This window comes from Hibiscus syriacus, unplaced genomic scaffold, assembly GCF_006381635.1.
Source record: "Hibiscus syriacus cultivar Baekdansim isolate YM2019G1 unplaced genomic scaffold, ASM638163v2 tig00116971_pilon, whole genome shotgun sequence".
In the NCBI taxonomy this organism is placed as follows: domain Eukaryota; kingdom Viridiplantae; phylum Streptophyta; class Magnoliopsida; order Malvales; family Malvaceae; genus Hibiscus; species Hibiscus syriacus.
In genome coordinates this window covers 2666419-2738507 of record NW_024063495.1, presented here as the reverse complement: position 1 = coordinate 2738507, position 72089 = coordinate 2666419, and the positions used below count along the sequence as shown (strand labels likewise).

Genomic DNA, 72089 nt, shown 5'->3' with positions numbered 1-72089 from the left:
TCAAGCAAAAAGAAGTAGGTTTTAAGAAAAACCATCTCAAGGGAGACAAAACTTTGTTTCAAGATAAACTGTCTCAAGCGAGACGAAGTTGATTTTAAGAAAAACCATTTTAAGGGAGATAAAACTTTGTTTCAAGAGAAATTGTCTCAAAACTTGTTTCCAAAAGAAACTATCTCAAGGGAGACAAAATTCATTTCAAGGGAAATGTTCTCAAAATTTTGTGTTTCAAGAGAAACTATCTCAAGGGAGACAAAATTTGTTTCAAGGGAAACTATCTCAAGCGAGATAAAATATCTGTTTCGAGGGAAACTATCTCAAGCGAGATAAAATCTTTTGTTTCAAGGAAAACCAATCTTGAGCGAGATAAAATCTTCTGTTTCAAGGAAAAGCAATCTTGAGTGAGATAAAATCTTTTGTTTCAAGGAAAAACAATCTTGAATGAGATAAAATCTTTTGTTTCAAGGAAAAACAATCTTGAGTGAGATAAAATCTTTTGTTTCAAGGAAAAACAATCTTGAATGAAATAAAATCTTCTGTTTCAAGGAAAAATAATCTTGAGTGAGATAAAATCTTCTGTTTCAAGGAAAAACAATCTTGAATGAAATAAAATCTTTGTTTCAAGGAAAAACAATCTTGAGTGAGAAAAATCTTCTGTTTCAAGGAAAACAATCTTGAGTGAGATAAAATCTTCTGTTTCAAGGAAAAATATCTTGAGTGAGATAAAATCTTCTGTTTCAAGGAAAAACAATCTTGAGTGAGATAAATCTTTTGTTTCAAGGAAAAACAATCTTGAGTGAGATAAAATCTTCTGTTTTCAAGGAAAAGCAATCTTGAGTGAGATAAAATCTTCTGTATTAAATGAGACTGTCTCAAGCGAGACAAAATTTGTTTGAAAATGTTGAATCTGAAGATGATTGCTCCCTCTTGCTGAGGATGTCTTGTTGTCTTTTACTCTCATTTTTTTTCTGAAAGATCTAAAAATATAGCTGAATGCAACTATTATGAATGAATATTTGATGCAAAGATGAAAATTCATGTAGGTGTAATGCATGACTTTTTTATATGCAAATGATGTTCTTATGAATGCAAAAAATGTTGATGCAATCTTCATTTGACTTCAAAATGGTGAACTCGGTCTTCCTTCACTTAGTCAAAATGTCATTTCAAGTTGGCATTTGATGAACCATCTATCCACTTGTATCTTTGTGTTTTCTTTGTTTCATTAAAGCCTCAAAAGAAATGTTTCATTTGTGGAACTATTGTCGTAGTCAGATTTATGATATTGATGCCCCATTTTGTCCTAGATAACACCAGCTTTCTTTTCTTGGACTTGTACAGAAATCCAATAAAGCTTTCATCTTTAAAAATAGAATCTATCATCTTTGAAAAATGTAGATGTAGATATGCTAAACTCAGCAGAGATTAATTAGGAGAGCAACGTCTGTTCTAATTTGACTTTTGAAACACATTACAAGGAAGATTTATCCTAATTCCTTTCTTGTCTCCATATCCAATCAGATCTCGAACAAGGCTATTTGGACCATATGATTTCGAGATGCTTAACAATAACCTGTTGTTAACCTTAGTTGACTTCACTAGTTTCTCATTGTTAAAATATCCAATCAGATCTCGAACAAGGCTATTTGGACCATATGATTTCGAGATGCTTAACAATAACCTGTTGTTAACCTTAGTTGACTTCACTAGTTTCTCATTGTTAAAATTTTAGCTCCCCTTATGTGGAAAGAAATCTTCATCATTTTCACTTCTAACCTTGGGGTTGAAGAAGACAAACTCATAAATAGAAACACAATATGATCGCAACATTCGTTCAGCACCGTAATCAATGGTTCGTAAAGTATTTGACACACATTCATCATTTCCTGTAGCTTATACTCAGATTTCTCAATCAGTAATGCTCTTTGAATAGTGTTTGGAGCTTTTGTAGCACGCCACTTAAGAACAAAGCTCAGTGAGACCGCAAGTGAGATACTTTAACTGCCATCATCAAATCACCAGAATAATACAATAAAGCAATTATGTATAGTTAGCTCCATTGTCACTGATTTATCATTTTCATTCTTCATATCTTTTATATCATTAGAAATATTTGCTCAAATCAATGATCTGACACATGATGATATGGGGCCTTCAGCATGCCCCAACATTTGCTGATATGAACGTTCAAAATGTGTTCAAAATGCCCCTACATGAATCATATTTTGTCTGAAATGGGCCTTCAAAATGCCCCAACATTCTATTTCTAGTTGAAATTGACCTTCAAATATCCCAACCTTTCATGCTAGTGTGGCCTTCAATATGCCCACATGGATTATTTCTGTCTAAATGGGCCTTCAAAATACCCATCCTTCATTTCTGTCTTTTTATGCTTATATAAACCTTCATGAGCCCCACATGGATAATATGGACCTCCAACCTTCAAGTCAACTTTGATAATGCCCCATTTATGGATCATTGTGGCTTTATTCGTGCTCAAATGTGTTTATATTGAATACTCATTTTTATTACTAAACAACAATGTTGTCAAGTAACTTCGAGGGATTATCTTCATGTTATCACAACTTAAGAAGTGATCAATCTTTCTAACAGAATGACTGAGTATGTGCTTCTTCTGAGTTCTTCTTGTCATGTTGCTGATAATGTCACAAGAGAGTGTTACAAGTTCTCTCCTCCAGCCTTCCTGATCTTTCGGACCACTTGCTTTCAAGAATGTGAAGTGATTCCTCATTTTGGCATCGCTCATTCTTTTTTTCCAATAGAGGTAGAATAGACATCAGCTGCTTCAATGACCTTTTTCAATTTGAGATTGTCCTGTTTTGAAAATGTTTTTCCTCCTTTATTTATCAAAAATGAAAGAATTTTGTAAAGTATTGCTTCTTCCAGGTTCACATTGAATTAAATCATAAACAATGAGTTTAATGATATCAAATAAATCACTACTATTTTAAATAATTCAAAAATCATAGTCCTATGGCAAATGTCAGAATTATTGACTAATTTAATGTGTAGGTTAATTATGGTAAAGTAAGGTCTCTCAGGGGGTCCATATATGTCCTTTTGAGAGTCTATAATCTTGAAGAAATGATTGTTGCTCATCTCGTAGAGATACTTCTTGGTTCCAGACTCTCAGGAACATTTTTGGGTTGCGTGGTTCTTCATCAAGAATTTAAGATCGTCTCTTATGTCGTTGTTGCACCATTCAATATTCAAGCCGCCTTCTCAGGTTTTCAACTTGAATCCTCCTTTGGTTTCAAGACATTATTCAAAATTTATATCTTGAACCCCTTTTTATAATATCATGCATTAAAGATTTTTAAAAAACTAATTTTTGTAAATAAAAATTAATCCTGAGAAGCGGAATAAAATCTGAAGATAGTCTCTTTTACTTAGAAATCAATGTATGATTAGAATGGACTTTACAGGGACGTAACGTAGGCCAGGGCTCATGGTTATGAAGAAATTGATAAAAAGGCCCAAACAAGTGTTAAGGATAATTGAACCAAGGATCAATTCATTATGCCTTCAATCTTGCCTTCTTGACTTGGATCTACTTTGCTACTTGTATTTCATCATTTCTTTTTCTGGATCCCTCTAGACTGTCAATTTTTGTTATATTCCAGTATTTCTTGCGTTTATTGTTGATATGATCTTTGAACTTGATCATCCTTAAACTTGAGGTTCAATGAATCATCCATCTTGATTCATTTCATTTAATTTCTTTTTTTAATTTCTTTTTTTCTTTTCTTTTTTTTTTCTTTTTTTCTTTCTTTTTTTTCTTTTTTCCTTTTCTCTGATGGATGAGTATAAGACTTCAATTGCTTTGAGTACCTCCTTTTACTCTTGCATTCGTTATTCTTGACTGGATTTGATCTTCAAGCACCTCATATTTAACCTGCCTTGGTTCAAAACTCTCTTTATTTCATGGAGATTTTCCTTCGTAATAAAACTGGATTGACATTTTTATTCATGTGAGCAGATATCCTTCACCTTGCCCCCTAATGTGGAGGGTGATCCTTGGTTAGGGTTGAATCAGAAAAATCATTCAGACTCAAATGGGGACAACTAAATATATTTTTTCTCCTTTTGCGAATGGATAAATGAAAGAATGTCGTTCATCATTTCATACACAGAAGTCTATGTAAAAAAGTATCCCCAAGGGATGAATATTCAGGAACTTTTATTTACAAAAAATGTAATTAATGCATGATATACTTATCCCTCTTCTTTTCTTTTTCTTTTTGCTTCGAGAATGCCCCAATTACTCGAAATTCTCTTCAACAAGTTAGTCTATGATGCCCCATCTTGTTTCTTCTTGCAAGAAGATTCATGGATAATTAAAGTTTGGTTCTTTTGAGGTCTGTTGGTTTCACATGTATGATGGTTTTGTATCTGGAATGACAAATGTGTGACTTTTAAAATCGTGTATGGTGGAATGTTATAAACCAATCAACTCTACCCAAGAAGGTAAACATCTGGATTTGTATCTCAAAACAGGTAGAGACATTACTTCAGAGTCTCAGATAAATGTAGTGTCAGGATTTGGTAAGGGTCAAAATAGATCAAGTAATTGTATTTTGGCATTGTATGGGATATGAAAGGTCTAATTTTACCACTTGCCAAAGATCTATGATTCTTGAGAAAATAAAAGAATATTTAATTTACTTGATACTCAAACATCAAGATTAAAATTTGATTCCTTGCTCATAACCATAAAAGCAACACAAATTTATTTATTACACAAAAGGCAGAGAAATGAACAAAAATATTCAAACAAGATGCTGAAAATGAATGCAGCTGTAAAATAACAACTTCCACTTATTTATATTTATCCATTGCTCTTAGAATGTTGGGTGTGTGGTCGGACCAGGATCTTTATTCTCATTTGCTCCCCATTTCTCGACCATTTACTTGTCATGACTCCTTTTGTTGTACCCTCAGATGCACAATTTATGTTTTCTCCTGAGCAGCTTCTTCGTAAAATCCCAATTCTTGTTATTCATCAGTTTTTCCTTTCCTGATTGGAAATTAAGCCCAAATTTAGATCCGAAGCAATTTTCCTTGGTGATGATATTTTTGGATGGATTCTGAACACATATTGCAGCTGTAATTGACGTAACATTCGTCAAACCTCCTAAACTGCTAAAAACCCACTTGCCTTCAGGAAATCGATGTAGGTGTTGAGATGTCTTCAAGGCTACATATGCCCCATTAATTCTTAAACCCACTGGCCAGTCTCGTATTACATCCATGGAAGCCCTTTTGCTTTGATTTCCTTTCTCATACTCTTGTGCCTTGTGTTCTTCATGGGAATTGACTGTATTAATCTCTGTTAAAGCAACAACCCCTTTCTCTTTTACTTTACACCTTTGAATTGCTTGCTCTAAAGGATCCTCAAAGTTGCTAGGGACCTTAATGAATATGGGGTTATATTCTGGTTCTTCCAAGAATCACTTTATAGGTCTACTTTTCATTCGGGGCCACTGTGGCTGGACACATCCCGGTGTAACCAATCCTGCTGTGAGCTTTTTCTTCTCATGTAATCCCCCTGAAGAGAAATTATTTGGTGATGGCTTTATAGATAGAACTTGATTGTCTTGAATGGAGGATTGTAAAGGTTAGAACCTCTAATCGTGAGAGATTGATCATTCTTAGCTTTCTTGATCATCATTTGATCATCTTCTATGCCCCTCTTCTTTGAGTAAGACTCAACTTTCCCAAGGGAAACTTTATCTCTTGTTAGCTCTTCATTCATTGTGGGCCCAGTGGAACCTTCTACAATCACAGTTTCAACACTAGCATTCATAGTCTCACCCAAAACGGGATCCTCTAGTGGCTCTTCCCATGGATCATAACATTCACCATGTCCATCAATTTGGTTATCTGCTCCATTGACTCGTCTTGAAACTTCTTTGCTTGATCATTCATTTCTTGTTGAATCTTGATAAGTTTCTCTTGAAGTTTCTCAATTCTACCAACCCTTGCTAAAATCTCATTCATGGTTCTTATCCTTATCTAGGAAGACCAAGCTCCAATTTGATTTTGAAAATTCTGTCATGGAATCCTCCACAAATTATTCCCATATTTTCATGATTTAATGCATGTAAAATAGTTTGAAACAAAATGCAAATACATGATGTAAGATTGAAACTGTAAATATAACTATACAAAGATGCAATGAAAATGTAAATACAACGTAAAAATGTGAATGCAAATGCAAATGCAAAAGGTATCGATCTCCAAAAGTAATCATTCTTAGAAAGAGTTTCATTCTTCCAAAAGAACTTCATCTTTACAAGAAAGATCAATCTATGAATGTGGTTTGGCCTTTTTATTTAGCTTCATGATCTCAATCATGATCCCAATAACTTTCTCCTTTTTCCATAAATAATTCTGAATCCAAACGGTGAGTACTTAAGTGCAACTTCTAAATTGCCTCCCTCCAATCTATGGCAATCATTTAAGAATAAAAAGTCTCATCTATATGCTCGAGTATCACCTTATTAAGATAATGCCAATGAAATCATTTCTTTTCTTTTTTTTGTTGAATGTTGTTTATCCAATTTTTAACTAAGATAATCTTTATCAGTTTTATTCTTAAAGGATGAAGTTTCAAAGTTTGGAATAAACTTATCCACCTGGATGTTTTGAAATTAAACAGAGATGTATACTCCTCGATTGTTAGTGCAAATCCTGTCTGTTAAAAGTGAAATAATTGTATGCAGGGTTCCGGAATCGGACAGAGCTTTGAGAATGGTTCTTCTATCTTTACATAAAAGAGTTGAGCTATGTCACCATATTTCTTGTAGAACCTCTCTTTGGTAAGTACTCTCCAACTTTCCCAAATCTCTATTATCTCTTGTAGATCATTTTTGCTTGATATGACATTTATGAGCATTTTGTGATATGAAACTCCCCAGAAAACTACATCTTTTTTTGCCCTTTGTGCTTCTTTAGATCAATCTAGAAACTATTGGATTGGGTTCTTCCTTGTTATGAAAACTCTTTTCCATTTCAATGATCGCTCTTCTAATCTGATGATTACTTGGTTTAATCAACACATTTCTTTTATTCATGATGATTATGCAAATGTGAAGATGCAAATACAAATGCAAATGCGAAAATACAAATACAAATGCAGAGTAAAAAAAATGTATATACAGATAAATAACGTAACACCTACCCAATCATGATATCTACCTAGCATGCTTTTAAATAGATAACAATCCTACCCGAACATACGTTCTACCCAAAAATGATTAATTTCAATGAAATGATCCCAACCGCATGGTATCTATTCACATGTTTTATTCGAAAAGAAAATTTAAAGCAAAAAATAAAGGTTCTGAAATGCTTCTCCTTTATGTACTTAATTTGGGTACCTACTGACTATAACTAGAGTGACTGTTTTAAATCTCACTATATGCATGTTTCGGCTCTATCGAGAAAAAAGTACTCGAATTGTCCTTAATGTCAGTTCCCCCTTGAGCTACCAAAACCCTCAATCCTGGCCCATTACAGGCTCGTGCGGATCGAGTTCAATTCGAGAGGATACATTCCCTTATGTCCGTGCGGAGAAACAATTTATCTCACGTAGACATAAGGTATATGAACCCCAAAGATTACTTGTTAAAAACCCTGCGGAGAAACAAATTATCTCCGTAGGTTAAGCTTTCATCTCAACTTAAAAGGGACAAAGCTCGTAAGTGAGCTTATGGTATGCAAATGAATGTGATGTGTGAGGAGGAACATTCAGCCCTTTGACTCAAAAGGAAAACGAAACCACTCGAAAAAAAACTTGAACATATCTGAAAGCAAAAGTAAAAATGTTAGTAAGACAAAAAAAGAAGTAATTGCAAACTTCAATAAATGAATCATAAATTAACTAAAAACCGAAACTCATAATTTTATCACAACGACAATGTGTAAACGACTTATAGCTTGACTCTCTCTAAAAAAATGTCCCCAGCAGAGTCGCCAAGCTGTCATAACCGTTTTTCAGGTGGAACAATTATTTATTGTTTTAAAAAACAGTTACGACTTTAGTTTGGAAAATTCGATGATTATGGATTAATTGAATAAAGTTGCCATCAACCTTTGGGTTAGGTAGGTCGAGTACCTAAAAACGTCTTTTAAAAACAATTTTAAGAAAAATCGTTTTTTAAGACAAAAGTTAGTCTACGTTTTACCAAAGATTCGATTAAAAACGGGTTCGGGAGTCGGTTACGCATGGGGAAGGGTTAGCACCCCACATCGCCCAAAATTAGTACTGTGTCGCTTACACGTTGTCGTAAATGGTGAAAATCATGAATTGAATATATATTTAAGATGTGATCCATTTATTGAATATTAATTAATTTACTTCAAATTAATTAATTAATTAGAGAAAATTCTTTAATTTGAAAAGAAATCGACATTAGTAATCCTTTGCCTGGAAAACTATTCATCTATTTCTTATTCATAAAGAAAATTTCTTCATTGATTTTTAAAAAAAAACGCAAATAGAATAAATTATCGACAATTTGCAAAAAACCAAAATAAATTGCTACATACAATGCCTTGAATCACAAAGATTTAATTAGTAAAACAAACTAGATTATTTCAAATCTCATTTCGTTCGAATGTCATATCGGATTGTACTACTTCGACCAAATGATTTTCACTCATTCTACGCATACATGTTCTTGAAATATTCAAGTAGTATTTAAAATATTATTAAAAAAAATATTATATAAATCAATAAATAATTAATTATAAAAGAAATAAAAATGATTATCAATGCAAAAAAGGAACATTCATGTAGTAAATAAAATATTTATACGTTCATGCATCCACTTAAAACTATAGCAATATTTTATAGTAATATAATGTATATATACATGTACAACATACAAAGGATAAAAATAAATTGAATTACGAAACAAACCAAAGTTTCACATATTTAAAATAGGTCTTGTAAAGTGATAACAAAAGATAAATTACATAGCATTAATGTAAACATGAAAAAAAATCATGAAAAATATAATTCTATGCATACATAAATATCTATCCTAAAATATTAAAATAAATATATTTTACTAGAAATTAAAACTAATTAAAATAGGAAATATATACTAAAGAGTAAGAATATTCACATATATGACAGTAGCAAGGACCAAAATAAAATAACAATTACATACCCAAATCACAAGAAATTAAATTTCATCACTGACTACAATAAAATAAAGTAAAGTCATTAGCTATACTCGAATAAATGGCATATTAGAATGTGACAATTAAAATAAAATAGAAACAAGATACTTAAATTAAAGAAATAAAAGAACGGAAATGTAAGAAGGTAAAATATTAGGGGTTAAGAGCTAAATATGTCCATGGGTTAGAATATTATATATAGTCAGAGGATTAGTAATGCAAATAAACCAAAATAAATAAAGGATTGTGACAACAATGCAAATTCACGCTTGAAATAAGGAGTCTTAAGCGTAATTAACCCAAAAACTTGATATTTAGGCTAATATTAGCCATTTACACGTAACTTGGTAGCCAGAACCCTAAATGGGTTTCCATTTTTTAGTTATGTTTTCACTTGCTCTCCCCCTCTCTCAAACGGCACTCCTCGTTAAAATCAAATGGCCATGTAGGATCTCCTCCTCACCTCCGGCTACCAATCTCAATGGCCACGACACGCCTCAACCACTTAACGAACCGAACGCCCACTTTTCCTCTCTCTATTCTTTTCCTTTCATTCTTGACCAAAGGCTTAAAACGCATGGTCAACCACCACGAACGGTGGTGCCACGAACCGAACAACCCCAAAACTATCCTAAGAGACCAGAAACAACCACTGACCCTCCTAGATCTAAACCGACTACTCACATTCTCGATGCTAGACTCAACTTCCAACAACGAATGGACCCGACTAAAGACCATTCACATGCAGGGTAAAACCAAAAACCTTCCTTATATTATTATTATATATATATATATATATATATATATATATGCATAGTGTTTTTATATCTGAAATCAAAAGAAAGTGGAACAAACCATGACTTTTGAGAAAGAAATGCTCCTAGTATAATAATGTTGCTTGCCCAAATCTGATTTTTTTATTGCTTTTTCGAATGATTTTTTTCTTGGATGGTTACAAGATTTTTCGAATGATTACAAGATGCTCCCTCTTTTCTAAGCCTCGCCCGAATCCTCTTTTTTCCTCTGGTTCGAATAGATTCTCACCCTCCCTTTTTTTTGTTCTTATTTCTCCTTGATTTATCAATGACCTCTTTACCTAATCCCATGGTTGTATCTAATTTCTTTGTGTTGGTATGGAAATGAAAGGTTTAGGTATGATTTATGGATTTGCCTTTGACTTTGGAGATGTTTAATTTTCCTTGATTTGGTGTATTATTGGGGACTATGATGATTCTGGATGGCTCTGCAACGATGGCTCGGCTCGGCTGCTCTTCGGTGGCTCATGTGTCGGTGAAGGCCGGGTCTCATACATCTCCTGTGGCTGCTGAAAATTGGAAAGTCAAACAGTGGCTGACTAGGGTTTTGAAACCCTAATAAAGTCAGGTCGGGTCTTCTTTTTGGGCCAATTGCTAGGTTGATTCGGATATGGGCCTGAATCGGGTCTGGGCTCCAAGTTTCTGGGTTGTATTGGGTTGTTGGATTAAGTGTTGAATTTGGCCTGCAAATGTAATAAATAATATTAATAAAAATAACAATAATAATAATATATATAATAATATTTTTTAAAAGCCGGACAAAAGGGTGTCTACACCTTTTTTGTATGTTATGTGTTTATTGGAATATTTGATGTTTAATCCCCTATTTAAGCGTGTTTTTGTATTTTGTCATGTGTAGTGATTATTTAATTTTATTTTAAATTGTATTAGGACATACGACTTATTTTTGGCAACTCTAAACATCAATGAAAACTTCTTATCATCCTCTATCGTTTGATCGATTTAAAATTTTCCAAAACTTCGATATAAAAACCTAATGCATTTTGTGGTTTGCGTCTTCATCGGACTTGAGTATTGACATGTCTTTTCAAGCATGTAACAATCGATCTTTTTTTGGTATAAAATTTCAATATAAAACCAAAGGATTTTGAGATTTTTTTACATTTTATATCGATAAATTCATCTTATCATCATCTATCACCTAGTTGATTACTTTTTTTGTAAATTCATAGAAACTTCAACATAAAACTTAATGGTTTTTGGAGTTTGGATCTTTGTCGGATTTGAGGAATTTCTTTTTATTTTCTCGGCAATCAAACAATTGTTTTAGAATAATCTAATAAAATATTAAAGAAATTAAACAACAATCTAACAAATTAAAGAAAAATAGATCAAGAATAGAAAGTGTTCAAACAATTATTTTGATCATCGACCAAACTGAATTAACTAAAATTGAATTAACTGATTTTTTTTGTTGAACTATTAATTGAATCAATTTTCTCTGAAATTAATTAATCAAACCTATCAAAGTTATGTTAATTTGGTTGGCAACTGAATTAACCAAAAAAATTATTTGTTTTTTGGTTAGAATAATTTAAATTTAATATATGTGTTTTTTTTCATTTTCGTTAAAATTTGATTGAATCTTAAAAGTTTAATAGATCTAATATGGTTAAAAATAGTTAGGTCCTAATTATTAACGGGTTTAGCTTGAAATATATATGTAATATATAACATTTAATAATTTTAGTTAAGTAATGATTTTGAATCAATTTAACATTCACCGATGTAACATTTAATTAATCAATCGATTAACTGAATTAAATTATGATTCTTTCAGTTAATTCGATAAAAATCAAATAATGAACAGTCCTAAATTTCACCGTACCAGCCATTTACAATTCCATAATCGATAATCCCCTTATTTCTTTTTATTTGGTCGTCTTTTATTTTTCAAAGACTCCACCATACGTTTTTGGGCTAAGGATATCAACTTTCTATTATCTTCTATATATTGCTCTGATTTTTTATTAAATAAAAAATATTATATTTTTTAGATAAATATCAAAATCTAAATCCATATAAGATAGAACAACATAAATATTTTTAATTACTCATAAATTCGAGTTTTTTTTATATTTTTTTTTTCAAATAATAACTCTACTGATACTTGTCTAAAAAGATATTGTAACTTGAAATATCTTTATCCACCATTTGAATCTAACTTACCCTTTCTTCTTCAAAGGTACACATAATCGAGTTTTAACTCACTCATGTCTACTTCCAAACTATGGATACACACATAATGACGGATTTAAAAATATTAAAAAATTCAATCCGATCGAGTCAGATCGGAACTCATCAGATTTGAGTCTCATACTCATCCCTAACCATATCAATTTTCATCGTGACGCACTAGTGTCCCACCACAAACTATTTCAACATTCAAATTATTATTATTAAATTGATTTCTCAATTCATTGAGTACCATTAAACACTATATAAACAGACACACCACCTACAAACATTCCACACACAGAACAGAAACAAGTGATCAATTTAACTTGCTACTACAAAATGGAGTCTTGCAAGAAGCTCGTTCTTCTCGTCGTCACCGTGGCATTGGTTCTTCAAGCCATGGTGCCTCCTCCGACGGCATTCGCTACTCGTAACGATGTTATGTCAATAGTCGCTGGTGAAGCGAAGAACCCCGGCAACTATTTGGCCATGGTTTTGGATGTTAACCGACCTCGCAACTGCATCCCTAAAGGCGGTTGGTGTATGTTCGACATAATGGGTTGCTGTAAGCCTTGCGGATGCCTTGCCGGGTTTTGCTGGGTCGTCGGTGAAGATTGCAACTGAGCTCCGTGTCGAAGGACGATGAGCTTTTATTGTTATATGTGTATTTGAATAATGGACCTTCTGTTGTGTCCTTGTTTGGTTTAGCTGTGTGTATTTTTGTAAGAATTTGGTGCCTGTAATGGTACTGTGTGCACCAATGTTATCGGTATGCGATGCGTGTTGTTGGTGGTACAATGTTTAAGTATAAATAACAATAATATATAAGAATGTTTGGAAATATATAAGAATGTTTGGAAATATATTAACCACTATTTATGGGTATTTGCATGTCTTGTGGAAGCTAAAAATAACTTTTTATTCATTTTATTTGAAGTAATATTTTAATATTTTTTTATTCAATTAATCACCTTCTTCAAAATTATAATTTTTTACGTGTCACATTAAACTGAATCAGTCGACATCTTCTTTGACAATAGTAAATATCAATGAAAACTTCTTATCGTCCTCTATCGTTTGATCGATTTAAAATTTTCAAAAACTTCTATATAAAACCTTATGCATTTTGGGGGTTTGGGTCTTCATCGGACTTGAGTATTTACATGTCTTTTCAAGCATGTAACAATCGACATATTTTTTTGGTATAAAATTTCAATATAAAACCAAATGGATTTTGAGATTTTTTTTTACATTTTAAATTGTATTAGGACAGGCGACCTATCTTTTGGCAATTGATCTATATATCTATAAATTCATCTTATTATCCTCTATCACCTAGTTGATTTACTTTTTTTAATTTTTTTTAAAATTCACATAAACTTCGACATAAATTCACATAATCGTCAACATAAAACTTAATGGTTGAAACTTTTTATATTCCAGTGACAATAGTTGAAACGCGATCAAAATTTAGTAACTAAAGGTGCAGTATAATGCTAAAAAACCAATTAGTTGTCCGTTGTACTTGTCCCACTCGGTTTTTATTATCGAGATGTATTCTGATATACTAAGGGTGTGTTTGGTTGGGGGGAATGTGTGATTCTCATAGGAATGGAATTCACATTCCCCTGTTTGGTTGGCCGGGAATGTCATTCCCGATAATCTTATATTACCAATAGTGGATTTTTTGGGGTATATTACCGGGAATGTCATTACCTTCCTTTCCTTAGGTATTGTTGGATTACCAGCGTTTTGGACTAAAATGCTCTTAAATTTTTTTTCTTTCAAAAATATCCTTATTATGTCATTGAATAATAAAAATTCTATGAATGTTAAATTACAAATTTATCCTTAAACTATTTTAGATTTACAAATAAAAGTTCAGGGGTTAAAATAAAATTTTATCCTTTCATTAAACCTTTTTATATTTTCAATTTTGTAAAAAAAATTATAAATTTATGAATTTAAATTTTTTAAAGAAAATATATAAATATTTTTCAACTTGTTAAAAACAAATATATAATAAGGATAATTTGGTCAAATATACATTCCAATAATCTTTTATTCCTTTAACCAAATACGGTAATCTTACATTCCTGCTAAGCCAACCAAACACAAAATACAATATTCTCAGTAATCCTATTCCTTGGTAGTCTTACATTCCCACTGGTAATCTTACATTCCGTGAATCAAACACACCCTAAAGGGTAAATTTTATGTTTAGTGCTTAAATTATTGTTTTTGTTTAATATAGTACTTAAAAGGGTAAATTTTATGTTTAGTGCTTAAATTATTGTTTTTGTTTAATATAGTACTTAAACTTTATTTTTTGAAAAACCATATCTAATGTTTAGTTTAAATTTTAGTTTGACATCCTACGTTAAAAACTTACTGGCATCGATGATGTGGAATTATTTCCTTTTTGATATTTCACGCTTCTTGTGATATAAATTCTTCATCATCAATGTTGTTAAGTTTTTAATGGTGTTCAGGTATCAAACTGAAACCTAAACTAAATATTAGGTATAGTTTTAGAAAAAATATAGTTTAGGTACTAAAACGGGACAAAAGCTATAGTTTAGGTACTAAACATGTAGTTTATCTTATAATTATTAAGTTTTGTGCAAAATTCACTTTAAGCCCCTCTTGAATATAATTAATTAAGTTTAGTCGTTTTAGCATAAGTTTTTTTATCTTGGTCCCCAACAATTTAGATTTTTAATCTCGCCACCAACAAAAAGATTTTTGGCTTCTCCCCTGAATAACTCATTTTATATAATTGAAATTACAACCTAGCATTGGGGGCAGCCTACTACACTGCCTCTCCCTTACCCCATTACATATGGGAATAGGGTCGGCTAATTTTTGAAATCCCATTAGGAGTGTAATTTATCATAGATACATAATATTTTTATTTTGGCCTTAAATAAATATTTTCTAATAACTTTTTTTCATTTCAAAATATTTTTCAGTCTTGCACTTTTATATATATTATAGATAAATATAGATTATAAATGATTCTTTTGCTCATCATAGATGAATTATTTTATAAAAATCACCAAAATTATTTTCTTTTAATCAAATTAATAGATGATTTCCACTTGGTTTGATAAAGACGGAAATCATTATAATTCCTAGACAATATGAATGGCACAACCAATATTAAGTGGTGTGAAATTCTAAGTAGTACGTGCCAGTTGAGATTACGGTTAATGGAGATTGGTTTTTTATTTGACTATTTTGGATATTCTTCAAATTCTACTCTTTTATGTTTGGTGTTCGGGGATGTCGAGTAATATGTCAGAGTAATATGTCATTGCCTCAACTATTCACGCTTTTACTCATCAGGTTGATACTAATCGATCATCGTTATATTTTACTTATGATTGTATTGAATGTATGCATGACATTGATTTACATTATGCCCTTTATGGTTAATGCAATCTACGTTCTTATTTCAAAAACAATTAAAGTATATTATTTTTATTTATATATTTTAAATATTTTTATCAAAATAAATATTTAAAATATTTTTTTTCATTTAGGTACAAAAACAATTAAAGTATATTATTTTTATTTATATATTTTAAATATTTTTATCAAAATAAATATTTAAAATATTTTTTTTCATTTAGGTAGTTAACACATTTTTTCTTGTCAAAGTAATTACTTAAAGTATACCATATGTTTTATCTAGGTATCTGAAATATTTTTAATCAATTTCACGTGTCAAATTTTTAGGTGCTTAGACGAAAATATGGTATATTTTATGTACTTACTTTGGAAAAAACAATACTTTAAATACACATATACTTTAACCAAAAATATTTTAAATAGTTATATTTTAGGTATAATTGATGTCATTTTAACTAGTTCGTTGTTTTTTCTATCAGTTGGTTCAATTTGAAAAATGAGTAAAAATTTGAACACCAAAAGAGACAAATTAATTGAGGGACTAAAATAATATTTTTAAAAAGTTTAAGAACCAAAAGTATCATTAGACCCAGAAATCAATAAAAATAGTGGGAAGATTAAACTTAGCAAAAGCATGTCAGCATGTGTGGAAATGTGAACTATATAAGCCACTACTAAATCAACTTAGGGGTGGAATTAAAACGGAATCCACTCTTTTTTTTTTTGTTTCCTCTTAATTCTTAAGACTTCGTATTGATTAAAGTGAATTGACTCGGGTCGTATACATAGTTTTTGTACGTGAGTCTCTTAACGATAATTTTCTTTATATACAAGAATTCAAACGCAATATTTATTTAAGCAACCGTCAATAATATGGAATCCACTCTTTAAACTCACAAATTCAAATATGAACCACCAAATCACACAAAGGAAGTGTGGAAATTTGGTCGAGATTAGACTCCTACCATTAAAACCCACAACCAACACATCAAATAACAAAGACTTACGCAAAATTTTATGTTAGATGAAATGAATTTATAAAATTTTAAGATGTGGAAACATATTTTTAACAGAAAATATAAAAAAATATCCTAATTATATAGGAATTTAAAAATTTTAAGGGGTGACCGTCCTCACCCGCCCTCTAGGTTCATCCCTAACATAAAAGAAGATAAAAAAAATAGTGACGAATTTGATTTTCAATTCAATCGGGTATGTCATAAAAAATTTAAAAAAACTAATTCATTCTCACTGAAATACTGATATCAATTTTGTTAAACAATTGTTGATTATTTTGTTGTATATTCTGATGATATGAAAGAAAAAAAATGATGTCAACGTTTTAATAAAGATGAAATAAGTGTTACTTTTTCATAATATTTGAGTTAATTTGATTAAAAAATAAAGATTTCAGGGTCAACAAGAATACAATTAAAACTTAACGGTTAAATAACTAAACTAAAATAAGGGATAAAAAATGTCATTCTATCTTTTTTATTATATATATAATTAGATAAAATACATAAATTACATATAAATTAAATTTAGTTACAATAACTAAAGTATTTTTTTATTAATATGAGGTAAGTATAAGGTAGTATCTGACTATCTATTTAAAAATAATTCTCAATATTTTGATTTTAAATACTCGTACCCTAACATTTATGGTACTAAATCTTAAGACCTCAAAGAATAACAACAATTATTTTATCTTCGATGTTGATGAGTTATTGCATAAAGTAATTTAATTGTGCTTTATACCGAACCCACAAATCCAAAATCTCTTTATGCCTTTACAAAGTAATTGAATAAGTATTTTTGTCTATAGGTTATCAAATATTGAATCAAACTTCATATTTGGATACATAACTTGGTCGTAGATATGTCTAGAATCTAACATGTCCAAACCTTGGACAAATTTAATCACGTATATCTGTTATATTTTCTTAATTAATTAGTAATTAGTATATTATAAATGATATTTTATTAACAATTATTTTAGTGATAATTTATTAACAATTATTTTAGTGACGACACCTATTTTGATGTTGATTATCGACAGTCAATTCTCTTTTTTTCTTTGTTTTTTTTAGTTTTCAATAAGAACAATTATACTTTTGTAACATATTTTTCTATGTCTTTTAGACACGTTTTTCATCTTTTTCAGTCATTTAATTTTTTTTATTTTATATTTTTTCAGGATTAAATTTGACAACGTCACGACTGATCAAAGATGATGTATTTATAATCATGTTGATCTTTCCTGGTATGGACCATCGAATTGAATTTGGATATGCAATTTTGTGTCGTTGATAGTTTCTCACTATGCTCGGCTCTGATTTGCAGTTCTCGGTGGTCTTTTAATAGCTTAATTCACTTTTGTTGTTCATTTATCGATGTAGTCAAATTTATACGTGTTTGTTTTTCAATCAAGTATTTTGATTGAGTTTTTAACCCTTTTCATGTATGGTCCTTGTATGATATAAAGTAGCTAGTTTTAATGTTATAGGAAAATGTTCAAATTATATATTTAGTTTACAATGATAATTATAAACTTATTGTAATTTTAAATATTTTTATTTTTTTAATAAGATTGACCGCTTCTAATTACAAAATATAAAGAACTATAGTGAAGTTAAAAGAGTATAGCATAAAGAATATCTGTCGAACACACATGGCTAAATAGAAATTTAGACATGTATTTACATAATTAGGAATGGATCATGGATTGACACGGATAATCGTTTCTTTGAATATTTATAAAACAAAATTGATTATTGCAGAATTCATGGCTTTTGGTTTGCAAGACTCGAAACCTTGTGTCAATTTGGGACCTTATTCGAGTCTTGCAAATCAACGGACGATTCTTACAAACAAAAAGCCATGAATTATATGATAATGTAGTTTGTTTTTTAAAAGATGCAGGAGTAAATAATCACCGATAAGATTTTTGCATGGTTTCAGTTGAGACCATGTTATTGTATGACTTTTGAGTAAAGAGAGATTAATGGCAATGAGAGTCAAAATGGGTGTCCGTTAGTCGATTTAACATGTCACATCAGTATTTTGTTATCATATATTAAATCATTAATTTTGATGGTTAAATGATCGATTTATTAATAATTAAATCATTAACTTTGAAACATCAATGAGAATAAAATAAACTTACTTAAATATTAGTGACCATTTATATAGTTTATCATATATTTAAATCATTTTCAATTAATTTGATCTATTAATTGGACTACAGCCCAAGTATTTGGGCCCAAATATTAACACGCTTTATTTAATGTTCTTCTTCTTCGCTACCGATCATGTTTTAGACGCAGGGTTCGTGTTGTGCACCGCACTCGGTATCGCGTCGGTGCCGGAACGCTGGCCAGAATCAATGAGTTCTTGTAATTTTGTCTAGAATAATGCATTTTAAGGGTTTGTTTACTGTTCTCACCGGGAAGTTAAAGGGGTTTTCCCTTTCTCAACCAATGAACTCAACACCATCTTTTTTCATACACCAGGGTATGCTTTTTTACTGATTTGCATTTGATTTTCTTTAGATTTTGATGTCACTACTGTAATTGTTTCAAGTCTGGAATTTGAGATTAATGCTTTGTTTATAGCTTTGAATTTCTTACTAGCAATAGCTGGGTAAAAATATTGATTGGATTTTATGGATTTGAAGTTTTTCTTACTCTAAGCTGCTCATTCATGTTTCCTGTGATGTAATTTCGGTATGCTTTTCTAAAAGAAAATCTGGGTTTTAATTTGTTTGATTGATTTCAAATAGTTATATATTTTAATAGGAAAACCAGCTAAAAAAATTAGTTTATCTCACTAATGTAATTGGTTTATGTCTAGCATTTGAGATTCATGCTTTGTTTATGTAATTGGTTTATGTCTAGCATTGAGATTAATCAATGATTCCGATTATGTGATTTTGGTATATTTCCTAAAAGGAAGTTTGGTTTTTATATTTGTTTGCTTCAATTCTAATAGTTATACATTTTAATAGGAAAACCAGTTGATAAACTTCAGGCTTTGATGTGTTATTCTAGTTTTTCAACCAATGATTACCTAAAGAAAGGCCATGATAAGACGATGCTGGCAAAGGACTTGGCATTTACTTGTTGAGGAATCATCTCATAAAGATGACAGGAAACCTAAGAGCAGAATGGATTCTAGTTTTTCAACCAATGATGACTTAAAGAAAGGCCATGAGAAGACAATGTCGGTAAAAGACTTGGCGTTTCTTGTTGAGGAGTCGTCTCATAAAGATGAAAGGAAACCTAACAGCAGAATGGATTCGAGTTTTTCAACCAATGATGATGTAGAGAAAGGCCATGAGAAGACAATGTTGGCAAAAGACTTGGCGTTTCTTGTTGAGGAGTCGTCTCATAAAGATGAGAGGAAACCTAAGAGCAGAATGGAGCTTAAGAGGTCTCTTGAACTTCGGGTAAAGAAGAGAGTAAAGGAGCAATTCATTGATGGAAAGTTCCAGAACTTGATGGTCAATGTGATTGCTGATCCAAATACACTTCAAGATGCTTATAACTGTATTAAGCTCAACTCAGATGTCGACATATCGTTGAAGGATGATTCTGTATGTTTTAATTCCCTAGCAAAGGAGCTTCTTGATGGGAATTTCGATGTTAGAGGAAATACCTTCTCATTCTCAACAGGAGGAATCAACAAAGAAGTCCTCGTACTTCCTAATCCGAAGACGAGAATTATTCAGGAAGCTATAAGAATGGTTTTGGAAACTGTTTACAAGCCCCATTTTTCTAAGATTTCACATGGTTGTCGAAGTGGGAGGGGTCACTCGACAGCATTGAGATACATCAAGAAAGAGATTTGTAGTCCAAGTTGGTGGTTCACTTTAATTTTAAACAAAAAGGTTGATTCTAGTATCCTTGCTAAGCTCATTTCGAAATTGGAGGACAAGATAGAAGACAACCAGTTATTTGGTATTATCCGTAGCATGTTTGATGCACAAGTCCTCAATTTTGAGTTTGGAGGTTTCCCGAAAGGCCACGGCCTTCCACAGGAAGGAGTATTATCCCCGGTTCTAATGAATGTGTATCTTGACTTATTTGATCAAGAATTTTACAGATTGTCGATGAGATATGAAGCTCTTCAGGATGGAGCTGATAAGGACGAAGATAACTCACATTCCAAGCTACGGAACTGGTTTAGGACACAGATGAAGGAAAATGATTGTAAAGGCATGACTGCTGATGATAATTCTGGCCCAAGAGTTCATTGTTCTCGGTTTATGGATGAGATCTTTTTTGCAATTTCTGGTTCCAAAGATATTGCTCTTAGTTTCAAGTCTGAGATTATATATTTCTTTAATAATTCTCTGTTCTTGGATGTTGATGACAAGCTAACAGAAATTTTACCTTGTGATGGGCCTAATGGCAGTCGGTTTTTAGGAGCTTTAGTTAAAAGAAGTGTGCGAGAAGGTCCTGCTACTAGTGCTGTGCATAAGTTGAAAGAAAAGGTACGGCTCTTTTCTTCTCAGAAACAAGATGCTTGGAATGCTGGGAGTGTTAGAATTGGGAAGAAATGGTTGGCTCATGGTTTAAAGAAGGTTAAGGAGTCTGAAATCAAGAATTTAGCGGATAGTGGCTCTACTTTGAGTAAAATTTCTTCTTTCCGTAAAGTTGGGATGGAAACTGATCATTGGTACAAAGTCTTAATGAAAGTATGGATGCAAGACATTAAAGCCAAAGCAGCGGAGAATGAGGAATCTATCTTGTCTAAGTATGTTGTTGAACCGTCCCTTCCTCATGAACTAACGGAATCTTATTATGAATTTCTGAAGCGTGTGGATGAATATGTTTCTTCCGAAACAACTGCTACACTTGCTCTTTTACCGAATTCAAACTCAAACACTGGATCAGTCACTATCACTGAGATTCTAGCTCCAACCGATGCTATAAAGAAGCGTCTGTTCCGATATGGATTGACAACCTCTGAAGGATACCCTCATGTTGCTTCACTACTCGTTTTACAAGACAGCCTCCAAATAATTGACTGGTTTGCAGGGATTGTTTATCGATGGCTTAGGTGGTATCAAGACTGTGACAACTTCAAAGAGGTCAAGCTTTTAATTTCTACTTTACTGCGGAAATCCTGTGTTCGTACTCTAGCAGCAAAATACAGGATTCCGAGAATGGTGAGCCAGTCAAGGCCCTGCAATTGTTTTGTTTTGGGTTGCTCAGTCGCATCACCGAGTGTCTATACTCTCCATGCTATGGAAAGACAAAAATTTCCGGGTTGGAAAACAGGGTTCGCAAGTTGTATCCATCCAAGCTTGAATAAACGGCGAATCGGGTTGTGTAAGAAACATTTGAAGGATTTATATCTTGGTCATATATCACTTCAGTCTATTGATTTTGGTGCATGGAATCGGGTTGTGTAAGAAACTAGAAAACCTCATATGGCTCTGTCTAGACGACTGCAGTCAGTTCATACAGCTTCGGCTTCCTCATCAGATTGGGTGTATCCGGAGTCTTGAAAGTTGGGAAAGCTTAAGAGCTTCATTCAAAGAAGTTGCCAACAAAAATCATGCCACGCCAGAAAATGATACAACTGGTAATTCTTGCAACTGCAATTGGAATGGAACAGAAGAAAGGATGATTCCCGGTAAGCTTTTTGAAAGGCTTTCTAATCTATAACTTATTATTGACATTAGCCTAGTATCAGAAGATGGAGTGAAAATGCAGATGGAAACTGCAAGCGAATCTTCACCTCTACCTGAGTTATCCAGGACAACGGATTATGAAAAGCAAAGGGCGAAACTCAGCAGTCAGAAATTCGAAGGCTGCAGTTTAATTGTCAACCATAAGAAACAGAAGTGTCAAATTTATGCCAGTGAAAATAGATGTTTACTACTGTATTTTTTTGGGTTAAATACTATGAATCAAAGGAGGTTCGAGGAAGTTGAATACTGCCTTCTTTCTTTGGGTTAGTTAGGAAAATCCCATGAAATTGCCATGAATATGAGCTGCAGGACAAAACCTGCGCGTAAAATACAAGTAAATGCTTTTAATTTCTTCTTTTATAGATTCAATAAGTTAATTGTTACATTTTTATTCTCCTTTTTTCCCCTTTATCTGAATCTGAACTATGTTGAATTTGCTGCAAATGAGCTATAATACCATATCTTGTTATTGCTCCAAACTTGATTGGAAATCATAATCGTGTCAAAGAACTGAAGCCGATGATTTCTTCTAGCGTGATTGCAAGGCTTTCTAAGTTAGAAGAACTGAGCATTCTGTGAGCCATTGTAGCAGAAGATATCAAAATGCAGCCGGAATCGCTCGTGAAATTTCCGATTTGAACTGATTGGTCACCGAACTACTACCAGTTTATCAGCCTTCCGTGCTGATAACTTACAAGGTGTGGAAGCATGTATGGTTGCGGAGTATAACGAGCTGGAGAACATCATAGACAGCACAGGTGTTGAATTTGAACGCTTGAAAAGCCTACAAATAGGCACTCTACCGAAACTGAAAGGTATCCGGCAGCTCCCGATAGAATCTAAAGGCCTTTGTAACCTTACGACAGTTAGAAAATCTGCCGTTGGAGGACTGCTGCATCATTATTGATGACGAAAGGACGTGCAGATGAATCCCGTGCCTTTCCAATGTTTAAGAATTTGCAGCTCTGAGACTTATCGGATGCTTCATTTCTCATGTCTCTTTGCGTTGGCCCTCGTTGGAGCTAAGAAATTTACCACATAAAATTCAAAATGCGTCGAAACTGAGAACAATTCAGTACACAGAAGATTGGTGCAATCAACGGGATTGGTCAATAGCACTAATAAAAGATGATTTCAGAAAGTTTCTCAGTTTCATACGACGAGAAGATCCTCAACTAGGACCAGTACATCCACAGCTAGAGGCATTATCAAAGAGGTGACCTGTTGAAGATTTTGCAAGAATCGAGATGATATATGGTCGGACCTGACCGTATGCTAGTGTAGCATTGTCTCCGATGGCGGAGACATCGAATTCTTTTAAGTTCATGTCCTATACCCTATACCATACGTGATTTTCATTCATCTGTTCATGTTCTCTTCTCAATGCTTGTTCTTTTGCTTTTGAGTGAACTCTAGATTTTATATTTGTTTCTAATCATTTCCAATTGTACATTAATGGCTGAATATTCGTTTCAGATGTCTTTATTGATTATTTTCCAATTGAACTCCAGACGATGTTTCGAGGTTCAACTAGCGATGGCAAACTTCTAAAATATTTAAGGGACTGAGGGACGATTCGTAACCAGAGACTTAATCTAACGGGAGGCCTAAAATGCATTAAAATGCCCTTAAAATGGATAAATTATTAAAGGGTAAACGACATGTTTAGTACTTCAATTATCAGTTTTGGTATGTTTTAGTATCTATTTAATATTTTAGTAGTAGTTACAATTTTTTTGTTAAGGTTGCCGCATCATCAATTTAACAAAAATAAGTGACATTTTGTTACAAATCAATATCATTAGTGACAAATTTGTTACTTTTGAAACTTCAGTAGAAGAAACGAAAACTTACTCAAATATTAATGGTCATTTGTATTGTTTACCCTAAAAATAATGACACTTCCAATAAAAATAATAGATCAATCTTATAAATTATCATATATATATTTTAAGAAAAAGAACCGAAAATAAAAAAGTTTTGGAGTAAATTAGATATAAAATCATGGTTTAAGTAGTTATTTAATATTTTAGCAGTCTTTTAGTGGTAAAATTAAATATTAATCTTTTTTGTTGTTGCCACATCATCAATTTAACGAATGTAACGATGAAGTGACATTTTTTTACAAATCGATAATATCAGTGATCAATTTATTACTTTTAAAACTTTAGTAGAGAAAATAAAAACTTACTTAAATATTAATGACCATATGTGTAATTTACCTTAAAAAATAATGACACTTTTAATAAAAATAATAGATCAATCTTATAAGTAAAAAATAGTAATAAGATACCTATAGAATAATTTTCTTATAATTCTAAAAGTTATTATTATATATTTATAGAGAATAAATTTGATCACCGAGAATTTTTGCTTAAAAATATTATCTTAAAAGTTAAAAATTATAAAAAAAATCCATTCGTTAATAAAAAATAATAAAAATAAGGTTTATTTTTAAAAAAGAAAAAGAAAAACGTAACTATCCATATATGAATAATTAATGTATGATAGTACTTAAATAGTTGAACTACTTTTATCGAGAAAATTTAAAGAACGATAATCTCATTGAAATAGTTGAAATTTTTTTATAATTTATAATTTTTTCAATCATTTTTTGAAAATATTATATAATTTTAAAATTAACATAATATTTAGAAAAATAAACAAATTATAACTGAATTGGCATAATACCTACACTTTACGAATCAAATCTCTTAAATTGATATATTACCTAAATATTAGTAATTAAATTATTATTATATCAATTTATAAAATTCCACATCATCCATCAATTACTAATTTAACTAAAATGAATAAAAAACATATAATTCTAAAAATTATGATAGAATATTTTTTAACTTTTTATTCTAAAACATTTTCATATATGGATAGTTACGGTTTTTCTTTTTCTTTTTTAAAAAATAAACCTTAGTTTTATTATTTTTATTAATTAATGGATTTTTTTATAATTTTTAAATTTTAAGATAATATTTTTAAGCAAAAAATATCAATGATCAAATTTATTTTATCTATAAATATAAAATAATAATTTTTAGAATTATAAGAAAAATATTCTATAGATATCTTATTACTATTTTTTTATAATTTTTAACTATGTGAATTTATGTTACAGAGATAGATTATATAAAAGTATATATTGTGTTTGTGAGATACATGAAATTTTATGTATTTTTGTTTTTTGTAATCTCTATCTGTTAATTATAAATTATTTGTTTCTTTATTCATAGAGATAAATAAGATCGAATCACTTTGAACTTAATTTATTACATGTGTTTTATTTTATATTAACTCAATATTTAGCTTTTCTGCTTATATATTGTTAACCTTATCATTAAAATAATAAATTAACACAATTTTATGGAAATTAAAAATAAATCAATCATATTTTTTTTGTAATATCAAAATAAAAAGATAATTAATAAAAAATGAGTATTGTAGAGTAATGAGAATATAGTTGATACAGTGGATATTACTGATTTTAACAATATGAACCGTAAAGGTAGATGTGGAGAAGACAACCATGTCCAGCTACATCATCATCTCTGATCATGACAGACAAGACTACAAGAGGTGTACTGTCACACTGAAAATTCTTTATTACACGAATTCATCTAGGTAATAAAAAAATATTAATTTTTTAGGTTTATATTTAAATATCATAAATATCTAAGATATAAGCGTTTAATTTTAAAAGATTGAGATTTATATTTGAATATATATTATATTTTATTTATCTTAAATTAATAAAAAAATTATTTATTATCTTAATTTAGTTGAATTAAACCTAAAAGTTAAAAAATTAAATTATATATTTAGTCACTTAATTATTTGTCGAGAAAATAATTTCATTTTAATAATCTAATTAAAATTTTAAAATTATACTTAATATTATATTTTGATCAGTTGTTATTAAAAAAATAGTGATGATGGCTATGTGTCACTATAAGATAATATCACATCATCATTATGACACATCATGAAAAATAAAAAAATAAAATATCGATAATTTTGTTATTTTTTTAACTATGAGTGACTAAAATAAATTCAAAATGTAATATTATATATAATTTAAAAAATATTTAATAATTAGGTAATTGAATACATAATTTATCCTAATTAAAACTATTTTTTCTCATGACTTGAAAACGAATGGTCAAAGTGAGACTTAAATTTTAACTTTAGTGAAAAAATAAGAATTATGATATATATTTTCATCTTACATAATATATTTAAAGAAATAAATTATTTTAGTATTGTGGTGAGAAAATAATTATTTGAATAAAGTTATTTTATAATTTAAGGGGATTATTATAATAATTCGAAGAATTCACCAAAACTTGAGCACAATTTCAAGAAAATATGTTAGTCGTATGACGATTTCATGATCTCCTTATACTTGCAAGACGAGTTCTCATGTTGAATGCATGTCAGCACATAGACGCAGGAGAAGAGAGGACGCTAGGCAACAACATTGGGGAAATTGTCGTGCACGTATGACAGATCATAAAATTGTCATCAAATATATTTTGAAATCATTAGAAAATTTTGACAAAATTTATAAATTATTGTAACAATGAAATAATATTTAATGCGTCTTTTTAAACAATTTTTTAGCCATAATATTCAAACAATTCTAGGTAAATTGTTAAATAGTAAGTTTTCTTTATATGTAATCAGTTAAGAATATTAATATTTTAAATAATATTATTAATCAGAATTTCAGCACAATTTAAAAAAAACATATTAGTTGTATAATGATTTTATGATCTCGTCATACTTATAAGACGAGTTCTCATACAATCATTATGGAGTCGGTACATTTTCTTGAAATCACTATAAAATTTTAATAATTATTATAGCAATTATTTTAAATCATAAAATAATTTCTAAAGCGTCTCTTTAAATAATTCTTAAACCATTATATTCAAACAACCCTAGGTAAATTGTTATATAAGTATTATTTATAAGCAATCAATTAAGAATATTAATTTATTAAATAATTTTTGAAAATGTATTATTTGTATAAAAATCTTTCTGCATGACCAATCAAATCAATCTACCTTTCTTTTTTTATCTGAACAGCTGGATACTATTAATAGAACAAAATTAATTTAAGAAAATATTATAATTTTTTTAAAACGTAACATTTTATTTGTGAACCAGCTTCCTTCACTTATAAATGCACAAAAGCTTTACCATTAAAGATCAAACTCCACTTGCTCTGCTCTGCTATCTTCCATGGAAACTCCCTTAACTTTCTTCCCCACCGACAAGGAAGTAGAGCTAGACGAAGGGTACCAAAAGACTTACAAGAACTTCGATGAGTTGCTGCCCACTCTCCCCTCGAGGAGAGGCTGGTGGTTCGACCAGCTTTTTCAATACCAAGGCTTCTGGCTATCAGCTTTTGCCCTCCGAGGCACCATGTTGGTCCATGACCACTTCGAGCCTAGACCCACCGACATCATCGTCGCAACATCGCCTAAATGTGGTACCACTTGGTTGAAAGCCCTCGTTTATGCCATTATCAACAGGGATTCCTTTGACTTCTCCGACCATCCTTTGAGCAAAGCAAGTCACCGGGACCTCATGATCTTACTCGAACTACATATTCGTGGACGCGGGTCGACGTCGTTCGTCGATGGACTTCCTTCGCCTCGGGTTATTTCGACACACATTCCTTTCTCTTTGTTCCCTCGACGCATCACCGACGATAGCTCGCCGTGCCGGTTCGTTTACCTCTGCCGAGACCCCAAAGATGTTCTGGTTTCCAAATGGCATTTCTCGAATAAGGTGATTTGGATTAAATTCTAGGCTTTATACAATTTAAGTGTCTAAACCATACCCAAATCAATCACGTCAATTTTTTTTAATGGATTAGGGTCAGTTGAATCAGATTTTTTTAAAGGATAAATTCAGATCAAATCGATTTAAGATAAAAAATATATGATCTACCCAAAAAATAATATTATTATACGTAATATATTTGATTGCAATAATACTCTTTTTATATTATTATAATTAAATTTTTATTTTATTACATAAAATTAATAATTTTATATTATTTCGGGTCGAGTTGGGTCAGATTTCGGGTGGAAGGTATAAAATCTTTAAGTCGAGTTGGTCGGAAACTCGATCCAATCCGAACTACACCAATCCCTACATGAGTTGCTTCACCTATACCACTATGTCTAAATCAAATCTCTATTTTGAATCAAATCTCTATTTGGCCAGAATATACTCCGAAGTCCGCAAATAAGAGATTAAAAGTGAGGAAATAAAAATGTTTCGGTCGAGATTCATAAATTTTTGAGATTTTTCAGTGAAATAATCACTAGATTCAGACTTAACGTGTTAAAGCGAGTCTCGATTTAATTTGATATCAAATAATTTTTTTATCTCAAAGGTCGACGATGACGAGAAAGGACAGTAATGCAGATGTTGCATATAGTGAAGAATTGAAAATATTTTTTTATTGTTTATTTTAAATTATTTTTTATTTTAATAATAATAGTAGATACAACATCATAGAATAATAATAATGAAATAATTTATAATGATCAAAATAGAAATAATTGAAAGTTTAGTGAGTAAATTGAAAATTTTAAAAGTATAATAATTAAAATATGAGAGAAATAGTAAAATTTAGTGAAGAATGATGTAGTTTACCCTAATATTTATAATTATGGGCACATATATATAAATATATTATATATATGTCATTTGTATTCAAGTGTCATGTAAACAAAATGAAATAACATAAATTGTATTTATAATTTGAAAAAGTGATAAAATTATAAATACTTAAAGATTGATATAATATTCAATGTAGTGCTCTTAAAAAAATAGGTTAATTTGTATTTTTTTCATATCTCGTAGAGAGTTTATACTCTAGAGATCCCAATCTTCTTAGAAGATCTTAATCTTCTAGACAATCTCTAACAATAGATTTATGTATACTTTCACAAATCTAACACTTTGTTCTTAATGATTTGGTATCACAAATCCTGATTAAATTTTATGTTTATTATGATTCGATTCTAACAGGTGAAACCCAAAGAGCTACCATCACTTACATTAGAGGAGGCCTTTGAGTCTTTCTGCGAAGGGGTTTCGCACGAGGGGCCGTTTTGGGATCACGTTCTGGGATACTGGAAAGCTAGTTTAGAGTAGCCGAAGAAGGTGTTGTTCTTGAAATACGAAGACATGAAGAAGGAGCCATGGGGTTGTGTGAGGAAAGTGGCGGAGTTTTTGGGAGTGTCATTCTCTGCAGAGGAAGAAAAGAAGGAGATAGTGAAAGAAATAGTGAAGCTGTGTAGTTTTGAGAATATGAGCAACCAGGATGTGAACAAAAGGGACACCAAAAACCGAGAATATCCAGTTAGCAATGCTGATTTCTTCAGGAAAGGTGAAGTTGGAGATTGGGTTAATCATTTGTCACCTCAAATGGTAGAGGCATTGGATAAGATTACATACCAAAAGTTTGAAGGTAGTGGCCTTAGCTTTAATTGACTCCACAATATGAAATTGGGAGTGTGGTTGTGGAAAACGCAGATATTTCGTAACGTACAACGGTTGTCGTAAATGTAATTTATTACATTGTGATATATTTGTGTAATTTTATGATTGAGTCTGTGTGTTTCATGTTATCATGTAGCTATCTTGATCAATAAATCTATTCCCAGACTTTTATTGAATATGGTGATGTCATATCTATAATTCAAATAGAACTGTTTGGTTTTATAACTTTGTGCTGGATTATTAATCTTTTGTTACATCTAGCATGAAATGTATATTATACTTTTTATATCATTATTTTAAATAATTAATTCAAAATGTCTAATTAATAAATTTATATATATATATAATAAATTTGCACTAAAGAAAAATTTAAATTCTTAAACTTCAGGAAATACCATGACCAATAAATCTATTCATAAATTGTTAGTGAGTATGTTGATGTCATATATATATATAATTTAAATATAATCGTATGTTTTGTTTTTTAAATTGTTAATATAATGACAAAATATGTGTGTCATCCGAGTTTAATTATGATATGTTTTTTAACAATAAACTGATACTTCATTAATAAAAGCAAGGAAATAGAGGTGACAGTGTGTCTGTATATATATATATATATATATATATATATAATTCATTTAAAATTTTATTAAAATAATAAATTTTTATATGATCAAATTATACTTAAATAAAAAACTGATACTTAACTCTTTTATTTTTCTAAAATTTTTATTGAATAATCTCAAAATTGTTACACCACCATTGAATTGTGTATAATTATATTTTGTCAATCAAATATATCTAGAAAATTAAAAATTCTAATTACACAAAAAATAATTCCACTTTCTTATCTAAACTTTGAATAAATTGTTTTTCTTTAATGAAGTGTAATATATGTTTTTTTTTTATTTTAATCCTTATTCAAACGATATATGAACACTATAACTGAATTACAAGGAATTAAAATTGTTAAAATAAAAAGTAAGTGTCAAATTTGTAATTTATTAAATTAAAATTACAAGGAAAAATTATTAAATTAAGAAATAAGTGTCAAGTTTGTAATTTATATATAATACAATAATTAAGAATAAAATTTGACATAATAAATTTAACTAGAACTTAGATTAAGACTTAAATTTTAGAATTTAAAAATATAATAATTAAAAATACAAAACTATCCGCAATTTGTTTATAGTACAAAAGGTTATAGACTAGTAGTTGGTATAAGAGATAAGGTATTGAACTTCATATACCTTCAAAATTCTAAATACTTAGCAAATCATCAAAATTAAAAAGGGTAAAGTACACAAATGATCACTATAAAGTGATACTTTATTGAGTCTCTCAACTATTGAAAATTATAAAATTATCTCCCAACTATAAGATATTATTTTATTGAGTCAATCTAACTATTAAAAGTTACAAAATGATCACCGATTATTCATATGTTCCAAACTAGTACCTTTTCGTTAAAATATTGGTGATCATTTGAGCTGGATACTAACTTGTTGAATGTGATGTGATAGAAAAAAAGTGGTCCCCAACTATAGGGCGTATTTTTATTGAGTCAACAAATTAACATTTAACTCAGACGGTTATCAATGTTTTAACGATAAAGGACAAGTTTGAACTTATGAATACTTGAGTAGTCATTTTGTAACTTTTTATAACCGGAATGCAACAAAACAAAACCTATAGTTAGAAGATCATTTTATAATTTTTAATAGTTGAGAGACTTAACAAAACAATATCCTATACGTTAAAATGTCGAGAACAAACCGATGAACGTAAAGAAGACTGATCTATGCAGTTATAATATGCCAACTGATATTCTTCTAAGAACCTCAGAACTTTATTTTCTGCTACAATTTCAAGGTAAAGCAAGCAAAGGATGATGGGGAAGATGGAAGACATGGAAAAATTAGCTCTGGCAAGGGAGGATCAGATGGGGAGAACAGATACTGCTTCAATCGAATTTCGAGTTTCATCTTTCTCAAGTGAATATATTAAACAAAAACGGGATTCAACAATTCTAGTAATCTGCTTTCGGATTTGAGTTCCATCTTCCTTTGATGAAAGAGATGAACAAAGGAAAAGAGAATTTTCAACAAAACTAAAACATGGTCTGAAGATAAAACATATCAGTATCTCCTTCCGAGTGTGATTGAGTTACACTTTTGCTTGGTGAAGTACAGCTCAAAACAATGTCTGAAATCTGAATGCAAGGTCTAGGCAAGAAATTTTGTAGCTTTCGATATTTTCGTGAATTTCCTTCAACGTCTTCATGTGGAATCAAGCTTATAGTGAGGGTAGCTATGCAGGAAAGAAGAAAATTGCAGAGATTACCTTGAGTTCAAATGCTAAGGACTAAACAAGCATTCAAATATACGCCAATTTGGCTTTGTCGATATGTTAAAATGCAGCTAAAAATGTCGACAAACTCGGTTTGGCTCGAAGAGATGAACATCTTTCGAAATAGAGCAAAACAAAGACTTGAAATAATGGAGTTGCCTCCCATTGGCAAGAATCTAAATACCACAGGCAGTTAATGTGTAGTCAAGCATTTTAACTAACAATTTGTGGGAAAAAAGACCATAACTACTCAGTCAGGCATTTTAACAAACAGTTGATGCAAATAACTCTTTGGAGCTTTTTTGACAAACAAATTAAGCAAAAAATTTCATCACACATAATTTCTCAGGATAATTAGAGAAAATTAAGTCGGCTTTAATCCAGGAATATAACCAGATCTTTATAATACTACTTGAAATATTAAAAGAAAAAAAGGAGAGAAAATACCTAGATCTTGCAATCACCAGATCTGAATATTACAAGAAAAGTTGTCAAACAAGGAAAACATATACAAGACTTGATAAAGTTGAAATCATGGCTGCAAAGGAATAAAGCATGCAGAATCTTGAAGTTTTGGAGTCATCTCCTATCATCACTGCCGTGAAAGATCCGGTGAAAGTAAAAACGACCGAAACAACGCAGGCATAGAAGGCAGATTGATGTCTGTGGAAGAACAGCGGAACTTTATTTTCTCCAATGTTTTCACCGGGAAGCAAGCAAAGGATGATACCAAGGACGGTGGAGAAATAGAGATTATGTCTCGCCGTCGATAAATTGACGGCAGGGAGAGCGAGAGCAAGCGGCAGTTGTTTCATACTTCTCACCATCTTCATCGCGCGAGAATTGTGTCGATGAAACAAAGAAAAGATAAGTTTATTCAAATAAAAGTATGAGCTGGGGCCATCTCCACCTAAAACGCGTTTAAGGGATTCCAATAGTCCTCCAGTGTGGCAGTCAAAAATTCATGTAAGCAGTTAACGTTTCAACTGTATTTTTTTGTCACGGTGGTTAATATAGAGCGATCAATTTGTAATAAACGATAATATTAATGACCGATTTATATTTTTAAAATATCAGTGGTGACAATGAAAATTTACTAAAATATTAATGACCAACTATGTAGTTTAGCCAACAAATAGTTACATTAGGCAAACAATTTGTCTGCTTATTATTTTACGCGTTTAATGGCCGATCATTTCGTGCTTAATTTTTCACCATTTTTTTTTCTCTTCATCATATTCCTCTCCTTCGCCCTAAAACTATTGTTTTAGCTATTAACCTAGTATATCTATGGCTGCCATAGACAACTATACTGTTCAACCTCGCGATTTGACTATACATATTTAACGATTATTTACTTTTTTTTAAGCACCATTTAATATATATTTTTTTGAAGTGGCACCCTTTCGGTTGAGTTGGCGAAAGGCGCGTCCTTTGAGACGTGTTTTACCCATATTTTCACTGAGTTGGATGCCACGTGTGGAAGGCGCATCTCCGGGGACGCACCTTTCGCCAGCTCGACTGCCACGTATTTTGTTTAATAATAAATATTTTATTTTTATTATTATTATAAATTAGTAATATATTATGTAAAGTGTTTCGATTATAATGTAAGAATTATCAGTGTGTTAAAGGTGGAGTGAATTATCTACATTAATATGATAGAACAATATATGAAAACCAGTTTTGATTTTATTGTAGTTATAGGAAAAATATATGAAATTATAATATAACACATATGGTTATATTATTATTTTTGATTTTGATTATCGATCTATTAATTTTATCAGTTAATTATTTAAATGTTATCAATCTAGTCATCTCTTATCAATATTTAACGAAAATATTGATGCATAAGTTAATAAATTAGTATAATTACATATTTAATCTTCAAGACTTACATATTTTATGAAATTAGTCTTATTGAAAATTTAATTTAATAAATTTAATCATCCAATCAGAACATGAAATGTGTCATTGTATATATAAATTTTTTAATAACTTTTAATTTGTTTAATTTAATATTTTTCTCTACTTAGAAGGTGGAATTATTATTATATTTAAAAAAATTTATAACTAATAATATTAATTATTATATTAAATAAATATATTAAAAATATTTATGTATTTAAAAGTTAAAAAAATTATTTAGGTGTACATACATTGACAAATTATATAAATGCAATAACATTAAATTATTAGAAACAAAAACATTCATTTAAATACAATATTAATTACATAAGAGTTAACGGTTATATGATGATAACAGAGCTGAACATTTTTTTCTATTGTGCCCGATGTTTCTACAATGCCAACATCATTTTTGTTCTGTTGACTTCTCCCGAACATCCATATCACAATGTATTCTAGTAGATTTTGGACGACCTGAGTCCCTCAATAGCAATGGATCTGGTACAATTGTAAGCCAAGTTTGAATCTCATTTGGGTCTCTTTCGTTTCCTATGGGCGGAAACTCAAATTCATATACCTTGAATACTTGTGAAAGTTGGTATACGGGATCAACATAATTTTTGTAGTCCAAATGCGAATGTGAGCAAGCTGCAATGACATGAGAACATGGATATTTGAGTGCTTGAAAGAAACCACAATCGCACCACCTCTCTTGCAGATTAACTCTGAAAGAGTTAGCTCCAATCCATTGCAGCGGACGTGGCATTTCGGTTACACGAAACAATTCACGGGTGCGAGAAAAATTTGTAACTAACATCTCATTTGATGCAGCCACTTTTTTCTGTAAATCAACTACTAGTCTTGGGTGGTAAATATGGCCGTTTTGCATCCAAGTAAGAGCTTGTCCACCGAGCTTTGTAAAGAGTTGACCCAAAAAAAAATAAGTCGTTTTAACCAACGTCGTAACTGGTAAATGACGCGCCCCCTTTAAGGTTGAATTTATTGCTTCAGCCAAGTTTGTTGTCATATGACCATAGCGATACCCCCCGTCATATGAATTTGTCCACATTTCTTTGCTGATGTCCATAATGTACTCGCACCCCTTCTTACTTTTGCCAAACAGCTCTTATAGCATCGACTCAAACCTTTGAGGTAAGAGTTCGTAACCTAAGCCATTAGGAACATGTAATAGTTAATATGAAGTATAAATAAGTAATAAGAAATTGATAAAAAAATTGGGAAAAAGTAACATACCCATCCGCACGACTAACTGACGTTCATCGTTCTTCTTGTATTTTCTGTAATAGTTTGCAGCAATATGACGGACGCAATAACGATGTTGAACATGTGGAGGTCTATACATTGTACCCAAAGAGTCCATTGATGCTTTTATCCCGGCTCCTCGGTCTGAAATAATGCATACTCGTTCCCTGGTGACAACATGTAAATGTAAATTTTTAAGGAAAAAAGCCCAAGACTCAGTGTCTTCTCCTTGAACGAGGGCAAACGCAACAAGAAGAATATTGCGGTTTCCATCTTGGACCACAACCAATAATAAAACTTGCTTGTATTTCTCATACAAGAAAGTACCATCAATTTGGACAACTGGTTTACAGTACTTGACTGCATTAATACACTGAGGGTAAGTCCAAAAGACACGGTAAAATTGGCAGCGATCGCGAACCATTTGATCATTCACGTAATGATGTTGAGTTTCAAACTCAACAATTGTCTTGGGATTAAGTCTTTGCACAACATGAAACCAACTGGGCAGCTCGTTGTAAGAGAAATCCCATTCGCCATGAAGTTTGCAAATGTCATTCTGTTTTGCCAACCACGCTTTTTTATATGAGACAGTGTACCCATATTGTGACTGTATAGCAGAAATCAACACTACAACAGCTATATGAGAGCTTTGCTTCACAATGGGAATGATTGCTTGGCAAATAATGTTGGAGTCCAAGTTGGGATGATCATGGTTTATACTTGTTGCACAACATGTATGAGGACCATTGTATCTGGTTAGTTCCCATAAGTTGTTCTTCCTCTTCCTCTTTGATACACGGACCATCCATTGACATCCGTTGTCACGTTGGACGGAGTAGCAGACATATTTCTCCGTGTTAGATCGATCAACTCGGGACTTAACTGAGTTACGAATATTGTAACTCTTTATTGCCATCATTGCTTCCTCCTTCGATGCGAACTCCATTCCAATATGTAAATTAACGTCATTGACTAATGATTGAAGTCCATAGTTGCCAACATCAGGAAGATCTGGAAATTCAGGCTCATACATTGCATCATAATCAGCCTCATACATATGTGTAGGAAGTTTGGCTGGTGTTGTATTTATCAGAACGTCATCCTCGTCATTATCAGAATGTACGTTAAACTGTGGTGAGTTAGGTTCAACGAATAATCCCGTTTCAGCACCATCTGCACCTGGCTCCCGAAGAGTTTCTTCTGGTGGAGATGAGGGTTCCTCCGATAATCCAATGTTGAGGTCAAATAAGTTTCCGCTTGAGTGTCCTCTCCTTGAACTTGAGGTCATTGTATCATGTGGGATATGAATAGATTGTCGTCTCGTTGGTATTTCCATATGTAAGTCGAAAACATTGGCAGATGAATGTCTGCCCCTTGAAGTAGAAGAGATGTTGCCATATGGATTATTGGTGAAACCACGTGGGTTGAGATCATAAGCAGTTGCAGATGAATGCCTTCCTATTGAACTTGATGGCATGGTATCTGGCATTGGATCCGCCATTAATGATGTGAAATCATTACATATCAGTTGTGTCGGGCTATCAATTTGATCAGCTTGATATGCAATACCAAAGTGAGAGGAATATGAGAGACCACGAGTTGCACGAACCTCAATAAAAGTGGCATACATTTCAATAAGAGATTGTGAACTCCCCATATGAGCATCAACCATCATAGAAACATCATCATCGTTTGAAAGCTGAAATAATGTATATGTGAGTGGAAAAAGTTCAGTAGGAAATCTGTACTGAAGTGAAGATAGTCTTCTCTGGCCTGCTACACGAATCCTTAATGAAATTTTTGTGATTAACTCCTCAATTGTGATGTTTCTCTTCAAGGTTAAGGGGATATAATGATCTAACTAAAAAATAACCCCCTCTTCAGCTTCCTTAATTTCTCCATCATACAAAAAAACAGCAGAAAGACGACTCATTTTCAGAGAATTTGAGAATTTAGAGTTTGGGAATTTGAGAATTTGAAAGCTTGTGAACTGAAGTTTGTTTTGAAAGTTTATAATACGTTGCATATAATAGTGTCTATAATCGGAGTACTATTCACATGAAGGCGCGTTCCCGGGGGCACGCCTTCCATTATTTTGTCAGAGAATATGTTATCATTACCCTATTATGTCACTCATGTCCCTCGGGGACACTATTCATATCAGTACCTATTATTTCTCAGGGGACTTGAAGGCGCGTTCCCGGGGGCGCGCCTTCCATTATTTTGTCAGAGAATATGTTATCATTGTCCTATTATGTCACTCATGTCCCTCGATGATACTATTCATATCAGTACCTATTATTTCTCAGGGGACTTGAAGACGTGTTCCCGGGGGCATGCCTTCCATTATTTTGTCAGAGAATATGTTATCATTGCCCTATTATGTCACTCATGTCCCTCGGGGACACTATTCATATCAGTACCTATCATTTCTCAGGGGACTTGAAGGCGCGTTCCCGAGGGGGCGTCTTCCATTATTTTGTCAGAGAATATGTTATCATTGCCCTATTATGTCACTCATGTCCCTCGGGGACACTATTCATATCAGTACCTATTATTTCTCAGGGGACTTGAAGGCGAGTTCCCGGGGGCGCGCCTTCCATTATTTTGTCAAAGAATATGTTATCATTGTCCTATTATGTCACTCATGTCCCTCGGGGACACTAGATGGATTGTGAAATCAGGTAAATTATAACCAAAATTTAACTTCTTTTGAAAGTTCAGCAAGTTAAGAATAAATTATACATATAGATTAATTTAAGTTCATAACTTTAATTAAAACGTTCTGTGAAGTTTGAATAAATTAGATAAAATGTTATGGATAAATTGAATAAATATGAAGTGATAAGTTGATTGTGACATTGAAATTGTATGGAATGAGCATCGAGATGTTTTTACGAATAAATGTGAAGTGATAAGTTGATTTTAATGTATACGTTTTAATATATATGTTAATGATAAAATCATATGTATGGATAAATTTAATTTCAATTTAAGTATTGTGAACTATAATTGGAATATAACTTTTAATTTCGAATACAATTGGAATATTAAGTTGAAATTTAATGTTAAATTTCGAATACTATAATTTATATTTTAAATTTAAATTTCGAATAATATTATTTTTATTTTTATTTTAAATTTTGAATAATATAATTTGTATTTTAAAAACATTTATCAAACATTTAATGTTAAATGTGAATAAAAAATAACATTAAAAATATGTATGTAACAACCATGAAACATTTAAATAACATAACCAAATTACATAAAATTTTGAAATATAACTATTTAAATAACATTAAAATACAACTGGATCACCGATGTCGTCTTCTCGAATGAGTTCCACATGGCGGTGGTTGTCTATTTCGTGGAGGATTTCTTCGTGGAACTTGTTCTTCAGTCTCCTCATCTTCACTATCATCATCAGCAGCATTTTCTTCATTTAGTATAGATGACACTGAAGGGCCTGTATAAAATAACGACCCTGGAGGAGTGCTAGTAACAATCCCACCGCTCCCCGGGAACTGTGAAAACTGTGGAAACATTGGCATCGATGTCTGTGATCCAGATGGAGATTGAGGTGTCTGCGGAGAAGCACCACCAGCCAAATAAGATGCATATGAACCATATGTTGGATCATTAAACATAGACGTATATGCACCTCCATATGGTATAAAACCCTGCGGGCTAGGCATGTAACCTGGCGGGCTAGGAATGTAACCCTGCGGGCTCGGAATGTAACCCTGCGGAGATGGCATATGAACTGGTGGGCTTGGCATATGAAATGGAGGGCTGGGCATGTACCCCTGCGGCATCGACGGATAAGGATGTTGTGGTGGGACTGATGCAGAACCGGTAGCGCCTTCTCTCTGTCCACGCGTCGGGGGACGATGATACTGAGACGGTTGACGTCTTTCTCGGCGCCTAGGAATGTCGTGCTTCCGCCGAAAGTAGAAACGGCTTCCCATTTTCATTAAACCAGTCCATATAGTTATCCGTAACCATATGACCAGTTTCAGCGTAATATTGTCGAGGGGCCAACAGTGTATATCGGTTCTCCCAAAGCGCAATCCAATCTCTGTGTCTCACCACCCAATTAACATCTTTCTTTCCTCGTCTATCTATGTTATGCACGTCGTCTAAATTCCTAGGTGCTCCAGGAATATATTGCGTAAAACCATACTGACGGAGAACGCGATCAACTGGATGCCACTCAATAATAGCATAACATATAAGAGGTATAACCGATATCCATACCTCAAATGACCCACTAAGGTGGGGTGGGATGCAAGCTTTCACTTCATCGCTCGCATAAGGTATCCACTGAAACTGAAATATAAATATACAATTCAAATAAATAAAATATTCTAATTATATCTAGCATTTTAAATTAAAATATTAATAATTAAACAAATTTAAAAACATACCTCAGACCCAGCTTTCGTATCAATAAGTAAACGAATTTCCTCTAACCCAGTAGGTATACTTTTATGGTCCTTTCTTTTCATCGACCACCTATGAAATATAATATAAACTAAATATCACCCTATTTAATTGAAAATATTTAAATCAAAATTTAGTTCGAAAATTACCTCAACAATAAGGGGAATACGTATGGTTCATTCATGATCGGGCATAAGAAAGGCATGCAGAACCACACCCATGATTGTAGAAGCAGAAGACATCAACCGATAGCAGTTTTCTTATAATTCGTCGCCCGACACATTTCTCTAAAGAGAAATGCCAAAACTGTAGCGCCCCAACTATATCTTCCAGCTTCATCAAAATCGATCAGATGCCGCAACCACATACAATGCACCTGGTTGCGAGATTTGTCGGGCATCAATATTCCTCCAATTATTCGTAGAATATATGCCCGAGCACATGCCTTTTCTTGATCCTCTGAAGCATTTTCATTTAAAACCTCAAAATTAGCTTTCAACCAAGATAAAGCTATTCTACCTCCATTAAACTCTGGCGGAGCAGCTCCAAGATAATCAATGCACATTGACTGCCAATCACCATCCGCCATACCACACATCATATTTCCGTCGACGGGAAGCCCCAGATGCATAGAGACATCCTCCAATGTAATTGTGGCCTCTCCACATGGAAGGTGAAAAGTGTGTGTCTCGGGCCTCCACCTCTCAATCAGTGCAGAAATTATGACAGGTTCGAGTTTGCAACCGCCAATAATTGTTGCAATATACCCGAACCCGGCAGAAGCCAAATATGGCAAAATACGTTCCGGTGTCGGTATACGTGGATTTTTAATAAAAGTCTCTAAAATACGATCAGTATCCTAAATAATATACATTATAAAAAATAAAAATTAATATAAATTCATAATAACTTTAAAATAAAAATAAATTTAAATATTAACATTTATTATAAAAATATTACCATATCGCTAAAATGTCTGGAGATATGATCAATATCCAATCGCAACAGCATTTCGTTTTCCATTATAACTGTAGACAAAACAATATAATTAGCACAAAAAAATAATAATTCTAAATAAATAATAATTATATAAATATTATTTTAATAAAAAATAATATTTACATAAATATATTAATATAAAATAATAACTATTTAAAAAATACTAACATAAAAATAAATTTCTTACCACTAATAACAAATTTAAAACTCAAATAGTTGGAGAATTTGAGTTATATAAGAGAGGAGAATATGATTTTGGTGTGAAGAATGAGGGAGGGTTGAGGGGGTTTATATAGGGGAGGAGGAGGGGTAGTTAGGAAAAACGGATGGGGGCATTTATGGCATTTAATGGAAGGCGCGTCCCCGGGGATGCGCTTTCCACACGTGGTAGTCGAGTCAGTGAAGGCGCGTCCCCGGAGATGCGCCTTCCACACGTGGCATCAAACTCAGCGAAAACACGGGTAAAGCGCGTCCCCGGAGACGCGCCTTTCGCCAGCTAAGCCGAAAGGGCGCCACTTCAGAAAATATATATTAAACGGTACTAAAAAGATAAATAATCGTTAAATATGTGTCAGTTTGGCCAAATCACCCCCAATTTGATCAGTTCATCTATTTGCTTAAAGCTGCTCTTCCAAGTTGTCATTTTCTGGCTTCACAACGCCTTCATAAGTATCGCCAGCTATTTTCCGAATTATCACTTAAAGATCATCATCACTGCTTTGCGGTCCTTCTTGATAAACCAGAAGTGGTTCGTCATGCCATACTCAATCAGATATATATGTTTCCTTCCATATTATTCTCTGTGCTACTAAGCGTTAAATCTGAGAAGCACGATTCGGTGCTGAAAAGTAAGTATGAACTTGAAAGCGTTTAGATGCTTAATTCCTGAATTTGCATTCACTTTTGCCACAATTGAATCATTGATCATTTCGGTGACGGCAACTTTTAGGATCTTGACTATTTCATCCCGCTGCCGAACTTTGTTATGCCCTAATACTCTTTATTTCTTTACGGGTAACTTAAACTACTAGTTTTTGTCCATTTTAATATTTAAATTTTTAATTTTTTTAAAAATCATGTATAACATATAATTTTTATTTCCGATGTTAAAAATTGAACTAAATTATTAGTTTTGATCCATTCTAATATTTAATTTTTTAATTTTTTTAAAAAATCTTAAGTATGATTTATGTACTAAAGTTGTTTGATATCTAAACTTTTAATTTTTTAAACATTTAAGTTTTGATACTAAAAATGAAATAAAATTTAAAATTTAAATATGATTTTGAAATAATTAAAAGTTTAAGTATTAAAACGGATTAAAACTAATAGTTTAAATATTAATTATGCAGTTTACTTTTTCTTTTTATGAAATTTAGTATTTAGGGTTTAACAAACCAATGTCGGACTGTATTAATGAAACCTATCGGGTTTATTGTGGTCAGTTTATGCCATTAATAGGTGAATTCCTACATCTACAACCCTTCCCCTTTGCTTATATTTCAATCTCCTTTGTAATTGATATGTAAACAAAATCATGCATCATTTCCTAATTTTTCGTTAACTAATGATAATGTTATTATACAGACAATGCCCATCCTTACATCTTTATGGAATCATCATTCAGCTATACTCTTCCAACCCTTAGGGCATCATTGCGCATTAATCGGGCAAAGGTAGAGAAGGAAATACTCTACCAGGAGATTGCAAGGGATTATCAAACATGGTTTAAGACATTATTTAAGATCACTATTGGTGTAATCATTTCTTTGATTTTCAACTCCATAGCTATCAACCCCCAATCACTCCCAACAGAAATCATTGAAGCATTTGCCGCATGTTGTGTTGTTGTTGGATTCTCCACTATCTTAGTAGGGTTGTATCTAAGCACCACTAAACCAAAGGAGTTACCATTTGGTTGTGACCTTGAAGTTTTGATCCAAAAGATGGGAATTGTGGCTGGACTTGCTACAGCATTTGGGTTCGCAGCATGCGTGGTCTTGCTCTTGCCAAACAATCTATTCCGAGGTATCACAATGACCATTGTTTGTGTAGCAGTCACAATCCCTATCTTCATCAAATTGCGCCCATCTTCTGGAGAAGCTGCAAACTATCCACTTCCAAGGGCACATGCAAATATTCCATCATCTGAAGAATCTGCAAACGATCCACTTCCAAGGGAAGATGCAAATATTCCATTGCCGGAAGAAGCTGCAAACGATCCACTTCCATGGGAAGATGCAGATATTTCATTATCTGGAGAAGGTATTGATCCGGCCGATATGGTCTGAATTACATTGATTTTGTTTAAATGTTAAGAAACATTGTATATTAGTAAAAACATCTTACCATTTCCTCAAGATTAGAAAGACATACGTACTTGCTTTGTGAGAAACCATTACCTTCAATTTGAGTTTGAATATTTAATTGGGAATGGTTTAAATCTGGTTATGGGTGAATATGGTTAACCATTTTCTTTGGTCGTTAGGTAAATGAAGCTATACTTCCTATGAGTTTATAATTGCTGGAAGGAGCAAATAGATAATAAAAAAAATCAGTTCTTGCAAACTGATATTCTTCGAAGAACCTGCAGGACTCTGTTTTCTGCTATATTTTCACGGTAAAGCAAGCAAAGGATGTTGCGAAAGACGGAGATGGAAAAATCATTTCTCGCAATGGAGGACAGGATGGCAAAAACGAATACTGCTTCAATCGGATTTCGAGTTTCATCTTTCTCTAGTGTATAGATTAAACAAAAATGGGATTCAACAATTCTAGTAATCTGCTTTCTGTTTCGAGTTCCTTCCTCCTTTAATGAAAGAGACGAACAAAGGAAAAGATAATTTCCAGCAAACCTAAAAAATGGTCTGTATATAAGAAATACATTAACACCTCAATATCTCATTCTGGATGTGATTGACTTACACATTTGCTTGGTGAAGTACACAGCTCAAAACAATGTCTGAATGCAAGCTGTAGGCAAGAATTTTTTAAGCCTTCGAATTTTTCGTGAAACTCCTTCTCCGTCTTCATGTGAAACCAAGCTTATAGTCAGAGCAGCTATGCAGGAAAGAAGAAATTTTCATAGATTACGTTGAGTTCAAATGCTAGGGATTAAACAAGCATTCGCATACAGGTCAATTCGGCTTCGTCGAGATGTTAAAATACAGCTAAAAATGTCTATAAACTTGGTTCGGCTCGAAGAGATGAACAGCTTTTGAATTAGAGCAAAGCAGAGACTTGAAATCATGGAGTTCCCCCCCCCCCCCAATCGGCAAGGATCTAAATACCACAGCCAGTTAATGTTTTGTCAGGCATTTTAACAAACAGATTGTGAAAAAAGACCCTAACTACTCAGTCAGGCATTTTAACAAACATTTGATGCAAATAACTCTGTCGAGCTTTTCTAAAACACATTAAGCAAAAATTTTCAACACACGTCATTTCTCCATTTATGCAGGATAGTTAAAGAAGATAAAGTCGGTTTTAGTCCAGGAAAATAACCAGATCATTACAATTATATTCGAAATATTAAAAAGAAAAAGAAAAACCAAGATATTGCAATCACGAGATCATGGCTGCAAATGAATAAAGTGAGCAGAATCTTGAAGTTTTGGAGTCATCTCCGATCATCAACGCCATGAACGATCCGGTGAAGGTAAAAACGACCGGAATGACGCTGGCGTAGAAGGCGTGTGAATCTGCTAAGCGCGAAGCCATGCGAAAAAGTATGCATGAATTTGAATTGCAATTACTTAGCGGTTAGATGCTTAACATTTTTGAATTTGCATTCTCTTTTGCCACAATTGAAGCATTGATCATTTAATCATTGAAACTTTTAGGATCTTGACTATTTCATCCTACTGCCTTGAACTTTGATATGCCCCATAAAATAGTACATCACTCTAGCCATTTCCTTTTTCTGTGGTTTATTAGTCGAACAACTATTCTAAAGTTCACAAGCAGTGCTAAAAAAAACCAGTGTTGCCTATAATAATGAAATCTCTATACTTGGGTTTATTGTGTTAAGTTTTTGTGATTAAGAGGTGATATCCTACGGTTTTGAGTTTGAATTCCTACATTTGCAAACCCTTCCCTTTTGCTTATGCTGCAATCTCAAATCATGCAACATTACTAATTTTTCTTTGATGTTATTATACAGATTTTATTCGTTCTCACAGTTCTATCATGTCGCTTGATGATGGTGTTTACAATCCCCTTAGTCTAAATCGTAGTAGTGGCAGCCATGGTTCACCTTTCACTTGTGACTTTATATGAAATTTCAATTGTCCTTGTTATGGCAGCCTTTTCTTCTAGTTATATCTTTGGTACTTCCTATCCATTGAACAACAACGGGGTCTGATAACGGAGAAAGAAACACTCAACCTTTTCAAGAGGAACCAGAAGCCTGCAAGGGAGTATCAAACATGGTTTAAGACATTAATTGTAATCAATATTGGTGTAATCATTTCTTTGATTTCCATGTCCATAGACACCAACCCCAAATCACTGCCAATCGAAATCATTGAATCATTTGCTGCATTTTGTGCTTTTGTTGGATTCTTCACTAGCTTAGTAGGGCTGTCTGTACCTAAGCACCAATAAACCAAAGGTGTTACCATTCGGTTGTGACCTTGAAGATTCGACCCAAAAGATGGGAATTGTGGCAGGACTAGCTACAGCCTTTGGGTTCACAGGAGGCGTGATCTTGTTCTTGCCAAACAACCTATTCCGAGGGATCACAATGGTCGTGGCTTGTGCAGCAGTCACAACCCAATTTTCATGAAATTGGGCCCATCTTTTGGAGAAGCTGCAAAGTATTCACTTCCAAAGGAATGTGCAGATATTCCATCATCGGGAGAAGTTGCAAATGATCCACTTCCAAGGTAAGATGCAAATATTCCATCATCTGGGGAAGCAGCAAACGATCCACTTCCAAGGGAAGGTGTAGATATTCCATCACCTGGAGAAATTGCGAACAATTCACTTCCAAGGTCTGCAGATATGGTTTAAATGTAAAGAATCATTCTATATTAGTAAAAGTGTCTTGCCATTTTCTCAAGATTAGAAAAGCATACATACTTTGTGATAAACCCATCACCTTCAATTTGGGTTTGAGTATTTAATTGAAAGTGATTTCAATTTGGTTCTGGGTGTATATGCTTAACCATTTTCTTTAGTTGTTAGGTTAAAGAAGCTACAATACTTCCTATGAGTTTATAATTGCTGCAAAGAGCTAAGTGCGTGCTGCAATGTTTACCAAAATATGGCTTGTTAGTATCATCGCCTGTTTTTGATGCGAAAACAACGGTCAAAGTATTTTGGATAAAATACACATAAGGTCACTTAATTATGTAACAAAGAAAATATTTTTTTATCAATAATAAGTTGGTCTAATAAGATAAGACATTAGATCTTTTAATTAAGGTCATAAGTGTAAATCTAACCTTTATAAATGGAGTAAACTGGGTTGGAAAAATCGTGTCTATAATAAATTTTTGTATAATCCGATTCAGATTAGTTAATTAATAGATCTGATATCAATGGTTAAATAAATAAAATAAAATATCATTTGAATATTAAAATTCTATCATTCAATTAAAATATTATTATAAACATATCATTGATCGATAAATATTATCAAACATATAATTAAATAACCTGAAATATATTTTACCTAATGTTTTTTCTTAAACATTTTGTTTTGTATTTTGTACATATTATTAAGAATCGATGATTTTTTGGATCGAGTTTTAAATGGATCAAACCGATCGAACATTTGGATCTTTCAACTTTGATTGGTTAGGTAAGTCACCCACTTATATTTTGGTAGGAGCACAAGACACAATATTAACCGGGTCAAAACCAATGATTTTTCACCCATTAATAAAAACCTAAGGTAAAAATAATTGCCTAAATCATATTATAATATAACTTTGGGTGTTTAAAGAATTTTTTTTTTAAAAATAAGTGTTTATCGTTTTTATGTTATATTTTTAGGTATATGAACTATGACGACCGTTAAATGACACGTGTTGATTTTATATAATTTAAAAAAAAATATTTTTTTAAAAAATTATTTTTTGAAATTATAAAAAAATCTCAAACTTCTTTAAAAATCTAATTTCAATCCCTTTTCCATCGTTGAATGTCGCCAACTAGTGGAAATTATGATGGCGTGAAACCAATCAAACACTAAATCATTGAAACTCTTGCTCCAACCCTTAATTGCAGCAACCAATCGATGATTGTAGCGTGGAGAACCCCTTTCAATCAATCATAAAATCTTGTATTTACATGCTCCTTGGGTGTTCGGTCGATCACAAAAATAAGGGGTTTTGATCATTGGGTGGTTGGTCGGGCAAACACCGTTGGGTGTTAGCTAATTGATGGCGGCCGACAGTGTTAAGAAATTAATATTAAGATTTTAAGGGATTTTGGGTTTGTTGGTAATTTTATAATTTTTTGGTGTTTTTTAGTAATTTTATAAAACATAATATTCAATCACTTTCCTTTGTATTTAATTAAGATGTGATCATATAGGGTTGATTGTCGTTAGACCTTTAATGGATTGTTGACCTAACACAATGAATATATAAAATTAAAAAGAATAAATTACACAAATAATCATTAATATTTGATAAATTTTCGTTTTCTGATAAATATCTAGAATCTCTTTCTCATACCAACCACACTTCTTATAAACATCAACTGTCTCTCCCAAGTGAATTTGTTCATTGAACCCAGAGCTAAACCTCATAGGATTGAATTCCATTTTCTTTACTTTTTGAACAAATATCTTGGAAATGTACAAACTGAAAATACTTTAAGGCAAAAGAAAAATTCGAATAATAAAGGAACCAGCAGGTAAACATGTAAGCAACTCAGTCACCCATTCTTCAACTGATAAATACCACTCAAAAACCAATAACTGATCAATTGAAAATTTTTAGCACCAATTTCAACACAAATGCGAATTTCAATAGAACGTCACCGAACAATAATAAACCAAGGGTGAGTCTAAATATATCAAGCAATCTATTAAACTCACCAACTTTAGTGGAATCATTATGTTTTTTTTTGTTTTTTTTATTATGTCTTTTGCTTCTTTTCTATAATTAAGTAATAATTATTTATTTTTAAATTATAGTTATCTTTTTTATTTATTTAATTATACATACATATATAATTTTATATTTTATGTTGTTTAATATTTATGTTTTTAAGTCAGCAATTGTATCAAATATCAAATTATTTTAAAAGCTCCGATGTTTGAATAATTTTATATTTATGTTGCACATATTGAGAAATTTTAATATAAATTTGGATGTTACAGAAGGATACTTTAGAAATACAATATTTTATTTAGTATTTATATTTCCTCTTCAAAATATAAAATCTATTAGTTAGTTTAAAATAATGATTTATTTATATGAATATTTGAACTATTTAAAAATATATTGAAATAATATTAAATTTTATCTATATAAAATTTTCTATTAAGGTCTTTTTTATTATTAAAGTTTTCTATTAAAGTGTTCTTCATTTATTTCTTCTATTAAAGTTATTTTAATCAATTTAAACTTTTAAATTGAATTTAAATTTGAATTAGTGTTGGGTGGGAGCCGCATGTTGAGATTATAAAACATGGATGAATAAGTGTTGAAGAAGATAATAAGAAGACAAGAAGACAAGTGGGGCCCACACCTGGTTCCCCTCTCCATCATCGAAAATGGTAAGTTGGGTGTCGTGCATGTGAGTTGACTTTGTACATTTAGTAGTGTCTTAAACTAACAAAGGAAGTAGCAAATTAGAAAAGGAATCTATGCAACAATACCAATAGTCAATGACAGATACCATAAAATTTTGAGTATGAAAAAAGGAACACCACAGCTCAAAGCTTTTAACAGATTAAAAATTGCTCATTTCAGCAAATTATAATTATAACAAAACAAGAATAAATAAAAAAAATGAAGAAAAAGCCACAACCCATTTAAGCAAAAGATTAAAACTTGACATATAGAAATCCTACAAAGACAAGTATAGGAGAGCTTGGAGAGTCAAAGGCAAGGGTGAAAGGTGAGAGCGCTACTTTAATTGGGAACTCCAAAATGTCAATAATTTGTTGCCCATATCTATTTGTGAAGGACTTGTATTGGGAATCTGCAAATTGTTCATTAGTAATACATAATGTTTATACCGACAAATCTTTACTTGTTCAAGGCATCATATAGTAGCAAGCTTTAATGTTGAGAAGTCGGTCTCAAGTACTAGTGATCATTTTTGTAGTTTATCTTTTTTTAATTGTAAATATTCACTGTGTCACGTAAGCAATCCGTTAAAGGTTGAATGATAGTTAATCCTCAGTAATCACATCTTAATAAAAACAAAAGTGACTAAATGTTATGATTTTTTAAATTAGTGAGAAAAAGTATATAAAATTTAAATGAAAGTGTTCAATCATGTAGTTTACCCAAAGTAATATTGTAATTTGTGTCATTATATAAGATTTGACATTGTTTCCTTAGATAGGAGATTTAAGCTTATCTTATCCGGCATCTTTTCATGGAAGTGGGTGGTTTGCGGCTTCTCCCGACAATGAATATCTACATGTACCCTCAAAAGTGGATCGGTTACAACTTCTCCAGATGATGGAATATTTGCATATGCCCTTGGAAGTGGATAGTTTATAGTTTCTCAAGAAGGTGTGCTCAATTTGATGAAAATAGGGACTGTGACTGCTGCACAAATCATGTTCATTGTGATCCCTCAGAATAGGTTGTTTGTCAAGAGCAAAACCATGCATAAAATGGTGAAGATTCCAACAACATGTTGAAGAATGAGTTGGTTAATCAGCCGAGCCGGCGTCTTATGTCATTAGCTGTTAGGTATTGTTCGTATCATAAACATTCTTATGCATGCTTTTATGCCCACAGATAGGAGACCGACGGTGCTGCAGATATCTCGTTATTCTATTTCTTCCGATGCTTAGTCCGACACGCTAATGTTGGCAGTATGGGAAAGAAGGGAAGTTGGTTTTCTGCAATTAAAAGATTTTTCTTACCATGCTCCAAGGAAAAGCTAAACAATGTACGTTGTTATTTTAGCAGTGGTGCATACAGACTTCACCACTTCATCTGTGATTTTGCAGATTGATTTTTATGTATTGTTTTCGATCTCATAGGATTAGCAAATTCTACTGCGTATCTGATGCATACGGAGTAGCACCGTAAATTAGTTCTTCTGCCCCTTCCATAGACATGGTTTAGCGTTCTTGGCTTGGAAAGCATGAACCGTCTCTAAATGTTACTGATAGGATACCTTCTGTTTAACATGCATAAAAGGATTGTAACTTCTTTGGTTTAATGGTTCTTAGGTACGACCCTGCTAAGATAATGAAATTCCAACAACAACACAACATGCATAACATGATTCAATGATTTTAGTCGGGGGTGATCGGAGCTTGGTGGAGAAAAATTAGCTGTTGGAACCGTTTTGGGGGCAAGGTTAAGAAACTTTATCAAAAGTTTCGAAACTCGCTATTCATGAATAATACTTACGCATTAATAATATCGTGAACAATGTTAAATAGTGATTGAATATTTTTTTTCTTCATATTTTAAAAGTTTAAAACACATTTCTAAACCCTTTAAAAATATTTTAAACAACTCAAATATTTGATATGTAAGGCAATATGGAATACATATTTTTGAGTTTTAAAAGCTTTATAAATATTTAATTAATATTTTTATAAAATGAATTTTAAAATTAAATATATAAATTAAGTCATTAGTTAAAACATGTCAAAATTATTTTGTTCAAATTTAAGTTTTGTGGATTTTGAATTATTTGATCAAATCCAAAAACATTTTTGTATTTATTTGTTATATCAAAATATTAGAATCCAAACTTCAACATTTCTTTTATCACTATTTTTTTTTATAATAGTTTGATGATATTTTCTCATATATGAAATGTTTCTAATGTTTTCATTTTTGAAATTTTTGTTGGGTTGATTCGGTGATCCAAATATAACATCTTAGTCTTCGAATACTCTGTATTCAAGTGTTACACGCTAGACAATAATATAAGGACAAATAAACCACAATCAAACAACTCTTGAAGTTGAGTCTTCAATTCCTTAAGCTTGGCCAATGCCATGTGACAAGGCACGATTGAAACCAAAGTTGTACCTAACAGAACTTCGATTTCAAATCTTTATTCTATGTTTTGAGGTCAAATTTGACAGATCCTCATAAATGCATTTGGAAGCACCATTTTTTTATACGACTAACCCAGACCCAAACAGGTCCAAAACCCGACCCGAGGCCCAACTAGACCTGACCCGGGTCTAACCCCTAGCAGCCGCCCCTAAGTACCCCGCTAAGGCCACCCGTGCACTCCACCATTTCCACCTGCAGCAGAAGACACAAGCAATCAAACAAAGTATCATCATTTCATTTTTCTCTGAAAATTGGGTATTAAAACCCAAACAAAGCACTGTAAAAAAAAAGGAGAGGAAGAAACCTCGATTTTTCTTTGGTCAAAAAAAATATTGTAACACTTATTCAGAAGCAATAAACAATCAGTTAAAGGTTATTTTTTTTTTTTTACATTCAGTATCATTTTTTCCTTTTTTTTTATTTCATATGTTAGTTTTCTGTTGTGTATCTCAGTTGAATAATTTTTTTCGAAACAAAAGGTCATTTTAGGTGTTCTAAAAACACTAATATATGTGTGCCCATATTTTAAAAAACAAAAAAAAAACCAATATGGTTTTATTTTTATTTATTTGAACCTAAACGGATATCCAACCATTTTTTATAGTAAATAATACGAAAAATAATAGGTAGGTAGATTGAGTCATAACTTAGTCGTTGGATGAGTCACCGAAACCTGGAAAGTCAAATGATCTCAGATGTTTTTACGACGATAAAGGTCGTTTCGTGCGAAACCGAGTCTAGATCTATGACGAAAAGTCAGAAACGAGCCTCCCTGTAAAATTTGGTGGCCAACAGCCATCGCGAACGGCGACGGTTACTGCGAGGTTGCCGGCCGCGGGAAGTGGGGTGAGCTTCTCCCTTTTTTTTTCTTTTTTTTTCCTATTTGGTTGCAAAAATAAAAAAAAAGGAGATTGAATGGTATATATAGGAAAAGATTTGGGGTTAATTGCATTTTACTTTTATTATGTGTATGTTTTAATTTTTTTTGATAAATTTATTGTTTTAGTCCCCTAAACTTTGCCGTGTTTACATTTTAGTCACTGAACCTTTCGTTTTAAATTTATTGTAATTTTATTATTTTGTTTTGTTTATTTTAATTTAGTCACTGTTAGTTTCTGATTTAGCTACAGTTATTTAATTTTTGTATTTTAGTCACTGTTTATTTCTGATTTAGTTACTAACTTTTATTTTCTTACATTTTAGTCATTTTTATTTTATTTTATTTCGATTTAGCCCTTACATTTTGGATTGTTTAATTTAGCCCCTATTGCATATTCAATTTATTCTTTTTAGCTTGGTAATTTTATATTTATGCAATTAGATCCTCATATTTTATTTTTATTTTTATTTTATTTTGTTTTTTTACTGTTTTATTTTTTTGTTGTTTTTATTATTTTAATTATGTTTGTTAATTTTTTAATATTTCATAGTTTTATTTCTTTGATTTAGTTTTAAATTAGATTAACATTCGAATCGAATTTATAAATTAAGATGACACTTTAGTTTTAATTAGGGAGCAATTCGAATTGAGTTTTCGCATATGATGCCCGATTACTCGAATCGATTGCTCATTTTTTAATTTTTTAATAATTAATATTTTTTTTAAAAACTTTAGGTTTAATAATTTAGATAATAAATTAGGTTTTAATTTTGTCCTCAACTTTAGAAATTGTCGATTTAGGTCCTTAGACTTTTAATTCTTTTAGAACTCGATACTTTAGATCTTGACTTTTTAGTCCCCGAATTTCGATTAGAGCCTTAATTTTGACATAATCAAATATGATTAATATTAGAGCCTACATTTCTAGGTTTGTACCTTTAAGTCCTTCAACTTTCATAATTTGACACCTTAGGTTAGAAAAAAGCCTTAATTTACTTTTAGTTTAATTAGGATGAATAAAATTTTATTTGATTGCATTTTATTTATAAATCTAAGGCAATGTTCACTTATTAGGGAATTAATGATATATCTCCCGCAAGTATACTCAGGGGCGACTACTGGTGATTCCTGAAATAGGTCAACATCCTTTTCAAAGATCATATCATGATTTTCTAAAAAAACGAGACAATATTCGGTTATTAGGCAGGTCAACATCCTTTTCAAATATCACATCATGATTTTTTTAAAAATGAGGTAATATTCGGTTATTAGGCACAATAATTGATCTCCTGCATTTACGCTTGGGAGCAAATGCTATCGGTCTCAATAAACGAATACCCTTTTCAACTTTGCATCCATAATGATTTTCAAATTAAATAAATATCGAACTTAAAATTTTCGATTTTTAATATAAGGTAATCAACTAAGTACCAATTTTTGGGCGCTTGTGAGGGTGCTAATCCATAACTGACTCCCGAACTCGATTTTTGGATTTTCATAGACCCTCAAACTCGATGTTTTGATGAAAATAAAATATTTTATTAAAATCACTCGTTTTTACGGTGTCCCAATCGAACCTTAAATGATTGGTGATGACTCCTCACATTTTGAAATTCTTTTCAAAGAAGAAAATCCCGAGTCGGTATCGGTCGTTCCCCGCCCGGACGAAAAACGGTGTCGACACCATTTGAAACCCTTTCACCGTTCAAAGGTCCCCTAATGTAGGACTCTAAACTTTTGAATCCATTACATACTCTTAAAAAGATTCACAATCCTTACTAATTATCTTATTGACTGACAATATTAAGTTTACACTGATAAGATAATCGTTATTTTCATCAAAAATTAAACCTTTGGAACCATCTGACCCCCAATGTTTTTGATTGTTTTGCCCGACATATTAAAGTTGCATCGTGCTTCGATAACCAATACATTTGGTCTTGAATTTCAATCGAACATTTATGATAAACTTTATCTACCAATACATCCAATCCCAATGGGTAAGACACCAATTTCTCAATTGGAATACCCCTTTCTCGAATGATTTTATCCTAAACCACTGAAGGCGCTGATCTCCCTGTTTGGACGGGAGCAACACTAGCTCTCCTTGGACATACTTGTAGTTATATAATTATTTTCAATTTAGATATTTAAGGGGAATTATATTTTAATTTAGCTATTATATTAAGGAAAATTAAATTAAAAGGTTGTTCTATAATACAATTGTTTTCACATTTGTAGTTTATTTTCCTAATATATCCAAGCTTATAAAATCTAGCTTTCTCCATTAGGCTTGTTTTCACAGTTGCACATGAAACCGTGCGGCTTAATGCAAAAAAATAAGTGTATATAGTATACTTTAAATTAATTTTAAGTGTCAAAAGAATTTTTCATCAAAAATATGTATTTAACGTTTCTGACGTTACACTTTTAGATTTATAGATTGTAACGGCCGTTAAATTCGACTGTTAAATGATACGTGTCACGTTTATAAAATTTTAATTTTTTATTTAAATTAAAAAACTTAAAATTATAAATTTTAAAAAAAAATCCAATTTTTTGAATTCAATGAAAAAAATATGTACAAAACTAAAATGAAAGTGCTCAATTCAATAGTTTATTTTATTACTTTTTCTAAATTAGATATCAACTAGATACGGAAAGAATCATTCAAATCTTCCTTGATATGATACCACAAGTTATATCACATTCTCTAAGGTTTAGACTAAATATGGTGATCTTGACAAATTCGATACTCCGCATCAAACCTCTTTGATAGATATTAATGCAAACGTCCCTATTCTAAACTCGCCGCAAGTGACACACTGCTCATGCTCACAGCTCTATCATGATGCTTGATGACGGTGTTGACAATCCCATTAGTCTAAATCCTAGTAGTGGTAGTCATGTTCATCTTTCGCTTGTGGATTTATTCGATATTTCAATTGCCCTTGTTAAAGACAGTCTTTTCTTCTATTTATATCATTGGTAGTTGGTACTTCATATCTATTAAACGACATGACTTGTGTAACAGTCACAATTCTTACCTTCATCAATTTGTCAGGCTCTCGTTGAAATGAGCTACTTGTATGCAGTTAGGACACTAACCAACCCATTAAATCATGGGATTTTTCAATATTGTTTTATAATTATTAATTAATTAATTTAAATATTAAAAATTATATTATATAATAGTTTTTTTAATTTTTATTTAATGTAGAATTAAAATATAATTCCGTTTAAAGAACTAAACTGAAAATAATTATATACTTACAATAATTATTTTTAAAAATAACAATTAAATTAAAATTCAGTCTTGATTACGGTCCTAACTTTAATACTTGAAACAGCGTTGGCCAAACCCAACTCACTTTTTAACATAAATAAAATATAATCTCAATTAGAACATTTGAGAGTGCAACACCAAATCAAACATCGCTTTAAATTGTAATTTCATTTTATCGTTGAAACAAAGAAAAAAATCGTTTCCTTTTGTTTTCATGTCAATTAATTATTTTATATAAATTTTATAATTATGAATAAAATATAATATATTTTTTATAAATTGTAATATAATAATAATAATAATATAAAGTTTAATGAAAAATCATCTGATATATAAAATTTAATTTATATGATTATATATATTTTAATAGTATTTATTTTATTTAAAATGTTATCACTCAAAGTTTAGAATTGTAACACCCCTAATCCCTATCCGACCCGAATATGAGTCCGAAGTGTCACATTGACTTTTTAAGCTTTGACACTAAAAGAAAACAGGAAAATTTTAAACTTTCATTAAAACAAAATATGTTAATTTACATAAGAGAGACCACGAAATACAAAATCGATCAGAGCATTCGTAATTAACAACTTATTACATGCCAACACTCTATGCATAACCCAAAATGGCTACTTTGTCAATTACTTCTGATCTGATCTTTTAGTAGTGATGTTGTTCTTGTCACTTCTAGTACTGCTCTTCTTGTTTCTTGGTACCTATGTGTAAATCACTTATACGCTAAGTCATAGACTTAGTGAGGCAATAAATGAACATGTAACAATAGATTCATGAATATGCATTCTTACCATTTGATCATGACATTTCAATATGCATGTATATATTTCACTATAACATATACAATCATGTCATGCACATATGAAACTTACCTCTTGTATCACTTTCACTTTAATTTATCTTTCAAAGTACATTATTGAGAACAAAGGTACGTGAGTACATTGGGGTTGTGCACTAACACTGTCACCACAGCTCGATAAATTCCCACTAGGGGCAGTGAATATTTGTCCTGAAGGACCATTACGTCCCTAAGGACCACTGGATATGTCCCAAAGGACCACTACGTCCCGAAGGACCACTGGATACGTCCCGAATGACCACTTGATATATCCCGAAGGACCACTATAAACCCTCGACTCTTGGCATGCCAACTATACCTATAGCTCTCATATCATATAACATGGGCTTAAACATGAATACATTTCTCATTTCATATCACTTTCATCACTTTTCATATAAACACATATAAACATTTTCATTATTCCACATACCTGGATTGTTTCTCTTGTAATGGCGTTCGTTCACATAATATCATATTAAAGCCTAATAAATTATGCATGATATCACTATAACAATAATATATATGTATGCATGTACATAAGTATAAAATCATGAATTCAACTATCAGAGATAGACTTATCACAAGTCTTGTCTCTATACACTTTAACTATAAAATACACTCACCTTAGCCTTGTTTTTGATTCGATTCTAGTCATTTGATTATTCCGAAACAAGATTATGTTCTATATCTACATAGTAATACATTGATACATATCAGAATACTAATTGATATATTCTAAACTATTACTCCTTAGGCTAAAAAGGAAGTTATTTTCATATTTTAATGAAGGTATGCATCGATGCACTCCACAGTGTATCGATGCATCCCTTAACGGGTGCATCGATGCATTACCTGTGCATCAGTACATAAATCCCATTCGATGTTTGAATATTAAGGGGTGCATCGATGCACTACTTGTGCATCGATACACTGATGGCATTCGATATTTTTATTTTAAAGGAGTGCATCGATACACTTCATGTGCATCGATGCACCTTCAACAATTTCTGGAATTTTATCCTTGATGCATCGATACACGATGGATGTGTATCGATGCATTCTGCCCAGAATTCACTTCTTGAACCCGAAAACTTATCCATTTTAACTTAAATCCTTCATCTTTCATTCCCTTTTATATTCTTAACTCCAGTACACATACTTAAACCAATCTATACTCATTTATTTCATCTTAAACTTCAAAATCCTATCATCTTCATGAAATTCAAGAATTATACAAACTTTGCAACATGATTTAATTCCACTTCTAACACTTAATATGTCTTAACTATATTGATGACAAGTCAAATTTAACTTCCAATTATAGATATGAACTATATTCCAAGATTTCATTCAAGAACCTCTAATCTTTAATTTCTTCCGACTTTATCATTATTTGATTTTAAGATAACTTAAGCTTTCCTTAAGCTTAGTTATCATCAAATAATCAAAACACAATCTTAAATTTAACAAGAAACTCAATAATCAGAAAATTCACCTTTGTTTTGCTTTACTCGTACAAGGAAGAAAGAAGAAGAAAATAACTCTGAAAGGCTTTGTGTTCTCCCCTCTTCAACCCACGTGGATTAATATATTTACTAATCAAAATATTGGTTTTCTGAAATTTATTGGTTTTCTGTTTTTTTTTCTTTTCATTTTGAGCTTATTTCTGTTTTGTCTAATCAAAATATGATCTTGATCCTATTCCCTCTTGGCTCGCCGATGGAAGATAAATTCTGGTTTCTGCTTGGTTTTTGGGTTTCTGATTCCAAGTTTCGGAGGAAAACCTGCTTATTTTTAATGCAGATTTTAAGGTTTTCTTAGAGGGAAAATTGAATTGTTGGTGCTAAACATTACGAGGAATTGAACTTTTGACGATATAAATTTTTAGGGTTTTGAGTTGTGTTGGTGGCGGGGTTCTATTTATTAATGAAATGAGAAGCAACCCTTTTTTGTGTCTGTGATGATGCTGACGATACAAGGACAAATGGGTATCATTAGAACAAAATGTTTGGGGTTTTTAGTAGTTCTGCTTTTTGTATCATATGCTGTCAGCTTAGATGACCCTAAGGATGATGAAGAAGAATGTCTTAACGAATTATTAGATCCAGCAACCGGGCAGATTGATGATAATCTGGTAAAGGAGATTGCTCAATTGTTTGTTCATATCTTCAATCAACTTGTCTCCTATAAACTCATTGCACATAAACAGTTTGGTTTTGTGATTGGTTCTGTTTACTTTGATATCCATTGAATGCAATTGTTTTTTTCACCATTAATGTTTTGTTTATGGATAAGAATCAATTATGGATTTTTTTTATTTAAAAGTATTTCATGTTCACTGAAACCTTTTATTGTTGGTGTTGAAATGGTTGACAACATGTTCATTCAAACATATGTTCAATCCAGGCATGAACTTCTTTTTTAACTCATCTTTTTCCTTCTATTTTTTGTTTGCCAGCAGTTTAGTGGATTTCATTTTGGATTTTTTGTAGACTTTTATAATTGGAATAGAGTTAAGGTCAGATATTGTGATGGATCATCGTTCACCGGCGATGTCGCAGCAGTCAATCCAATTACTAATATTCACTTCAGAGGTGCAAGGATCTGGTTTGCTGTCATGGAGGATCTATTGAGCAAAGGAATGAGAAATGCTGAAAATGTAGTAGTTAACATTGTTTTTTCCTTTTCCTTTATTTATTTGTTTCTGAGCTAATGGTTTTTCAATGAAATTACCTTTGTATAGGCTGTTATGTCGGGATGTTCGGCGGGGGGTTTGGCGTCGATTTTGCATTGCGATAACTTCCGGGCCCTCCTACCTATGGGTACTAAAGTAAAATGTATTTCAGATGCTGGTTATTTTATCAATGCGTAAGCTCATTAATAGAACCTTCTGCCCAGATCTTTATGTTGAAGCATATACATGGTAGTTTACATCTTTCGTTTACACAATATTTACTAATTGGATTAACCAACGTTTTGCTGATCCATGTAGATTAGTTGAGAATTAAATTGAAATTTGATGGATTTAGCAATTTTGATGAGTTGCCTGAGATTATGCTTGGGAGCTGATAGTGTTCCTTTTATGTTCATCAACGATGTTTATTCGATCGATGTTAGTTTAGGATGTGAAATGGTGAAACTGTTTGATCTCCTTAGACAGTGTTGTTGCTATGAATTCTTTTGAAAAATTATAATTCAAAAAAACCGCACAAATTCAAACCGAATTAAACTGCACTTAGTTGGATTGTATAGGAATTTTTTTAGAAACATCCAAACCAATCCAAACCGCAAACATTTATACTTTCGGATCAGATGAAATTTTAACAAAAAACCGATCTAAACCGACCGCGAACCCCCCTAATACGAATTCTATGAAGCACATTTTGACCGTTTCTTGTTGGCCCCTCTTTTTACGTGCGAAAGGGACTTAAACTTTTAACTTGTTCCACAAAATTATGACGTTAGGATTTATCTGGTTTTTCTTTTGTACTACAATCAAATTGAATAATATTTAATATATTGTCATTAAATAATAGCTTTATTAAGATATAGTCGAATATTTTATTATTTATATTTCAGATAAAAAAAATTCGATATTACTTTATTAAGTTCTTTTACAATTAAAAGTTATAAAATAGTCCTCTGACTATAGAGAGTTATTATGTTGTATCCTTCGACTATTAAAAGTTACAAAATTGTCACTTAACTATTCATTATGTTCCAAACTCATCATTTTTCTGTTAAAAAATTAATAGTCGTCTAAGTTACATTTTAACATGCGGACTGAGATATAATAGTTGTTTGAGAATATGAGATCAGATTTTATCATATGTAAGTTAGCAGATAAATGTCCATCTTAGACTATGGTCAATTTTTTAACAAAAAAAATGACGAGTTTAGAACATAATGATCAGTTAGGTGACCATTTTGTAACTTTTAATAGTTGATGGACTCAATAAAATAACTTTGTATAGTCGATAGACTCAATAAAATAAATATCTTACAGTCAAGGATCATTTGTGTACTGTACCCTATTTTTGAAAATTTTAAAATATATTTAAAACGATATTTAATTATATCTGAGTATTATTTATGAAATTGTTTTTTACCTGTAATCTCTGTTTTGAAAATCGGACCGGCCAGTTCAACCGGGAACCGTTGCTTAGTCCGGTTCAATCTAAACCGGTTGAACCGCTATTAGTGAACCGGCCAGAACCGTTGAACCGTTCGAACCGGACCGGCTGAAAACCGAAAAAAAACTGGGAAAAACCGGGATTTTTGTTTTTTTTTTAAAAATTAAACCAAACAATGTCGTTTGTTAAACGAGCCAAGTAGAACTCGAGTATTGCTGAGCTCGACTCGAACTTGAAAACTTTAAAAGTAAGCTCAACTCAATTCAAACTCACAAGTTAAAAATTATCAAGTTCAACTCAAACTCGAAATATAATATTGAAACTTGAACTAAAAAAAAATTAGAAGCTCGATTGAATCCTAAAATTCGAGCTTGATTGAAGTGAAAGAATAGTTCACTCAATGCTCACCAAAAGGCTCCATGATTTTGAATGCCAAATTACATCTATTATTTATAGAAGTTAGTTGTGATGCGCTTCTATGTTTCTTAGCAATGTGAGATTGTTTTGTTATCATATTTTTACTCTTTAGACTTTTGGGATGCTCTTCTATGTTTCTTAGCCATGTGGGATTGTTTTTAAAAAAAAAATAAACCAAACAATATCATTTTGTTATGCTTTTTTAACCCCAAATTTATTTTTTAATTATAGTTATATAATTATATTTATTATTTAATATATTTTACCTTAAATATTATGTTGTAGTTAATTTGAATCATTTTATTTCACTTGATTTTATGGTTTTTAACTTATATATGTTATGACTTGCTTTGAATATGACTTGTGATATAAAAAATTATTTTTTATTAAATATTTTTGGTATTTTTATTTAATTTTTTAAATAATTATGACGTCGTCCGGTTCTTCTGACCGATCGGATTGATTCAACCGGTTAAACTAATAAACCGATAACATGACCGATTCGCTAACCAATCCGATTCTAAAAATCATGCCTCTAATGTATCATATAGTAATCTTTATTAAAATTCTGTGAAAAATTTAAAAGAATGAAGCGAAAAAAGCAACTACCTGGAAAGTTGATACTTTTTTATATCAGACCTGACCCTCTTTGAAAAAAAAATAATTTTTTTTAAAAAAAAACATTAATTGTCTTTTTTGAATTTATTCTAAATAAATAAACAAAAGGATCATTCTTTAAATCAATAATCACGTCAGTTCATTTCATAAAATAGAGTTATTAATTCGATCCGAATAATTTTTCCTTCATTTTCTTATGTTTTCAGTGTTAAATCTTCATTATCACATAATTCACTTATTTAACAATTAATTAAATAAAATGGAGTAAAAATAATAATACTACATTTGTTTTGTGTCCATATTTTTATCTATGTATAAATCATAATATGTTTTTGATATAACCACCTGTTTTCGATCTATTGATCGATTAATCCGAATTAGGTATTACAGAAGGAAGGGCGACCTTCCGAATCCCGACCCAATCAACAAAGTATCATTTAATACCGTATTTGTAACATATAATCATTATAGGTTTTAATCAATTTAAATATAAAATCTTTTAATTGAATTAAATATGAATATGAGAGATTGACTGCTTTAAAAATTTATATAAAAATTTATATAAGAAGATATAATCGAATAATTTTAAAATAAATAACATTAACGTTCTTAAATTTTTATATAAAGACATGAATTTGAGTTCTTTAAATTTTTTTATAATTCTATAATAAATACAAGGTAGTATAAGTTCAAAGAATCTTAATCATTTTTATCATATCCTCCTGACATTTTGTGACCGCGAACCTAAAATCTCACGGACTCCGTACTCCAAACATAAACTCGAAAACAAAAATATAAAAATATTCAAAATAAGATATGGAATCCTTATAGTCATCCCATACAAGTAAGGGAGTTGAAGTTGGGAAGCACATTGAGTGGGAAAGTGACCAACCCATCTCTATTTATTATTAATTCCAGCATTATTAATCATCATCATGATTAGCCTCATGAATTTATTTCCCCCTTTTTTCATCTAAAAAACCCAGCACCAATTCCAAATTCAACAAAAGGTGAAAGGTGGCAAAAGAAAAGTAGTACATTCATGGCACCCAAAGCTCCAAAAAAAATAAAGGGACACACAAGACAATTATCCCAGTTCTTTTGTTTTAGTAGATAATTAAAAAAGAAAAAGAGGGAGAGAGGGTCTTCTACGGCTGGCTGCTACTACCTTTTTCTTTCTTATAACTCTGCTTTTTGAAGGGTTCGTTGCAGATTTTGGGATTTGGAAGCTCTCCATTTAAGGTATCATACATGATATATGTATGATTTCTGTTAAAATTCTGTTTTTGGGTCTTTTTTTTTAAGTATTTTTGTGTGTTTAAGGTTTTGGGTTTTTGTTAATTATGTTGTTGATGATGAAGGGTAAGCTTCCTTTTGGGTGTGTTAATTATGTTCTTGGGGACGAGGCGGGTTTTGTAATTATGGTTTGTTTATGAAGATTCCCATGTTTCTTCTTTGTACCCTTTGTTCATTAGAAGTTCTTCGATTTTGTATTTGTTTGATTTGATATGTTGCTGGTAGTGATAAGAACTTGAGGCCTGTTATTGGTAGAAACTGGGGATTCCGGGTTCCTGGGATTCGTTCTAAATCATCAGGCTAATTTCTTTTTGCTGTCTTCATGAAAGTTTCCGAGTTTCGATTTTTGTTCTTCGTCGAGAAACTTTCGGATAGTATTCATTAAGGCCTGAAAAGTTCCATGTCATGATTCTTATCAGGATGTTTAATCCAATTTCGTGGTTTAGGATATGAATTCTCGAGTATGCATGAAACATTCTTTGCCGGAAAACATCGGTATTGATCGCATCATAAACATTCTTATGCATGCTTTTATGCCCGCAGATAGGAGGAGATCGACAGGACTGCAGATATATCCAATGCTTAGTCCGACACGCTAATGTTGGCAGTATGGGAAAGAAGGGAAGTTGGTTTTATGCAATTAAAAGATTTTTCTTACCATGCTCCAATGAAAAGCTAAATAATGTAAGTTGTTATTTTAGCGGTGGTGCATACAGACTTCGCTACGTCATCTGTGATTTTGTAGATTGATTTTTATGTATTTGTTTTCGATCTCATAGGATTAGCAAATTCTACTGCATATCCGGTGCATACGGATTCTTCCCCTTTAATAGACATGGTTTAGCGTTCTTGGCTTGGAAAGCATGAATTTTCTCTAAATGTTACTGATAGGATACCTTCTGCTTACCATGGCTAAACCATTTCAGGAATTAGATAAAAGAAGTAATAAAGAAAAGAAGAAAGGCCTTGGAAAATTAAGGCATGGAGAAACCAACTCCTTCCTTTCACTATTCAGAGAGCCCAGCAGTATCGAGAAAATCCTGGGGGAGGCTGAACGAGAGCATAACCTGATATTCAGGCCTCCCTCACCTCCAGAGCAGCCAATAACACAACCCATTGTGCCTCATAAACCTACGTCTCCACAGGTTCATTCTTCGAGGGTTGCCTCTCCTAGGGTCACTTCTCCAAGGGCTGCTTCTTCAAAATCTGCTTCGCCTCCAGGAACTGCTTCTCCATATCCACCCCATCCTCCACCCCTGCAAGCTGCTTCTCCACATGTTGCTTCTCCGAGAGGTGCTACTCCAAAAGCTCCTCCTAGGATTGTTCGTCCTCGACCAGAACCAACTTTAATGAACCAGCACGCTTCAGCAACCCAAATTCAAGCAGCCTATAGAGGTTATAAGGTAACTCCTATATTAATCTAATTAACAGAATATTAATATTTGTAAATGGCCATAGTTCCCCAGGCAAACAAATATGCTACAGATTCGGTATTGGTTCGTGCTATCATGTTGTGTGATGCACAGTAGATACTTTTAGATTGACATGTTTCGCATCGATATTTGGTTTCCAACCAGATTTTCTTGAAACTTATAATACAGGCAAGGAGAAGTTTTAGATCTTTGAAAGGCCTAGTGAGGCTTCAAGGAGTTGTGAGAGGTCAGAATGCAAGACGCCAAACTACAAATGCCATGAAACACATGCAGCTTTTGGTGAGAGTTCAGTCTCAGATTCAGTCACGGAGGATCCAGTTGTTCGAAAACCAAGCACAGAATCAGTTTAAGAACAATAAGGAAGCAGAGAGTACCTTGGGCAAATGGATAAGCCAGGCAGTAAGTTGTTGGTTATTTAATGTCGTATTTCTGTACCTATGAATTCTGGTTCATGATAGCTAACCAAACTGAATGAAACCTGGAAACAAATATTCATGTTAGATTCAAATATGTTTGCTTTCTTTATTTCCGTTCAATGCTTAACTTAGTTGAATGTCGAATCAGTCCAAGGCAGACAACGAAAACTGGGACGATAGCATTATAACAAAAGAAGAAAGAGAAGCAAGAAAACAGAGGAAGGAGGAAGCAGCCATCAAGAGAAAAAGGGCCATGGCGTATGCATATTCTAACCAGGTAGTCTTATTTTTACCAGCCTACTCTGGTTTTAACTGTACCATATCAGTCATTTTATGATTATATTCAGGGATAGACCGAAGGGTGCAAGACCTCTAAAAATTTTAAATTATCGTATAATTTAGATGTTTTCATTTCCTATTAATAATCTATTTTCAAAGTTCACCCCTAAATTTTATAAATTTACTCCAAATATAAAATCATGTATTTGTCCCTGAATATATTGCTTCAAGTCTTTGGTAGTATACACATGGTACATAATCATATCCAATTACCATGGAGGATGTTATTTTCCACTAACTTTTATTCATACAGCTATGGAAAGTTACTCCGGAATCAGCTTACTCTGGTGTTTCAAGCCTGCCCAGCGGGTTTCCATGGTGGTGGAACCGGTTAGATCGTCATCTACCTCTACGCAATGCTCCTAAAAGCCAAGGTACGAAGAGTTACCAATTAACACCAACAAGGAAAAATTCCGAATTGAAGCCTAGCTCAAGGCCACAGTCAAGCAGCAATAAACAAAAGCAGTTCAGCGATGACAACTTCATCGAAACTCCCACACCAAAATCCACAAGGTCAACCATTCTCCCCGCAACAAGACGGACGCAAACACCTTTGAGTTCTAGTAAAAGCCAGTATCCAAGATCAAGGACAAGCAAAGTTGGTTCACCATTCAGCACAAACATTAAGGATGACGACAGCCTTATCAGCTGCCCACCATTTTCGGTTCCGAACTACATGAATCCAACAGTTTCAACAAAAGCCAAAGCAAGAGCTAGCAGTAATCCAAAAGAGAGGTACGTCAGTACTCCCCGAAGCGAGTCAAACCGGAGGCTTTCATACCCATTCACACAAGGAGTTGGATCATTCAGGTCAATCAAAGGGTCTGTTAACGACACGAGTGTTGATTCAACACTTTCTACACCCACCAATGCCACTGATAGAAAGCCATTTAACAAATTTGTGTGATTTTTTTCTCATTTTCAAGTCCAATTCCTTAACCTTTGATTACTTGTTATTATGGTGTTCATCAAATTGGGTGTGTTTATATGTTTTGAGTTACAAAATTATTGATGTAACATTAAAATAGAGGATACAATGGCTTGGATGTAATGGGAATTAGAGTTTGCTTATTATTTATTAATTGCAATAGCATATTTAAGATCTAATCTTTTAACCCCACAACTGCAGTCAAGTTCTTCAAAACTAAAATATCTTAGTTTTCCATCTTCAAGAACCCCTAAATATCCATTCAAATTGCGTGATAAAAACATCAGTTTTCCTTTAAAAGAACCCTAAACCCACGCCCAAATATTCAAATTCAACTGAAATTAGACATTTTAAAATGAAAACAACAACCACCCAAGATCAATTACCTGCTTCAAAGTCATAAAAATATGGGGAAAAAATCTTGAACTTTGTTTTGAAATAGAAAAACAAACAAAGTGTTGTTGCCCACCTTCAATGCAAATCACGCCATTTTTCACAAAAAGATTTGACGCCTTTGCTCTGCAAATTGGCATGCTTTAATTGAATGGAAAACGATTAAGAATTAAAGAAATAAAAGGGATATTGCGACTTGTTCGAGGTCACGATCAAAACGAAAAAACGAAATTTGATGGGCACGGAGAATCGTTTAATGTTGTTGCCAACCTTCAATGCAAATCACGCCATTTTACAAAGGATTTGACGCCTTTGCTCTGCAAATTAGCTTCATTTAACCAGTTGAGAAAGAAAAAAAACTTGTTGAGAAAATTAAATAAAGAATAATTGAAACTTGAATACGTATGGAAAATATGAAAAAACCTTATGAGACTGCAAAAGAATGAAGATGAAGGGATGTTTATATAGGGGATGGAAAGTGAGGAACCAAAACCCTAACCCTTATAATCGGAGAGATGACAACGACTTGAATTACGTCAAGATGACTAAACTACCCTTGCATTATTTTTATTTACCTACTGTTTCGAGATAATTGCGTAGAATATTCCTAAAGTATGATATTCAATTTATATTTTGAAGCATTTAATATCAATTCTCGGAATATGATAAAATTAGTCCACCACATCTGCACACTTTGGCTTCATTTTAATTTTTGGTCAAAACAATCTTGTCGGATTGAAATTGTTAGTTGACTAAATGTCAGCACATGTTATACATGTTATTGACGTAACATTTTCACATGCGATTAATTAGTGACATAATACATACCATTTCATCATTTTAGTGACGTAACATATGTCATTTCTTCACTTCAAATTATCAATATCATTCTATTTTGATCATTCCGTTAATATGTCACGTCAGCAACATATGTTAATTATTAGTCAACTATCGATTTTCATCCAATATGGATTGTTTTGACCAAAATTGAAAATTTGGGAGCTAAGATATTCTAAAAAAAATAATTGGGGCTAAAGTGACAATATGTGCAAACTTTAGGGCTTATTTTGTCATTATATCTATTTTAAATTAGTCCTTAAATCTTAAAATATTTTATTAGTCTTCAAATTATCAATATCATTATATTTTGATCATTTCGTTAATATGCCATTAAAATATTTAAATTATATTTTTAAGGTTTTGAGAATCGAACTCATAACCTACTAAAAGAGTTCAGGACCATCAAATATATATTGAAATTTTAGGTTATAAATCCAATTCTTATGATTCTAAAAAACCAATAGAGTTAACAACATGTTAATAAAATGATCTAAACATAATGATGTTAATAATTTGAGACTTGGTATAGGACCTTCAAATACATATTGTATGATTTTTAATTATTTATTTAAATATTATATAAGTTGTGGAAAGATAAAAATATTCTCATAATCATAAAGAGTAAATTATCATATTAGTTATTGAATTTTAATTTGTGTATCTATTAGGTCACGAAAATTTAAAAGTGTCGTTGAATCGTTAAACTGTTAACATTTGAAGTTAATAATTTTTATTTCAATACACGTCTTCTTGAGAAAATACTTTTTTTATCTAATTTCAATCATAATCGAAAAACACAATTCTTTTAGTAAATAATATTTTTTTATATCATTTCATAATCTTCTTCTTGAAAAGTTTCTTCTATCTATTTTCAACCGTCATAAAAAACATCAATTTCGATGTCTTTCACGACTTCCCTAGGCGCAATGAACGGCAAAAATGCCCAGATAATGCTGATGGGAATGTTTTTCCCAAAATAATGCATTCACTCGATTATTTCCCCAAATGGAGTGAATGCTACATGGTTACAAGCGTGCTTGGGATTTCTCGGCATCTTCAGGATTACGACAAAGCTGTGAATTGTTGCATTTGTTCAAGGGATTTCTCGGCGTCTTCAACACATTTATTATTTATAGTTTTGTAAATAATTAATTTTCATATAATTATTAATGTAATTTATTCTTAATATCTATATTTTTACGTGTAGAGAAAATGAGCAACAAAATTTTCACGATTGTCCATTACAATGGATATATGATGGAAAATGAGGTTGTGGTTATTTTTCAGTTTGAAGCACCTATAAATATGATGTTTAAAAGGGACATCACATTTGTAGAGATGAAGGGATGATAGAAAGAAAAAATTGTGCTAAAGTTGATGGTTTGAGGTACAGATTTATGGTATGTCCCAATCCGGTCAGATATGCTGCAGTACCACTTGAAGAAGATGATGATATTATAACTATGGTTGAATTACATGACTCAACAAATATTACAATTATTGAGTTATTTGTTGAGTTGTGTAATATATCTAATGTGCCTGGGTCATCAAGAAATGTGGTTGGAACTTCATCTCAAATGGGCTTTGAGAGTCATTTCAATAACCCGACATATAGGTCGATGAACAGCTTTGTGGCGATGTTGGAAAGTGCAAATGAAGTTGGTGGAACATCTGGAGCCGCAGAGTATGACACTAAAAATCGCTGGGAAGAAATATTTGAAGATTCCAGTGAAGATGAAGAAACTGAGGAACCTCTTTTGGCTGAGGATGATGCCATGTTCGATGGTGATGAAGCTGATATCAATATTGATGAATATTCGACACCATATCAACCTACCCCTCACATACATGAGATTAATTATGAAGCAATGAGGGCACCTGAATTCCTGGAGATGCCACATTTAACTTCAGGATACATTATTGAATCGTTCGATAAATCTGGTGAATTAGCAGTTGGGAAACAATACAGAGGAAAAAAAGAAGTTACACTAGCAATTAAATAGTATTGCATAAGAGGCCATGTAGATTGTAAGGTTGCAAAGTCCAACCAGAAAACTTTGTACGCGAAGTGTGTTAAATATGAGCCCGAGTGTAAGTGGCTAATCAGAGTGTCCAAAATGCAGAGGCAAGATGCTTGGGTCATCACAAGGTACAATGGTCCACACACATGTTTTCAAAACTCTATCGAACAAGACCACCGACTACTGGACTCCGATGTAATTATTCAATATGTGAAGGTTTTGGTTGAACAAAATCCAAGGATCCCTTGCTCGGTGTTAGCTGCATCTATTCGAGACCAGTTCAGATACAATGTAAAATACAAACCCGTTTGGTATACGAAGGAGAAGGTAAGGAGGTTGATATATGGTGATTGGGATACATCATATAATGAGTTACCTGATTTAATATGATCTATGAAACAATTCATACCTGGAACCATCATGAAGTCTCAGACCATGACTGCATACGACTGAGAAGGTCAACTTGTTCAAGGGAAGAGAATATTCCATAGACTCTTTTGGGCATTCAATTCTTGCAGAGAAGGTTTTCCATTTTGCAAATGTATGGTCCAAGTAGATGATACATGGTTATACGGTCAATACAGACATATATTATTGATAGCAGTTGTATAGGATGGTCAACGAAATATATTCTCAATTGCATTCGCCATCGTTGAAGGAGAGACGACAGAGGCTTGAGACTTCTTTCTGACTAATCTACGTAAGTATATCGTCTGAGAATAAGGAATTTCCTTAATATCCGATCAAGGAACATGCCTTTTGGCAGCAATTGAACGACCGGGAAGTCGTTGGACACCTCCGCACGCATATCCCACATATTGTATTCGTTATATTGGTAAGAATTGTATTGAGAAGTTTTATATCGGCCGTATTCGTAGGGAGATAGTCAGCACGGGTAAGTTTTATTTTTAGCATTTGTACCCATTTATGTGTTTGTTTATAAATTGACTTTAACACAATATCTATTTTGAAACAGGATATGAACTACGCCAACCAAATTTTGACAAGAGATTGGAGAATTTGAAGGCTATAGATGAGCGCGTTTGGAACTGGGCGTTGAAAATCGAACGGGAGAAGTGGTCGTAAGCATATGATGGTGGTCGGAGATACAAACATATACTACAAACCTTGCTGAGGCCATTAATTAAGAACTAAAAGGTACACATCATCTTCCAATAGTGGGTGCGGTGAAAGAGACATACTTTAGGTTGGCTAAAGTTTGGTCTGATAAAGGGAAAGAGATCGAGTGTCTGATAAATCGAGGTAAAATCTGGGCTCCGACGGTGGTAGAAGCAATAGAAGCAAATGAGCGTATGGCAGCCTCAATGTTTGTTCATGACTTCGATTGAATTGGACATACTTTTTTTGTCATCGCATGCATACATCGCAACGAAGGAGCAGATCGAGAATCATTTACTGTTAATTTACGACAAAGATGGTGTGATTGTGGCCGCTTTCAGGCGTGGAGATATATGTGTGCTCATGCAGTCGCTGCATGTATGCATACTGAAATCAATTCATACATTTATGTTGATGAGTGCTTTCACCTACAGAGGATATTAAATATATACAACCATGAGTTCAGACCGATCCCAAATGAATCTTATTGGGAGAATCGAGATCATGATAAATGGTTGCCAAATCCACTACTTCATAGAAGTCAAACGGGTCGGCCGGAATCTACTCGTATTCATACTAGTATGGATATCCATATTAGAGAGAAAGGTCAACCGAAGAGATGTGGATTATGTAAAGGTGAAGGTCATTCAAAAAGAAATTGTCCAAACCTTCCACGGTACATGCCTCAACAGTAATCTTATTTCTATTTAATAATGAATAATTGTATTTGTTTAAAATTTGTTATATTCTATTCTATTATTCGAGTATATATATATATATGTGTGTGTATATATATTAATTAAAGTTTAAAACATCAATTTTAACTCCTTACTGAAATGAAAGTTTTTTACTAAAGGTTTCGAACTTTAATAGTAAAAAACTCAATTTAAGTGTAATGATATGATTTATTAATAATGATTTAATGATTTCCTACTAATGATTTAATAATAATGATTTAATGATTTGATACTAATGATTTGATAATAATAATTACTAATAATATTTGAACCTTAATGATATGATTTATTAATAATGATTTAATGATTTGATTACTAATGATTATTAATTTTATAAATAATGATTTAAGTGTAATGATATGATTTACTAATAATGATTTAATGATTTAGTACTAATGATTTAATATAATAATTTAATGATTTAGTACTAATGATTTAATATAATAATTTAATGATTTAGTACTAATGATTTAATATAATAATTTAATGATTTAATACTAATAATTTAATAATGATTTGATAATAACTTTTTAATGATGATTGAATAATAATGATTTACTAATGATTACTACTAATTTTATAACAATTTTTATTTCTTAAATACCAAACAAATTTATTAATTAATTTTTATAAATTTATAGATTATATTCGATTCGTTTAAACAATTAATCTATTAATTTATTAATTTAAACAAGAATACTATATTAATTAACAATTAATATATTAATTTAAACAAGAATAATATATGAATAAAATATTAAAAACCAATAATTGTGGTCTCATGTGAACTGAATGAATGCTTCATGAATACAATAATCGCACTGCAGTTGACGCGTAAACAGTAAAAAATCAGTTTCCATGCTGCATATTTGAAAAAAATTGTTTCCATGTGAACTGAATGAATGCTTCATGCATGCAATAATTCGCACTGCAGTTATCAAAATCTGACATTCATTTATCAAAATCTTTTCAGCTTTTGCCCTTTTCAATGTATTTGAATTTAACTTTATATTTAAAAAACTAAAATACAAATGATTTAGTAATGATTTATTAATTATTAATTTAATAATGATCACTAATGATACCAATAATGATTATGTTGAAAACATTTTTGATGGTTCGATATAACAAATTAAAGTTAAATGAATTTTAAGATTTTACAAATGATTTTATAAGTATATTCGACTCAATTAATCGAATATCAAATCAATTACTCCAAGTCTTTTCAAGATCAAATTCAAACCTTACTAAATGTGTAAAATTGTGTTTTATACTTAAACCATTTTTGAAACAATTT

General features: G+C 31.9%; 3 protein-coding genes, 2 non-coding genes and 1 pseudogene across 7 annotated transcripts; 4 read left to right on the top strand and 2 right to left on the bottom strand.

The window, feature by feature from the left end:
• Positions 1-12523: 12523 nt before the first annotated feature.
• LOC120191909 lies at positions 12524-13003 on the top strand. The gene has a single exon (XM_039194773.1). It carries the CDS (start codon positions 12564-12566, stop codon positions 12846-12848), a length of 285 nt encoding a protein of 94 aa, XP_039050704.1. The 5' UTR covers positions 12524-12563; the 3' UTR covers positions 12849-13003.
• A 5949-nt stretch (positions 13004-18952) lies between these two features.
• On the top strand, positions 18953-22627 carry LOC120191941 (nuclear intron maturase 4, mitochondrial-like). Of its 2 annotated transcripts, XR_005522743.1 has the most exons (3): positions 18953-19154; positions 19648-22283; positions 22364-22627. XR_005522743.1 is itself a non-coding variant. In XM_039194803.1 (2 exons), exon 2 carries the CDS (start codon positions 19723-19725, stop codon positions 22057-22059), a length of 2337 nt encoding a protein of 778 aa, XP_039050734.1. In that variant the 5' UTR covers positions 18953-19154; positions 19648-19722; the 3' UTR covers positions 22060-22627. The 2 variants fall into 2 exon arrangements, 1 of the variants encoding a protein (XP_039050734.1); XM_039194803.1 differs by having other exon boundaries at positions 19648-22627.
• A 4965-nt stretch (positions 22628-27592) lies between these two features.
• Positions 27593-29871, top strand: LOC120192122 (annotated as a pseudogene).
• A 19903-nt stretch (positions 29872-49774) lies between these two features.
• On the top strand, positions 49775-65728 carry LOC120191942 (protein IQ-DOMAIN 14-like). Of its 2 annotated transcripts, XM_039194804.1 has the most exons (6): positions 62440-62512; positions 63110-63250; positions 63493-63969; positions 64168-64398; positions 64564-64692; positions 65008-65728. In XM_039194804.1, exons 2-6 carry the CDS (start codon positions 63176-63178, stop codon positions 65659-65661), a joined length of 1566 nt encoding a protein of 521 aa, XP_039050735.1. In that variant the 5' UTR covers positions 62440-62512; positions 63110-63175; the 3' UTR covers positions 65662-65728. The 2 variants fall into 2 exon arrangements, with proteins under 2 accessions (XP_039050736.1, XP_039050735.1); XM_039194805.1 differs by lacking the exons at positions 62440-62512; positions 63110-63250 and adding an exon at positions 49775-49947.
• A 371-nt stretch (positions 65729-66099) lies between these two features.
• Positions 66100-66202, bottom strand: LOC120192183. The gene has a single exon (XR_005522762.1). It is a non-coding gene; the product is annotated as a small nucleolar RNA snoR86 (small nucleolar RNA).
• Positions 66203-66260: 58 nt separating this feature from the next.
• Positions 66261-66393, bottom strand: LOC120192182. The gene has a single exon (XR_005522761.1). It is a non-coding gene; the product is annotated as a small nucleolar RNA snoR86 (small nucleolar RNA).
• Positions 66394-72089: the final 5696 nt, after the last annotated feature.

Excerpts from the sequence above, each read along its gene's own strand:
- LOC120191941 (XM_039194803.1), top strand. The coding sequence starts at position 19,723 with ATGATAAGACGATGCTGGCAAAGGACTTGGCATTTACTTGTTGAGGAA.
- LOC120191909 (XM_039194773.1), top strand. The coding sequence starts at position 12,564 with ATGGAGTCTTGCAAGAAGCTCGTTCTTCTCGTCGTCACCGTGGCATTG.
- LOC120191942 (XM_039194805.1), top strand. The coding sequence starts at position 49,873 with ATGGGAAAGAAGGGAAGTTGGTTTTCTGCAATTAAAAGATTTTTCTTA. Across the intron at positions 49,948-63,492 it reads CCAAGGAAAAGCTAAACAAT|GAATTAGATAAAAGAAGTAA; the intron begins GTACGTTGTTAT and ends AAACCATTTCAG. Across the intron at positions 64,399-64,563 it reads GCAAATGGATAAGCCAGGCA|TCCAAGGCAGACAACGAAAA; the intron begins GTAAGTTGTTGG and ends ATGTCGAATCAG.